The sequence below is a fragment of the Phyllostomus discolor genome, chromosome 9 (genome assembly GCF_004126475.2).
Source record: "Phyllostomus discolor isolate MPI-MPIP mPhyDis1 chromosome 9, mPhyDis1.pri.v3, whole genome shotgun sequence".
NCBI classification, from domain to species: domain Eukaryota; kingdom Metazoa; phylum Chordata; class Mammalia; order Chiroptera; family Phyllostomidae; genus Phyllostomus; species Phyllostomus discolor.
The window spans coordinates 31,462,806-31,523,753 of record NC_040911.2 but is presented as its reverse complement, the minus strand read 5'-3'; the positions used below and the strand labels follow the sequence as shown (position 1 = coordinate 31,523,753).

At 35.4% G+C, this 60,948-nt stretch overlaps 1 protein-coding gene across 2 annotated transcripts; it reads right to left on the bottom strand.

Moving 5' to 3' along the window:
* Positions 1 to 4,846: 4,846 nt before the first annotated feature.
* DSC1 (desmocollin 1) lies at positions 4,847 to 31,469 on the bottom strand. 2 transcript variants are annotated; one of them, XM_036009184.1, is made up of 17 exons: positions 31,120 to 31,469; positions 28,116 to 28,200; positions 26,640 to 26,842; positions 24,881 to 25,000; positions 23,652 to 23,807; positions 21,162 to 21,306; positions 19,848 to 20,014; positions 19,314 to 19,448; positions 17,732 to 17,917; positions 14,304 to 14,563; positions 14,011 to 14,153; positions 9,381 to 9,593; positions 8,652 to 8,894; positions 7,246 to 7,367; positions 6,270 to 6,524; positions 5,477 to 5,522; positions 5,306 to 5,396 (listed from the first exon to the last, which is right to left on the bottom strand). In XM_036009184.1, exons 1-16 carry the CDS (start codon positions 31,180 to 31,182, stop codon positions 5,487 to 5,489), a joined length of 2,532 nt encoding a protein of 843 aa, XP_035865077.1. In that variant the 5' UTR covers positions 31,183 to 31,469; the 3' UTR covers positions 5,306 to 5,396; positions 5,477 to 5,486. The 2 variants fall into 2 exon arrangements, with proteins under 2 accessions (XP_028380442.1, XP_035865077.1); XM_028524641.2 differs by lacking the exon at positions 5,477 to 5,522 and having other exon boundaries at positions 4,847 to 5,396.
* Positions 31,470 to 60,948: the final 29,479 nt, after the last annotated feature.

Genomic DNA, 60,948 nt, shown 5'->3' with positions numbered 1-60,948 from the left:
TAGATTGGTTTTTAAACATAATTTAGCAAATATGTTGGATGGGCCTGACCAAAAGTAATTAATGTCAACATGTGATTTTTTTCTTAATTTTGGCTTAGCAAAACAAATTTACTAAGTGGCAATGAACATGGCATTCACTTAAATTTGATTACCTTGAGTGTCATTGTATACCCTCCAGTGTAGGTACAAAGTTCAGACAGTCAATATCCACATACATAAGAAAACAGAGTGGGGTTCTGCTTTGTGGGTGGTGAGAGGCAAGATGGTCTTGAATTTGGGTCACCAGGTGACCTGAGACAAATTTTCTTACTATACAGTGGTCATAGACCCGCTGCCTGAGGCTACCCGTGTCTTAACTTTAATTGTCTAATTGTGCTTTAGACTGCAGTTTCTTCTCAAGGCATCCTCTCTATACAATGCGCATCAAAGTTTCATGTGCAACCTGGATGAAATGCAAATTCTGATTCAATGGGTCTGAGATGGAGCCTGAATTCACGGTCCTCACAAGCTCTCCAGTGGTGTGAATAACACTGAGTAGCAAAGAGCTCGTAGTACTGAAGTGAACTTGATAGGACCTGGAGAACTTCATCCTCCAAGTTTCATAGTTTGTGGATCTGGGGGGAGGAACCCAAGAACTAGCATTTCTAACAAGTTACCAGGTTCTCCTGCTGCTGCTGCTGCTGCTGCTGGTCCAGGGATCACACTGCAAGAAACACTGAAATTCAGATTAGAACTTCAGTACGGATCTCAAAGAGGTTAGAAATAGTGTGGGTATAGAACAGTACCCTACCCCTCTTGTAAAATACCTACAATGGACAAAATACCTTTGCGAATTTGGACTTCAGGTTTTATATAAATGAATTTCCCCCCTTAATTCCTAAATTTTCTATATACATGTATTTTAGTAGAGGCAAAGCCAAATCAAGGAAATTCTCTCATTTCCACTTTGGAATAGAGGGACCCCTTTAGTTTTCTTGAACTATACCTGGAAGATAATAATTCTGCATGAATTTTTTGCTGTGAAATCCAGATAAAACATTGTGTATCTTGGAGGAAACCTTGGAGTTTCTTTTTTAAATATTAAGGGTCCTACACATGGGCAAATAAAAACACTCTGCAATTACAGATATTAATTGTTGAACACTGACAACTAAATTTTTAAAAGTTTGAAATCTTGTATATTTTCAGGCCAAATACAGAAGGCCACACTTCTTTTCAATTATTTTCTTTTTTCTCTAAGGCTATGAAATAAATATTATCTAACTCTATAGATTGGTTTTATCAAAGGGCATTGTACTCCTATCACTCAAAAAACTTATTTTAACAAGTAGAGATTTTTAAATAATTTCATGTGAAACATGAATTATGAATGTACTTTATTTACACATTTGTTTTCATAATATTTCTTATATATATGAATTAGTCTATATATTTGAAAATACTTATTGTTTTATTGTTAATGAGAATTTGAGGTCATTTGGTTTTTATTTTTTATGCATTGCTATCCTTTCAAAAATTTTTAAAATTATTCTTGCTTAATTTATTGGGCCCTACACAATATACAAGAGTGTATCCATTCTTAGTAATGCTTTCTCCTGCTGTAGTTCAGTTTTCTTTTCGCTACAGAAGTAGGAAGACAAATGCACCATCTGGGCCAAATGCAATGTTTCTTCAGATATATTAGAAATGTGGATGAATGAGACCAAGAGACATAGAGTATTTGACTGGCCAAAAAGTCCATTTAGTTTTTTCTATAAAATAAAAGACATATTTCATTTCCACAAATAATTTTATTGATTTGGATATTTTGAGTATGTTGGCCATCTCCCATGTGGTAATACATTGATTTTTCTCAAATAATGCTTTATTTGATCCCTATCAACTTCTACTGGTCTACCTGACTACGGAGCATCACCCCATGAGAAACTGACAGCAAAATCTTCCCAAACCACTTTTAACACACTCCCTAAGTTGCAGCACTTTCTCCAGACACTGCACAAATTGTTTTTTGCATTTCAGTTATGTTCTTCACCTTTCTTAAAATAATAAAGCATAATATTCTGAAAATGTTGCTTATTTTCTTCCATCAAATTTTGATGTCTTTTTAAAATGTACGCTGATATGACAGCTGTCACAGTGCAATCTAACAAAATTGTTTTGAATGAAGTTAACAGAAAAACAAACTTTTGGGCAAATCCAATAATATACATGTGTCTTTGATTACCTAGCCTAATTGATGATTTTCAACTAGTACAGGACTTTTATAACACACCATAATAGGGGAGTCAGCTTTTTCTTTCTATGATAATAAAAACCCTCAACTCTAAAACAGCTATTGTGAATATTTCCCAAATTACATAGCATATTCAATTCTTAAAAGTAGACATATACGTAGATATTGTTTTATAAAATATTTTAATAAAGTCAAGAGAAGTTAAAAATGCCCTGGCTGGCATAGCTCAGTGGATTGAGCGAGGGCTGCAAACTGAAGTGTCGCAGGTTCGATCCCCAGCCAGGGTACATTCCTGGGTTGCAGGCCATGACCCCCAGCAACTGCACATTGATGTTTCTCTCTTTCTCCCTCCCTTCCCTTTCTAAAAAATAATAATAATAAATAAATAAAATCTTTTAAAAAAGAGTATATTTTAAAAATTTTTAAAAAGAAGTTAAAAACTCAGTAAAATTAAGGAAGTATTTAACAAAGCTCATTTATAATAATTGTATTAATCTTTACCTATTTTGATGTTCCTGTGGCATTTTTATATTACATAATTTTAGATGTAAGTCAAGATAAAAAAATTTAATTGTATATTTTACCTATTGATTTACGTATAGAAAAGAATTTATGATTTATTTATTGACAATTAATTTATATGAAATAATCCATAAAATACATTTTATTAGTAAACTAAATCTGTAAAGAGTACAGTGGAGTTTCAGATATTTCCTCAATTACACACTTAACATTTAATTTTGAGTGTCAACAGAGAATGATTTTGAATTTCCTACATAAAGCAAAAGACAGTCACAGTTGCTCTGTGAAATACATTTCATTGATAACATTTGAAGACATTTTAAATAGCCAAAAGTTCTTAATATAAATCAGTTTCCCACATTTTCTAATAATTCTGGAAATACTTTTAGAGTATCTTCTCCTGCTGACCAGGAAGTCTTTTCTTGGCCTTTAATTGTATTTTATGGTCAGATATAAATGTTCTCTTCTATATTTAAGCAAATGTAAAAAATAGAAAATATAAGTGAAAACATAGAAGTTAATGTTTGGCTTGCAATTTTTAACTGCTCAGAAAACATTCTATACCTATATTTATGAGTATAACTTATCTAGATTTATATTTCCAAATTTTTAACATTACATTTAAAAAATTAACAAACCTGGTATCATTGTCAGAATAACATGTATGTCAGAAAACAGAAATTGCATTATGCCCCAAAATGATTTTCCTCACAATGACTATAAAAATCATAGAATGTGGATGGCTTATAAAATAAAATCTTACTTATTAAACACACTTTTTTATTCTGCTCTAATATCCAATTTCATGTCAAGAAACACCTTTGATTAGAAGCTGTGACTGAGAAAAAGGAGACTAATCACAAAAATTTTCAAAAGTAACCACTCACTTTTTAATAGTTAATTAGTTCATAGTTATATGAATTTTTTTTTCATTTTTTAATTAGTTTTTAAACCTTGCCTGAGGATATGTTTACTGACTTCTAGAGACAGAGTAAGGGAGGGAGAAAGAATGAAAAATTGATGTAAGAAAAGAACATCAATCATTTGCTTCCCAGGCACACCCCAACCAGGGATCGAAACCACAACAAGGTATGTCCCCTGACCTGGGACAGGACCTGCAGCATTTCGGTATGTGTGATGATGCTCCAACCAACTGAGCCACCCACCCATGCAGAACAGTTTTTATTGCATGAGAAATTTGTGTGATGTATTCATTGTTTATAAATTTATAGTCTGGCACAGAAGACTCTTAAAATATTATTTAAATAGTTTTTTCAAATAAATAATATATGGTATCCTATTAAATTACTATGCATTTAAAATAATTTATTAATTCACATGTTTATTCATCTATCACTCAAAAATATTTGGTGTTGCTTTATTTAATAGGTTTCAGTTTTTAACATATATACTCCAGACATGCTTTGTGATTTTCTATTTTCTTACAGTAATTACAAATGTAAACTGAGTATTAGGTTCCACAGTGAATGAAGGGTCATTCAGTTCTTAGCATCGTCAAAGGTCTAAGTACTGTGGATCAGAATTTCAAACCTAATGCCCGCTGGGCTTATTTCACAAATGCTTAAAGATTGTGGACCTGTGGCAAACTAGTGAATGCATGTTCTTGCAAAGTTATTTATATTTTTAAAAAGTAACTATACATCATGATGAGCAAAGAAACCATATTTGTGAACCTAAGTTGACTCATGGGCATCAAGGTTGCAATTCCTTCATGGAAATGCTTTCATGTAAAGTCTCCATGGCTCAAATTGCTGTGGACTTATTCTGGCCTATGTCTTTCCAATGGCCCTAGAAGCTATAGGAACTTGATGAGGCATTCCCATGGGCAGAGATCCAAGTACCAAGCTCTGAAGCATCCTGAAAATAAACAGTGCTAGGAGCATCTCTGCAGGTGAAAAATGTAGTGAGAAATGAGCTGTTATTTACCAAATTGAAGACTGCACCAAAGAAGACTTAAAAAGCCTTCAGTACATAGCCACTTGTGTAGAGGGAGCAATTCTCTGGCACCAAAGACCATTTCTTAATAGATTATTTTCCCCAACATTTAAAAGAAAGCATTTAATTTTCATCTAAAATAGAAATTCACTTTTATTAGCCTCCACAATCCCCAGCTGTTCTACATATACTCCCATAGCACGCAAAGTAACAGAAGGTACAAGGAAGAGCAAAGTACAGTCCTGGAAAGGGCAGTATGTACAGGCATATACAAGAAAATGAGCCGATGGAACAGTTATTTCTAGAAAACACCGAAGTTATTCTAGACAAGGAGGATTTAGGGAGCTTTCTATTTATAGTATCCTTATCTACAGGTCTTAACATTTACCTCCAATAAACAAACACATTAGCAGGCGCTGCTATCATTTTACATTCACTAAACTCCTGCATATGCCCTTGTAGATGTTACTCCATTAAACAGGCACATTTATTTCTTTACACATGTTTTTGCTAGTGTCCTAAATTTGGGTTCCAGATGATCCAGAAACTCAAGCCCTTCTTCTTCCGGCCGATCGCTGCAGCAGCCTACGGAGCCGGCCATGGACCCCTTTCCTTCATAGTTGTATGAATGAACATAGTCTTCAGAATGTTTATGCTCCTCATCTTGTCCACACAGATATACTTTCTGTATTAAAAAAGATCACATTTTATTATTTTTTAAAAACACTTGAATATATTAGCATAAAAATAATGTCTTTGATTTACCTTTTACTGTTTAATTTTTAATCAGAGTGTGTCCTCTAATGGATTCCTACATATAAAAAATGCACATGATTGGTCTATATTATAGTCATTCTTAAAATATAGCAAATATTTAAATGCTCCCCGTGAAAACATTTATGAAAACTAAAGCTACACATATATCATACAACCAACTTACTATTTCCCACTTGAACATAAGAGCTGTATAGTTGAACTGGATCTCCGTGGCTTCACATGTTTTGGGGAAACCAATGTTTGCTAGGATTCTTATCATTTATACACTATTAAATAGCTATAATAATGTAATATATTAAACTGGCTAACATTAATTTATAATGATTAATCTGAGCATAAAACAAGGAACCAAAACCCCAAATAAAAGCTGAAGTTTATCTGGTTGATATTGACAGCCAGGATTTTATGACCACATGAAGGATTTAACACACTAAAAATTGTGTATAATTTATGATCTATGTATTACTCTCTAACAAATATTTCACTCTAGGTGATATTTGGTTTAAATTTTTAGGGAAGAAACTATCAGTTTTTTTATACTTCCTAAACATGACTGCATATGCCACCCCCAGACAAAGTTTTGTAATCCTTATTTTAAACATTGAACTTTACAAAATCATTTTTCTTTTTGGGCTTGTACTTGTCACCCCTAGCTATAATAACTCAATATTTAAAAAGTGATGAATTCCAGGCGTAGGAGAAATAAAACGTTTGGGAAATCCTGATTTATGAACAGTGTTTAACTTTCACAGGATATGAGCTCAGAGACACCGGCACTTACTTCGCCGAGCCGAGGCTGGGTGAAGCTGTGCCAGTCGGTGTATGCGTATCTGCCGGTATCTGTCAGCCCTTGTCCTGCTCCCTTGACAGACTCCAGGATCTGCTGTCCACCTCCTTTGCTGGAATCCAAAGTGTAGCCGCCTTTGACCATCTCAAAGTTTTGCTGTGTTTTGACTCCCTGGCCACCAAGAGTGCCAACAGATATGCTTGTGTCACAGATGTTGGATGTCTGTGTGGGGAGTCTAATATTTGCTTCCTAAAAATAAAGTTAGAATTATAAAACGGATAAATCAAATTGAAACTAACAATTTGCCTTTATGTCTTTCGCACCACAGGCAAATCACTTACTGTGCCTCTCAGCTTCCCATACCTAAAATCAGGATAATAATAGTACCCAAATGTTAGGTATTATGGGTTGCATTGTGTCCCCCCCCCCAAAATTTGTATATTGAAGTCTTAACTCTTCGTGCCTCAGAATGTGATCTTATTTGACAATAGGGTTATTATAGATGTAACTAGTGAAATGAAGATGAAGTTATCAGTTAGGGAGGGCCCCTAATCTAAAAGGTAAAATTTGGACACACATGCACACAAGGAGAATGACATTTGAAGATTTGATTTATACTGCCATCAGCTAGGGAACCACCCACCAGGTGCTAGGAGAGAGGCCTGACAGGCTCTTCTCTAGCACCTTCAGAGGGAACGTGTCCCTGCCAACACCTTGATCTTTTAAACTTCAGCACTGTGAGACTGTACATTCTGTTGTTTAAGTCACTCACTTTGTGGTACCTTATTATGGCAGCCCTAGAAAACTAATACAACAGAATTATGAATTTTAATTTTATTAACACAAGCATGGCACTGAGCTTTGCTTGGCATAGTAAGTGCTCAATAAATATTAGATGTATTATTATATAATAATCAACTGTCATCATTGCATCACCATACAGTCAAAAAAAAAGTGAAATATGGTTTACCATTACTTCTTCTCCAGGTCCTTCAGTATTTGATATAATTAAATTTTGTTGGGCCACATCCTCTGGAAAACATTTCTTTACTGTTTTCCTAGCAGTAACACAGAAACATGTAAAAAGGGCACCTAAAAAATAAAAATATTTAGGTAAGTAGAATTATTTTTTGATGCTGATATATATTAAATCATTTGAATCATATGATTGTTTAAAAGGTTCTTCAGAGAACCTAAAAATTTTTATTCCATAAAGTACCCTTGGGTCATATAATTTAAAACAGAATATTAACAAATGTATTAGTATACAGACCATCTCTTAGTGAGATTATGTTATTAGACTAAATAAGAAATAGATCCATAAAAAAGTAAGGAAGATTAAATGAGCACAATTTATTAACAGTTCTCTTCCCAGGTCCAGAATTAACTTAAATATTTCCCTTATTTTCTCCACACTGAAATACTAACTTTATTTGACATTTAAGCTAGTATTATTAGTATTTGAAACACATACAGAGCACCCTTAATGGGCTTGGAGTCATAAAACAAATGGTTTTAGGCATATAACCATATTATGTATTAGGCATAAATACAATCAGGAAAGGCAATTACATAAAATCAGTGACTGGTTTTGAAAGTGTACATCACTAAAACAGCTCTAAGAGAAACAACCAGTTTAACTTAAAACTCATATCAATGAATTAGGAACAGCAAAAACTGTGACAAAAACTTATAAATGTGAATAGAATGCGTGTAGCCAAATAGATTGTTAATAAAGAAAGAAAAGAAGGAGAGAGGGATGGAGGGAGGAACGATGGGAGAGAGGGAGGAAAGTGTGGGCAATAATTTCCATCACTTTTGCATCTCTGAAAAACAGTTCACAGGATGCAAAATCTAACATTCTTTGCATGAATCGCTTTCCTTCAGTAGCTCACCATATGACTATTTTCCATTCATTCCACTCAATAAAGTTTTGTTAAGATATATGCTATATCATATCATTAATAACAGTGAGCATAAACCTCTAAGTAAATTTTGGAGCTATCCTTTTCACTAATTCTTTTTTGCATTCACTACTAATATTTTGTATGAGAGGGAATCTTGATATTAATTTTATCCAACCTTCTCATCCTACATATGGAAAAAAGAACTTAAGAAGAGGAAATGATTTAACCAGTGTCTCACAGATAATTATGGGAAGAATTAAGGTTACACCTCTGAAAATTACTTAAATCTGTTCTTAATGATATGTTTCTTCTTCTATGACTCAGAACCCTAAGTCTTCTATTACATGCAAGATTGTTAAAAAGAGCACATTTACCAAAAGCTATAAATGTCATTGATATAAAGAATTGTCATGTTTTTAAAAATATTGGAAAAAATTCCAGCTAACGCATTCTAGATAATTATACTTACATAACAACAATGCAGAACCCAACACCATGGAAAGAATTGCCCATTTTCCAAGTATGACTTTTGGTGCGTCGGCATCACGCTCTTTCTTTACAGACATGCTACACTCAGACGGTGTCGTACAGTCACATACTCTGACTGACAATATGTGTTTTGCAGAAAGACCATGTTTATCTTTTATTTCAACAGGCACACTATAAATGTTATAATCAAGTTGTTGCTTTGCACGAAGAAATGCAGTTTTATCTATGGGAAAAACAGAAGAAAATATGTATTGATATCACCTTTCAATAATAATATTATTATTAATAAATAATATATTAATAATATTCTGACTGGTATTCTTGGGGTGAGGAGCAGGGATAGGAGGCACAGAGTTTACCTTAGAAGAAAATTTCCAGTGGTTCATTTTTTTCTTAAAAATGATTTTTAATTCTTGATAAATAAGGAAGACTAATTGATATAGCTCTATGCCTATATTAGACTAGTCTATACTTAACATGTTATTCAAATATTATATTAAGAAAATTTGTTTTCTTAAAATATATTCAAAACAAGAGTCTAAACCTCATAAATACATTATTACTTAAAATAGCTGGGTGTTATTCTTATGGGATCACTAAAATAATTTCTTAAATTAATCTTTAATTATCATCATAAAGTTAGGTGAAAGTAAAAACCATCAGCCATCTCAAGTTTCTATTGATTACAAGATTTAGCATAATTACCCACCATCCTTCTTTTCTAAGGTCCAAAGTCTGTTGACAGAATTATCCAGACGGAATTCAAAAGGTGGACCATTATCAGGTCCATCTGGATCCGTAGGTGAGAGGAGAGCAAAATCCTGATTATGCTGACAAATTGTCACATCTTTGTCAATTTGTGGTGGATGATCATTATGATCTTCCAACAGAACGACTAATGTGCCAGTGCAAGATCTGCCATCTAAGAAAAATTGAAAATAAGACATATCTTCACTTACAAATTTGTTTTCCACCATTTCTATGATACACACTTGACTGCTTTGTACTAACTGTCTGAACTTGAATTTCACATTTCTCAGATCACTTTACAAGTACAAAATCATGACAGGTGCTTTTTAAAACTAAAAGGTATGAGATTGTGAATAATGTCACTAACAGAATAACAGTTGAAAGTAAAACTGATTCTTTACATTTGTCATTCTGAAGAGCTATGTTCATGCTCAAGATAAAAAGACTTTACATTTGGTCATCAATCACTTCTTCAACCTACTCTCCTGACCCTTTTCCTCACATACTCTTTGCTCAAACTTTAAAATTGGTCATCAGACCCACTTGGGGTGCTCCTTCTCATGTCTGTTTTGATACATTTTGTTGCTGCTGCCTGGAATACTCTTCTCTTCCTCTTTGCCTGAAAAAACCTCATTATCCTTCCAGAATCCACTCAACTATCACTTCCTCAGGAAACTTTCTGTGACTTGTGTGGATAATGGCAGCCATATTCTCCTTTCATTTCTCATAACACTTGGCTTATCATTGGCTCACGCATTGAACTGTGAACATTGTTCATCCTCAGAGCTAAGTCAGATTCATCTTGAGAGCCTAGTGAAATGCCCAATATGTCTTGGCTAACTTATAACTTAATACTAACACATAGAACAGAATGTGCATACTCTTTCTATACTCTGTAAAACAAAAACTTAATTAAATAAACCACAAACACAAGTTTGCATCCCCACCCTAAATCAATTAATTTGTTCTTGAGGATAGGGACTCTTACTCATTACTAGAATGGCCACTATTATTGGATTATTGGGTCCCACAAGTTTCAATAAATATTTTTAAGTAAAATAGTGCCTATTAGTTGTGTTTAATAGATAATTAAGTTCAGAAAACATGCTCAAATTTTACTATATGTGATAAGATAACAAAGTACAATAAATGTTAACTTTCAAAACTGAAATAAAATAATAATTGATGAAATTTCTCAGTGTTTTGCTTTAATGCTGGTCTAAATTTTGGAGCATTTATGTTGTTTATCATGAAGACTACTATAAATCATATGCAAATAAAATCTGATTTTTTTCTTTCTAGTTTGAAATATTATTTAAGCTGTGTAATGTAGTACAATTCAGTAATTTTTTCTGTTGAATAACTACAAAATCAGTCAATTAAAAGTGATTTTTAATTAATTACTTACAAAAGATAATTACTATATATACCTATTTTAAAACCACTCTATCTGATAAGTTTTAAAATATCTATAAATAAAAGAGGGATATAGCTCCTGTAAGATTAAATCTGAAATAGCATAGAAACATTCTGACACTGCCAGAAAGTTGTAAATGAATCTGAATACAAATAACTTTAAAATCACTAAACTAAAAAAGAAGTGAGTTATGGAAAAAGAAACTATTTTTAAAGTTTAAAAAAATGTAGTTATAGACACTACAATCTGAGCTAACATGTGTGCTGATTTTTTTTTTTTAAGATTTTATTTATTCATTTTTAGAGAAGGAAGGGAAGGAGAGAGAGAGAGAGAGACATCAATGTGTAGTTGCTGGGGGCCATGGCCTGCAACCTAGGCATGTGCCCTGACTGGGAATTTTCACAGCCCGCGCTCAATCCACTGAGCTACACCAGCCAGGGCCTGATTTTATTTTTAAAATTTTAAACAAAGAGCCATTTCTCTCCATGGAACAATAGAAACCACACTACAAGACTAATAGAGAAGTAGGGCAACCACCAAAAACATATCAAGACTCATTGAATCCTATAGTTAACCAATATTTATCACATAAATTATTATTTTCCATCTCAGTCTCTATTTTAAGTATATTATTAAAAATGAATGCTTGATAAAATAGGAAGACTCATAGATTGGCCTTCCAGCCAAGATGGAGGCATAGGTAGATACACTGTGTCTCCTCACACAACCAAAAGAAGGACAACAAATTTAAAAACAAAAAATAACCAGAACTGCCAGAAAATTGAACTGTATGGAAGTCCTACAACCAAGGAGTTAACAAAGAAACATTCATCTAGACCAGAAGGAGGGGTGGAGATGGGCAGCAGGATGAAGAGGACTCGAGGCAAGGTGGAGGCTGGCAGAGCTGGCAGTCCCACATTCATGTGCAGATAAACCAGGAGGAACAACTGGGGAGAGAGACGGAGCACACAGCCCAGAGACCCAGCACAGGGAAATAAAGCCTCAAAACCTCTGACTGAAAAAACCTGTGAGGGTGGAAGCAGCAGGAGAAACTCCCAGCCTCACAGAAGAGTTTGTTAGAGGGACCCACAGGGTACTAGAACATACACAAACCCACCCACCTGGGAATCAGCACCAGAAGGGTCCAATTTGCTTTGTGGGTAGTGGGAGAAGTGACTGAAAGTCAGCAGAGAGCTGAATAAGAGGCATTGTTTCCTCTCAAATAGAAAGGTCAATGTTATTCCAGGCAGAGGGTGTATTAAAGAGTGCTTTCCAGGGTGACAGCAGGAAAACCAGCCTGACTGAGATGATTGACACACGAAAGACCAGGAAATAAACTGGACTTTTAAAAAAGCTACAAGAACATTTAGGTCGTCATCCTAAAGTGTTTGTGAGTATCAAAACTAAATGTTCATGTGGAAATATAAACAATTATTTATATATTTGGCCTTTGGAAGAATATATTGATGGAATAAAGTTCTAATAAACAAAACCCTTCATGTCACCAATATGGTTTTCCATTTAACATCCCTATCTTTACTTCTTCTTGATCATATCCAGGTTATCCATAAGCCTGGGGCATAGATTCTTACATTTTAGATTTAGCATTTCATTTCTTTGGGTTATGATCACTGTATTTCTTTTAGCACTTAAAGACAAAGTTAATATCTTATAGTTCTGTTCTCCATGTTTTCCATCTCTCCAAATAGTACTTCATTCACCAAGCTTCTGTATTTCTGTGAAAACTCCTACTTTTATCCTTTAATCTGGACAGCTTTTAACTGATTTTCACTTCTTATGATATTTATACTTTCTCTTATGGAGAAAGTTTTCATACCATAGAAATGCTTATGAGACTACAATAATCCTTTAATCAATATCATGTGAGATTTTGACCTTGTCTATGAATTTTAGTTTTCAAAGTAACTTGCCTAGACAATCAACATTTGTGGAATAAATGAGCAAATATAATTATTGCTTGACAGCGTAACTGTGGTTTTGAACTATTCAGATTTTATTTTTACTTATACAGGAGTAGCAAGTCACCCAAGACTATAGAGTAATGATAATATTAATTCTATTTCTCAGTTAATGTTGTCCCCATTCTTTAGCAGATTTTTTTAACCTATACTGAAAGAATTACATTAAAAGATCTCAGCCTGTTGATGACCAATGTTGTGGGTAGACCAGCCACTTATCAAAGGAAACTTTGAAAAAACAAGTTTATTACTTATTTTTCAAAAACAAGAAATTTCATGGCACACCAGGAGCTACCCAGTGTGGTCACAGGGTGGAGTAGGGTAGGGATGCAGATGGAGGAGGAAAATTCTGTCATGGGCCTTGAGTCAGGATGGGGAAGCCTAGGGTTTCACAGGCTCACTGTTTATCAGTGATTTTAAAACACAAGAGCAGGAATTTAAAGAACAAGGATGGGAAAAGCAGTCTGGCTACTTTTTCTAGTCCTGTGGCTGGCAATGTATTTATTCAAAAGAGCCATTTTGAAGTGGATGTCTCAGCAAACACGCCTTAAGACAGGCATTTGCATTACAAAAAGAAAAACCAACAGTCAGTAAATACACTAATTCCGCCACAATGTTACATGTTCACAATGGTTTACTTCCTGGAGTGTCCTTCTCAAGGGTTTTGAGAGACTACTTCATGACATTTGGAAAACATTTCTTCTCAAGATAGATTCTAGAACTAACCTTGGAAAAGGATTGCAGAGTATAGCAAAAGACTTGTTCAAGAGTCATTGTGTGAGCATACCTTTAGGCCATAGGGGAAAATTTTGTTCCCCATTAAGAGGGGCTCAAAACCAACTGGCCTCAAACCCAACTGTTTTAGGCAGTTTGAATTCTTTCAGCCTGTCCAGGTCATAGTGATCTAAATCTAAACTCCTGTCCAAAGATGGAGATCCTTGAGGATGCCACCATGTCCAAGGCAGAGGTCAAGTAACAGGGACCATGAAACTTGAACTCCCACTTCTCAGCTTTGTGTCATTGATGTACTGGGGACCAAATTGGGGTGGTCTCCAAAATATTAAACAATCATAATGCAAACATTTTTTGTATAAAATTTTGATCTGGAAATAAACAAATTTCATCCCAAGATTTTCTATAAAGTATACCCTATATTTATATTTTACATTTCATTTCTAGAAAATTGCACTCACCTCTATCAGTTGCAACCACTGAAACATTGTATTGGTTGTTTTTTACAAATTTTGATTCTCTATCTAATACTTTTACAGTCCTCAAGTCACCAGTTTGTTCATTAATGTCAAACCAGTTATCTTCATCTCCTATCTTCTTATACCTAATTTTAAGAAATCAATATAAATGATCAAACCAAAAACTGGATATAATCTCAAAATTTATCATTTTAAAAAATACATATAACTTTCCTAAACTTAAAATCAATTTACATCACAATTAAAAATGGGGAACTTTTTGAAAAATACATTACCTTAAACCTTCACCACTGCGTGTTTCTGGATCCAGTGCTTTGTATCCAAAGAGTTCTTTGCCAGCTGGGAGGCCATCTGTACTCTGAATAACTTTTACTGGTGGTTGGCATTCAGGGCCCTCATCACTGTCTTTAATTTTAACAGTGACAGTTGTAGTGCACATAGTAGGAGTTTGAGAGTTTGGTGCACTAGAGAACTGTGCTTCATTAAGTACACCAATTTTCAGAATAATTTGGTGGTTGACTTCATAGTTCAATGCCTGTTAAAGGACATACTTTAATTAATCTGTGTGTAACACTACATATAGAAGACTTACAATCATAATCCAAGCTCTAGCACAAAAGGAAATATCATTTTTTGTATACAATGTTACCAAAAGAAATTGCTTATGTATTTCAAGACTCATAATTAGCTCCCTAAAATGACAAAAATGGTCAAATGCAAAATTGTTGTTTTTAAAATTTAATCAATTTTTCACTTAGCATAATTATCTCCAGGTCTATACATGCTGTCAAAAAAGGTAAGAAGATTTCCTTTTTCTGTACAGCCAAGTAGTATTCCATTGTGTAAATGTACCAGTTTTCAATCTACACATCTACAGACCTTAACTGTTGTAAAAAAATGCTGCAGTGAACACAGGGGTGCATATGTTCTTTCAAATTAGTGTTTCAGGATGCTTAGGATGTATTCCTAGAAGTGAGATCACAAGGTGAAAAAGCAGTTCTATTTTTAATTTTTTGAGGAAATTCCATACTGTTTTCCACAGTGGCTGCATTCCCACCAACAGTGCACTAGAGTTCCTTTTTCTCCACATTCTCCCCAGTTGTGTGTTGATTTATTTATGACAGCCATTCTGGCAAGTGTGAGGCAATACCTCCCTATGGTTTTAATTTTTATCTCTCCAATGCTTTGTGACATTGAACTTTTTTTCACAGGTCTATTGGCCATCTGTATGTCCTTTTTGGAGAAGTGTCTATTAAGGTCCTCTACCCATTTTTTAATTGGATTTTTTATGTTCCTGGTGTTAGGTTGTGTGAGTTCTTTGTATATTTTGAACATTAACCCCTTATAAAAGCCAGTCAGAGAAAGACAAATACCATATGATTTCATTTATATGTGGAATCTAATGAAAAAATAAACTGATGAACAAACTAAAACAGAGGCATGAGTATATGGAACAGACTGACAGCTGTCAGAGGGGAGGGAAGTGGGAGGACTGGATGAAAGGAGATGAGAGATTAGCCAAAAATCTTACATACATAACACATAGACACAGACAACAGTGTGGTGATGGCCAGAGGGAAAGGGAGGAAGTGGGTGGGGGCTAGGTGGAGGTAGGCAAAGGGCAGGGAATGGGGACAGAAAGAGACTTTCTAATGCTATGCATGCCATGGGCAAGCATACCATGGTTATGTGAGATGTTAACACTGGGGGAAGCTGAGCAAAGAAAGGGTCTATGGGAATTAACTATGTACTATTTTTGCAACTTTTCCATTAATCTAAAATTCTTGCAAAATAAAAGTTGAGTTTAAAAAGCCAAAAATACTAAACTAAACTAAACTAAAATTTAATCAAATTTTCTTCTCACTTTTCTTCGGAAAGTTCTTGTCTTCATTTTTTGCATTATTAGTTTAAATATGAATAGTAATACAGAATTAAGGTGTGGTTTATTCCAGTTCAAGCAGATTACTATACTTATCAAATGGTATAACAGTGATAAACAAGATAATGGAAGCCCCCTCCAAGCTATCATTAGACTCTCAGCATATGACATTGGGCAATAATGGAGCAGTTATCTGAGTACATGAGTCAAAAGATATAATGATATTATTAAGCAGCACCTTTGAAAGGACATTATACTTGGTTTGCTTTGTTTCTGATCAAAATGCTCAGTCCCGGACTGAATAGTCAGAAAGAATCCTAAACAATAGTTAAATAATTAGAGATTAAAATCTATCAAGAAAACAAAAAAAAGGAAAACAAGAGAAAGAAACATAAGAGAAGAAGGAGCAGGAGAAAGAGGAGAAGAGAAGGAGGAGGAAAAGAAGGAGGAGAAGGAGGAGGAGAAGGAGAAAGAGGAGAAGGGGAGGAGGATGGGGACGGGAGGAGGGGAAGGGGAAGGAAATAGAAAGAGAAAGAACAGGTGATTTAATTTTTTTAAAGATTTATTTATTTATTTTTAGAGAGAGGGGAAGGGAGGGAGAACGAGAGGGAGAGAAACATCAATGTGTGGTTGCCTCTCGCGTGCCCCCTATTGGGGACCTGGCCTACAGCCCAGGCATGTGCCCTGACTGGGAACCAAACTAGCAATCCTTTGGTTTGCAGGTCCGCATTCAGTCCACTGAGCCACACCAACCAGTGTGGCAATATAATAATTAAAAAATATTTTCTATAAACCTTATGAGAGAAGCAGAATTTGTACATAAAGTTTCCAAGACAATGCAGTCTATAAAAAATTAATGATGGAAGTATGTCACAAGTTAGTGTGAACAATGGGAGAAGGACTTAGAATAGAACCAGGTTCAGTTAAAATAATCATTTTAGGTGCCCATAATAGAAATTGAATTTTTAAAATTCTAAAGCCATGGCTACCTCAAAATATAGGGTGATTAACAGGCATACCCACTTTATATTTAGTAAAGTGTCTTATCAAATAGACTGCAAAGAGGCAAAAGTGTAACATGATCGTGAAAGGAATGGAAAGTCAGGAGGTTTGATTTCAAATAGTGATTCTTTCATTTTTCTCTGTCTTGTGTTCTATAAAACAAGGGTTTTGGCCTTGACCAGGTGTGGCTCAGTGGACCTTTAGGTACTGTAGACCTAAAGGTTGTGCGTTCAATTCCTGGTCAGAGCACACATCGGGGTTACAGGTTCTGTCCCCAGGTGGGTCTCGTAAGAGAAGCAATCTATCAATGCTTCTCTATCACATTGATGTTTCTCTCCCTCTCTCTCTCTATCCCTCCCTTCCCCCTCTCTCTGAAATCAATGAGCATGTCCTATGGTGAGGATAAAAAAAATAAGTAAATAAAGAATAAGTAAAATAAAATAAATAAAATAAAATAAAATAAAAAGGATTTTGGATACGTGGGTGTCTAAGAATGCCTCTAAAGCTAATATCTAATTACTAATTCAATATTTCCCTACCTTGGTTTGTCACATCTGTAGTACAAGTACAAGTACAAGTAAATTTTTCTACTTGCTATGCTTTTCCTCTAAGAGAGAAAATGAAGGTAAAATAGTAATAATAATAATAATAATAATAAATTTTTAAACCAATGTAATCATTTCATTATAATTCACTAGTCATGTGCACACAGAAATTTATATACATATATATAAATGTCTATGTATCAGTTAAATTAGAAATTCATGAATCAGTTAAGTTAGAATTTTTTAAAGGATTGCTGGATTGTTTTTGTTTGCTTACCTTGACAACACACAAGACTGCTTCATTTGTATTTGGGTCTGTGCTGATTTTAAAGTTTCCATTTTCATTCCCTTGTAGGATCTGGTACACAGCCTTTGAGGAAGGAGTATTTGGCAAATCCAGGTCATGTACAGTCATTCGTAAAATCTCAACATCGATTCTGTTTTCTTCCACTTCTGCAAAATACTAAAAAAAAAGTCTCTTGTTATAAATTTATAGCTTTAACAATATGACTTTCTCCTCTAAAACTTATATTTAAAGTAAAAGAAAGCAAAGGAATATAGAAATGTGCAATCATATATTGGGAAGAATTTATAAGTGTAATGCAGAGTTTACTTCTTTCCTTACTACTTTTTCAAATCTTATCCACCTTTGAAAAAGCAACTTATGCCTTAACTTTGCAACTTCGCTGGTAATTTTCCTACACATCCAAGCCCTCACATTCACCTCTATTCTGAACCTATAATATTTACAGTCTATTACCTTCTTAGACATAGCAAGTGCTTCTATTACTATATTTAGCCTTTAATATTCATGGCTAATTACAACCTACAATGATTTCTTATTACTGGATGGCCCATTATGCCAATTTTTAAAAATTTACCTTTGATTCTCTAGCAAACATCTTAAAGAGTTTTTCCTTTTTTTGAGAAATTAAATCATAGTTTTCTCCCATAACCAAAAAATAAATAAAGTTATGAAAGCATATGATATTAAAAGACTAAAATAACTAGTAAATCAGAATCGTCTAGAACTGCAGGGTCAATTCATAGAAGGATGACAGCCTGGGAGTCACAGGAGCACAGCAGATCTTGAGTCTTACCCCATTTTTTCCTCTTACGTGATGCATATGTATGAGATCATAAGCTAGGCACTTAACTGATTTTCCATTTTCTCATATAACATATGGAATAATGCCTATCCTTATAAGGTATAGCAATTAATATAAAAATAGTATGGATGGATCTAGCACTGCAGGTTTTCCATTCTTTCATTTGTACTATGGTATAGATTAATGAAAAACTGAAGATTACTTACTAAAAGGTCAAGAAAGAACTATTCCCTGGATTTTCCTGCTATCTATATTTCTTGTACAGTGTAGTTCCCAAGGGAACGTTTGTTCATACTCAGCATGGGAAGAGCCTGCATGTCGATGGCCGTGGGCAGCCTGTACTACTGACTCCCCAGCAGAACAAAGGATATAAAGCTAGTCTTTTTTCTTCTTAAGATGTTGAAGTACAAATGACACGAGAGACAGGGCCTCTTCTCCTCCATTCCATAAAAGGCATTTAAATCCAAGGAATCTGATACCATAACTTGGCATCCAAGAATACATTGAATACATGAACATCTTCAGGGGCTAAGAAGATTTTATATGGCCAAGAGAGTAGTTATTTCCCTAGCATCCAGAACAACTGGCACTTCAGTGATTTCTACAGAAACTATATTTTTTTATCTATGTTATTTGTATGTGGTAGCTACTAAAACTAAAATGTGTAACCTCACAGAGCTACCAAATTCCAGATTTGTTTTCAGAAAAAGTAAGTGAACTTAGATAAAAGAACACAGAAAACATACTCACAGCAGTTTCTGTAAAATATGGTGCATTGTCATTTTCATCTTCAAGTGAAATAGTAATTGTTCCTGTATTAAACAAGCCAAAATGTTGGCCCCCCATGTCTCGTACTTCCATTATTAACTGGTATGTATCACATTTCTGAATAAAAGGAAAAAGGGACATTGATGAACTTTCCCCCATCCCCCCCAAAGAAAAAACATAACTAAATATAGAACAAGAGATTGGTCAGTTAGTCAGGACAATGGAAAGTTGACGTGTCTAAGATAATGTCTCAACATTTAAAAGCTATTTTTTTTACTATTTCAGTATCTACATATCAAATTAAGTCAATGATCTCAAGTGAGACCTCATCTAATACCTTATACCTTCCCAAATTCTCTATACAGACAAAACAGGTGTCCAGAGAAGCCCTAGCCACAGCCTGCACGGAAGCAAGCTTGGAGAAGAGGCCACGAAGGGCTTACTGTCATTTCTCTGGGAGTTTTTATCATCTTAAATATAGTGTAGTGACTGGGGAAAAACGAATTAATTCATTACTTCTCTATCCAATAAAAGTGACGTTGTGGAGATAACGCCTGTGTCTGGGTGTACAGTGAAATGCTTTGGGTGATCTGGAATTTGCTGTAAGATTTTAAATTTCAGACGAGTATGGAGAGTGTCAGGTTCGTCGAGGTCTATGGCGGTCACTTTTGCCACTGAAGTTCCTGTTTAAAGAAATCCAATATTGTCAATAATTTAAAATAACAATATCACAAAAATAATTAAGGCACTGCTGTAGCATATAATTCCCAAAAAACACAAGTATAATAAGTGGAAGAGTATAAATACTCTCCAAACTCTAACCTTCTCTTACTTAGAAACTTCAATTAAGTGAATACTGTGAAGAACATGATTTGTATTCTACATATATGAGGACATTCACCCCACCCTTGGTAAGAGTTGTTCTAAACTTCTTCCCCCAACCCACTACCCCAGTTCATGGGCCATTTTTGGATGGGATCCTCTCTGTAGATCTTGTTTCTTTTATAGCTCAACTTGATAATGTTATTAGAAATAGTACTGCTTTTTATAGGATAACAAAGAGTTTGTACATTTACATTTTAATAAATGTGCTGAATTATTAACATGCACAGTAATTATTAATGAATGTTAGGCAAAAACATTATGTATGAGTCTGAGTATCAAGGATCAGGCTTTATGGCCCAGAAATCAGTGTAGAATGTTGCTTTAACAAACCACTTATTATGAGAGACCAATAAATACACACATGTAATGGCAACAGACTAGAGGATCAAAGAACTGAGAACATTTCTTGCAGATTCTGTGAAAAGCTGGGCAATGTTGTTATGCCCCTGATTATACAAAGATCACATTTTTGGCTGCCCAAAGCATCAAACAAGTTTACATTTTTTTTCAGTTTGTCTGGAAAATATGCCAAGTAAAGCAACGTGTATGTTGTTATAAGTCAGATTAGCATTTTCATACTGTGATATTGTTTCAATCCTTGAAAATGTGTTGAGACTTCATAGGTATTCATATTATTCGTTGCTTTATAAACATATCTGTGATGCATGCACAACTCAGAAAATATATACAGCATTTGTCATATATTCCTGTTCATTGTGGATTGATCTAACAAAGTTAGTAGCTTTATGTATTATCTGCCTTCTATATATGCATAGCAAAATGAGCACATAAAGTTCGCATTTGAAGAGTATAAGACTACAAGTTTTCTGTAGCATATTCTTGAAAGTCAAGCATTTAAATATCTTTAGCATAACTGTGTTTAAAACATTAATGAGTAATTCAACTGAAGCAAAAATCTAGTGTTTTCCTAAAATGTGAACTTACCAATACGGCAATTTTCAGGCACATTAAAGATAGTCACTTTGGTTTCAAAATAGGGGGCATTATCGTTATCATCTTCAACCTTGAATAATAAGGGGAGTGGGTACTCTGGTGCATAACCATCTGCGGTTGTGGCATAGGCATATATCTGAAAGGTAAACAAACACCATCAGCTTACTCTTAAATAGCGAGCTATGCACAAAATTAAACCTAGCGATTGGGCAAAGACATGTTTAAAAGGTACATGTATGTAACAAAGAACTTATGCAACAGACAGACAAAAACCAGCACAGTCGATGCCTGCCATATGACTTCAGTCTTCTTTCAGCATTCTCATTATTCTCCCAAGGACCACTCACTCCAGCTGAATGAGGCTGCCCCATTCCCTGCACTAACTGCATGCTGTTCTACTTGTTAGAATGCAAGTGGACTTCCACCAGTTACGCTAATTAACAAGTATTTTTGTAAGTTTATAAAAATATAAATCTTTTTTCGTTGCCATTGATATGCCATCTACCTCTGGGTGATTCAAGTATGCTTTCTTTTCTCTATGTACCTGCATTTTCTTAGTTTTTACCATAAGTATGAATTTCTTGTGTAAAATAAAATGCTAATAAATACACATACGCATTCCAAATTCCACTTCAAAATGATATACCTTGGCCTCAAATGAAATTAGTTAATGTCCTTTCCCTTTAAACACCATCAAATTGCTTCTGCAATCTTATGTGGTCTATGCATGGGTAAGTGTTTAATGGATGGTTGTTGAGTCAAACAGAGTCTCTTCACTGACAGGCCCAACTAAACCTGCCCAGAGTGAAATCTGTATTAACTCCATTCCTCACCACACAACTAGCTTTCTGATTTCCCCGCTGTAACCATCTTCTAAAATAATCCAGAATTATAATTCCAGGTATCTAAGTCCTCCCTCTCTTTCATTAGTCTTTTCAATCTGTTGCCAATTTCTAGCAATTATGGAAGTTTTGTGCCTCTATCATGTGTATTTTCTATTCCCAGTGCAATCATCCTCATGTGACTCCAGACGTCTCCTACCAACTTTCATGTTGTATTCCGCCAGCTTTGCTGCAATTGTTCTAGGTGACCTCCTCCCATCTATGCGCAGCTCAGGAGTCAGATGCGCTTCCCTGAAGCACCGCTCCAGTCATGACGTTCCCTAATCACACTCTTCAGCGACCTGCCTAGCTTCAACCAGAGTAACAACAAAACCCTCACTGTTGGGTTAAAGGGCAACACGTATCTTCACTGGTCTTGTTGACATGGAGAAGCATTTCCAGGACAAGCTCTAAGACAGCAAGTTTTGAAATAACCATCCATGTTCTATCTGTCCCCTTCTTCACTTCTCCCCAACAACCCGCAGGCGGGCTTTTTGAGTAATAAAACTTACACTTTGATATCCATCAGTCTGATCCCTATATCTTACTTCTCAATAAATTCTGAACTCAGGCATTTAATACAGGAGTATATTATTACCATCTCCCACCACTACCATCACCACCATCATCATCACCATCATTATCATCATCGTCACCATCACATCCAAATGTCACATTGTTTAGCCTCCCTCCCTCTCCCCCTAGATTTGATATGAGGTTTTTTTCTTTAAACTGCTGCCATTTTGAGAGTTTGGGCTAGAGAAAATTATGGAATTATTTTATGTCTCTATTAGATTATAATTGTTTTCAGGGACAGAGCCTGAGTCTTACGGATATTTGTGTGTCTAAACACCTAACATGGAGCCTTACATTGGATAATTCTTTAATAGTCAGCTTTTGCATTCAATTCTATTCATTTTTTTCCTTTGAGGGGGGCAAACTGCCCCTTAAGTGTTCTTTGGGCATGATTAGATAGAATAAAGTGAATTGGTAAACTTATTCTGGATTACTAAGGAAATAAAATGATACTCAAGATTCTTGTTGCTAAAGACACTCCAAGGGAGAGAAAGAAAAGCACAACGCTACTGAGGCTGGAGCAGCGGGTCTCAGCCTGACTTCGGCTGCATTTAGACTCACCTTGGATGACTTCAGATTTTCAGCTGACTGGGCATCATCTCATTCTAGTTAACTCTCAGAACAATTAAATCAGAATTTCTGGGCATAGACCAGAACATTGGTATTTTTTAAGGTTCTGATGTCATTTCTAATGTACAGGCAGGGTTGAGAATAACTGAACTATATTATTATAGGAAACTTTGAGGTCAGTAAAATTTACTACTGCTGTCCTAGGATTCCACAAAGCAAAATTTATCCTTTAGAATTCTGTCATTATATTTTCTATAGGTATCCCCCACTTTTCTTCCCTTATGTCTATTGTCTTTCTTCATCAATAGCATCAATAGAAATTGAAGTCTATATTACATATTGATAATATTTAAAATATGAAATAAAATGTATGTTTCTTCTAATACATAAACAACACTGAAAATATTAAACCAGTAATAAACAAAATTCTGTGTAAGTAATCTAATAATCTCACCGGAAACTCTTGATATTGCTCACGATCTATGCTTCGTGTACAAAAAATATCCCCAGTATCTTTGTCGATGAAGAACAAATTCAAGGGCTCTTTGTCCACTCCTGGTCCACTTATGGAGTAAAAGATAGTGTAGTTCTGTGCAGTATCAGATTGGACCTGTAATAACAAGTGACAATTTAGAATAAAAAGTATCTTCAACCTAACATCTTGTGATAGTTCATTTTTTGTCACATTTTTTGTCACTTGCTCTTTTCCCTGCTAACATATTCTTTCTTTCCTATGTTTATCTAATCAGTATGCCCTATATTTTTAAAATTCTTGTTCATAGTCTGAATGTGCAAATCCTCAAACTCTATCACTTATTTGAGTTCACATTCTTTTATGTTATCTGCATATTTATGGAATACTCATGGAGTTAAATATACTCTTACAATTCTTTTTCTAAAATTTATTTATTTATTTTTAGAGAGAGGGGAAGGGAGGGAGAAAGAGAGGGAGAGAAACACCAATATGTGGTTACTTAATGGGTACCCGGCCTGCAACCCAGGCATGGGCCCTAGATAGGGAACCAAACCAGCAACCCTTCAGTTAGAAGGCTGGCACTCAGCCCCTGAGCCACACCAATCATGGTTACTTTTATAATTCTTATTCATTTGTTTTTATTCCCTTATGAATTATAACAACAGTTTCAGTAATTTTGAGTTATTTAGAATTGAAAGTTTTTATAATTTAAAAAGGTAGAAATAATGCAACTTTCCTCCCATAATTAATTCTTCAATAATTGCACAATTTTAAAGCTGGTTTGTGTTTATAATACAGCTGTGTGGCAGTGATACCACCTTTTTGGTAAACAGAAATATTGGACATTTTTTTGGTAAGGATATATGATAGAGTCGAATTATGTAAACTCTGTAAGCATGTTCTCTGTACTTGAATGCTAAAGTCTAGTAAGATATTTAGGAAAATCAGGGTATAGACTCAAGATCATCAGAAACTCAAAATAAGAAACTTTTTCTAAGTGCTAAATCTGGTTTCTAAAGGAAAGTAGCAAATTACACTGACTCACTTCTACAGAACCCTATTTCTGGTGAATACATGACCCTTAAAATTAACAACGGGTTAAAGCCCTCATTCAAAATGCTATGCAATTCAAATTGAGATTTTAAAACAACAATAACAACAACAACAAAAACCTTCCAACATGTAAAATTGAACAATACGAAACGTACCTGCTGAACGTGCTGTGGAAACGGACCTAACGAGTTCTCCATCAGTGAACATGGAATAGGAGCCCACCGTCTCTTGCTGCGCTGGAGGACCGTGTCTTTGCTATGTCTCTTTTTAGAAACCTGCATTTGTTGAGAGAGGAAGAAATACAGCATTACTTATCATTCTAGGAACTGTGATTTTTATATATACAGGGTCCAGCCAAAGTAATACCTGCTGGAATGTGGTTGGTAGGGTAATAATATGGGTATAATAATTTACAGTTTTAATATGAACATTTCACCTGAAATGTCATAGGGTGTGCTTGAGTGTGATAATGTTATGTTACAGAATTACATGCTCATGATTTTGTAATGAAAGACTTAGTAATAAAAAAGGGGTGTTATTTGTTCTGGATCATGTATACCACATGAAAATAAGTAAGGGATGCATATAACAATATTGTGAATAACCAACTCCTAAATTATTTCTGTTTAGTTATTTTATTGATAAGATAAACACACATATACATGCAAGACTAAGAACCAGTTCCTCACTTAATTCTTGATTTAAGCAGTTAAGCAACCAGAGCTTTATAAGGCATTGGCAAAATAAGCCATCTTGAGAATAGACCCCCTAAAATGGATAATTCATTTACAAATATTTAAGAATTGATTTTATTCCACTAGAAGTGGTACAGCCAAAAATTTTAAAAACACTATCTGCATTTCAAAGCATCTGTATACCTCTATAAAGATACAGGTAAGCGTTTGTTCAAGTATGTTTTATTTTACGTAGTATGGAGGCTTTAAAATTTGGACATAAGAATAATGTTTTTTTATTAATCTTTATTGCATTTTTTCCCATTACCATTTAGTCCCTTTATATCCCTCTTCCCCCAGCGATTGCCACACTGGTGTCCATGTCTGGGAGCCCTTTTTCTTTTTTTGCTCAGTCCCTCCACTTCCTCCCTCCCCCCACCCCCACTAGCTGTCACCTATTCTCCATCTGTGAGTCTGTCTCTGTTTTGCTTGTTAGTTCCGCTTGTTTTGTAAGCTTTAGGCATATTCTAAATTAAATGAAGAAGTGTTCTCATAATCAAAAGGAATTTAGCTGGGAAAGTATCATAAGTCAAATCACTTAATAAATGATTTTGTAATATCAAATTCATGTGCAGAGTTGGCTTAAAGTGAGGTTTGTGTGAATTCCAGTAACCTGCTCCCTTCCCGTTCTTCCATCACCACCACCCACTACAAGAAAGTGAGACTAGGGTCAGAACATTCAAAGCAATCTTGTGGATTGGTCATTACTCCATTTTCTGAACAGAAGGATCCCATGGGATTTTCAGTTAAGGTAGGAATAAGCTTTGGATAATCTCTTTCCCTCTTTAAAGAGAGACTCACACCCCTATAGTCACTTGAGAGAGAGTGAGCCACCCAGGGTGGAGTTCCACGCCTCCATCCTGAATCAGCTTGCACTATTTTAGACCCACCCTCACCTTGTTCTTCAGGCTGGTTGTTCTTAGTGCCACCTACAAAGCGCTGTCTGAAAGCTCTGACATTCTGACTTTGCCCCCTGGCTGTAGAGTTGTTCATGTTTATGCCATTTTGTATACAGCTCTACCACTCCTTAAAACAGTCTAGTATTTACATGTGTTAATTATCAGTTGCATAGACAAATAAGTGAGTATTAAAGAACAGTGATTTTTAACATGGAAGGAAGTCTATGAAATGAAGGACTCACATAAGCCCATTAATATAGTCAAATTTTTGCCTAAAATACCTTCTTTGCTCTTGCTTCCAGTTCAATTTCTATCTCTTTCTGTTCCTGTTTCTCACTGTCTGAAAGAAAAATGGAAAAACTCTTCCTTTGGGGAGACAAAATGAGGTCACGTGTTGTGTAAATTGAGCCATCTTCAAGAATTCTGAAGTCAGGGTCATTTGACAGGATTAGGCTGGCTGACTGGAGACACTCCTTTAGATTCACTGTAGGGAAGAAATATCACAGCAATTTGTAAGATGAAACAGGAATAGAACAAGTTTTACAGGAATAACAACTACAAGTTAGTGCATGAGAAACAGAAAGTCACACTTGGAATTCAGTGAGTACCTGCTGCTCTAAAACTGAGGGGTCATGAAAATTAAATAATTAAATTAATGAAGTCACAGTTTCTGCTACTTTCATCATAAATTAATTTATGAATAAACATCTAATATTTTCTTTGTGTCACTCGATTTATTATTTCCACTTTAGCTTTTACTTATGGATTTGTACATATATAAATTTGTCATTTTATATTATATATAGTATAACTATGACATCAGTAGATTTTGAAATTGTTTACAATAATCTTTGATAACCAAATCTTGTAAAAAATATGAAAATTGGTCTGTACTTATATAATATTGCTCAATAATATTACACATAATCATTTTATAATGTATCTTGGAGGTTTAATAAACTCGGTGGTTAGTATATGTTGTGTTTGTTATCAAAATATTTTCTTCACAAATCCATATTTAATACATTTAGCATATTTACTGTTTATCTTTAGAGTACAGACTGTATACCTTTGAAATGTGTTAAGAATATATAAGGGATTAATTTAAAGCACTGGTCCAAGCAATCTATCTTGGAAAGGTACCACTTCTGAATTCAAAATGTATTTTTCTAAACGTAAACTTAAGCTAATGAAAATCTTTGATGGAAGGCATGTTATATTTGGACTCAGAACCCTATGCTTCCGGTAGGACTGTGATAGCAAGACTAGTTGAAATTTTATTTGCCATCACAAGCTATTTTGTGAAATAGATCACATAAATTCTTGCTGTGTACTGGTGCATTGCAGTCAATCTCAAGCACCAATTTTCTTCAGAGGCATTTAAGTTTTGACATATCTGTTTTATATGTAATCAATTACAGAATCTTGACTTTGGAATTTTGGCAGCAGATTAGTCGATATGCATTAAAACATGCTTTTGGTTTTGTTGTCTTGCTTAGTTTGAACTACACTAAGAGAACTCAGCCCTCTAATGTTTACTAATTTTTCTGGCATGAAAAGTATACAATGAACTTGGCATTTTAGTTGTTTCTAACCACTATCAAAAAACAAGCAGTTCATCTTTCATTTACGTTGAATTTTAATGCCAAGTATCTACTATATGGCTTTTAACCCAAAAGCCCTACTGGCTTTTACAACAGTAGCCTGAAACTAAATGTAGCAGTTAAAACTATGAAGTTTTTAATACCGTTTCTCACCTTTGCCTACCAGTCTGTCAGCCTGAAGATGAGAAGGAACTCGAAGAGAAATTTTCTGACAAGCATCGCAAAACAATATTAAAACCTCAAAAGGAAAAAAAGTACAAATTACATTTGATTACAAACTTTCACATTACAGTTTTGTCTTACTGATAAAAATATTGTCGATTTTATCAACAAAGAAGTCTTCCAGTCCTTTGATTTTTTTTTCATATTCACTTTTAAAGGACACAGCAAAGAAAGTGGCTTTAGAGGTACCACTATCATTTAGTATCAATGAAAAAATTAAAGTGAACAGCACTTCTCAGAACCTAAATCATATCATATAATTTTAAGAAAATGTATTACAAACCACTGATTTTATATAGATGTTATCATCTCTAAGGGCATTCTTAAGTGTCATTCAGATTTTTTTTAAGATTTTATTTATTTATTTTTAGAGAGGGAAAAAGAGAGAGAGAGGGAAACATCAATGTGGGGTTGCTGGGGGCCATGGCCTGCAACGCAGGCATGTGCTCTGACTGGGAATCGAACCTGTGATGCTTTGGTTCACAGCCTGCGCTCAATCCACTGAACTATGCCAGCCACGGCTTCATTCTGATTTTTTCAGCATAAAGAAAGTACTTAACTCTGGAATATAATAATCACATATTTGTACACAAATCATCATTTTCACAGACTCCCAAAATTTGAGGGTATAAGTCAAATCTAAAACTATTTGAAAAAATTTTCACCTTTTAAAGAACAACACCCACTCTTTAGATTGTCTTGACATAAATGTCAGTCTAAATAATCTCATTCACAAACTAATCTAAAAATATACATATTTCAAAATATAGAGGGTGGCTTTCAATGGAGTAGAGATATTTAAATAAATTCAAGACACAACTATTGTCTTTATTAAAAAACTAGGTAGTTTGTCCTGGCCAGGTAGCTCAGTTGGTTAGAGCATTGTTCTGATACCTCAAAGTTGTGGGTTCTATCCCCAGTCAAGGCACATACAAGAAAAAAAAGTGAATGCATAAATAAGTGGAACAACTACTCAATGTTTCTCTTTGTTCCCCTTTCTCTCTCTGTTCAAAGTCAATAAAAAACATACTTTAAAGCCAGGTAGTTCCAGGAAAGAAGATTTATTTTGCATCAGCGTCACTGCAAACAGGCGAGTAATGTATGCACTGTGATGTTAGGACAGCTACAATGTCACTAGGTGATAAAAATTTTTCAGTTCCACTAGAATCTTTTTTTTTAAGTTTTTATTTATTTATTTTTAGAGAGAGAAGGGAGGGGGGAGAGAGAGAGAGAGAGAGAGAGAGAGAAAGAGAGAGAGAGACAAAGAGAGAGAGAGAGAGAGAAACATCAATGTGTGGTTGCTGGGGGTTATGGCCTGCAACCCAGGAATGTACCCTGGCTGGGAATCTAACCTGTCAGTTCCACTAGAATCTTAAGGGCCACTGTTGTATATGTGGTCCCATTGTTATGTGGTGATGATTGCAGTTTGTAATTTTACAAAAACTCTATTAGGCAGATATTACCAAAGACTGAAATTAAAAAGATGATATTTATTTGTCTTTAGTTTTAATTTAAATAACCACTTTTTCAAACATGAGACATTTTAATTTCTTTGATTTTTTAATATTTGTATTTCTAATGCCAAGGAGTGAACTAAACTCTATCTAAAAACATTTCTAAGCATAAAATATTCTATTACTTGATTATCTAAATAATGTGGAAAGAGTATTTTGTAATTAGAAATATACATACATATACAAATATACACATCTGCATACATATATATGCATAAGCACACATATACATATAGACACATTATGCTGATAGGATATATCCACATTCCCATTCCTACACCCATCTTCTTCCCTTCTTGCTCAGGACCCCCACTTCATTGGTTCTGCCTTTGCCAGCAGAGCCAATGAAATGCTCCCCAAATACTATTACAAGTCTTCAGGTTAAATTAGCAGCTTAGCAAATTGGAGGAAGGAGGAGTCAGACACTCTTTTGGTCTTTATGAGGATCAGGGATGGATGAGCAAGAGATGAATCAAAAGGTGCTGAACAGAACACATACCACCAGCAAAAGAATCCCTGGAAAGCTTTCATCACATTTTAACTAACCCACACTAACTCAAGCAGGTTTTCGAGTTTTGTTCTGCACTTCCCCCCACCTAGGCAGTTACAGGGTGAAAACAAGACCGTCGATCCCACATCATGTATTAATTATATGGAAAAACTACTTATCCCCATACAGTAAAATCATTCAATTCTGAAAATATAATTTGAGTTAAAATATTTTGCCAAAATGTAAAGAGAAGAAAATTCATTGTTTAGAAATGCCAGATACATGAGATAGTTCCCCTCTACCCCCTTTCCATCAAAATAAAAATTAGCAGCTGAGTACACAGTTACAAAGCTATGAAAAAACAAAGTAGAAGCCAGTTTAATGTTGCTTGTTTTAAAAACTGTTATATTTTTCTCAAGTAAAACCCCTTGCCTGAACTAAGAGCTCCACCCTTCTCTTAGCTCCTCCTGTGTAAAATTAAGAAAGTCTTGGATAATTCCCATCTTAAGTACCCAGAATCCTTTTCAGCTTCTCACAGCTTAATGGAACTAAGCCTGTTAAATAGCTACAGCTTATTTAATGACTGGCAGCAAAAGCAAACCTCAGAACCTTCTGGGCCAAATGCCTGAGGAATAAATTCATTCCACTACTCCTTTAAAAAAATAAAACATCACAGCAAGACTGAACAGGGAATTCCCTTAAAACAATTGACAATCTGGCCATGGGCCCTTGAAGAGTCAATGAAATATCTGCCTTCCTGGGTCCTAAGTCTTTCAACTCTTCCTCAGATTTTTCTGAGATCTGTTTTTGTTTTTCCCAGTTTATCTTCTCTGCCTTCCACTGCCACCCCTACTCTCTTTCAAGCCCAAACTGGAGGGAGGAAGCACCCAGCAACCTGCTTGAATTCCTTAACCTTTTGGTGGTTACTCACCAGGAGAGAGAAAAGGAGCTGCTTGCAGAAGAGGCTCCCTGGGGCAGCAGAGGCCACAGCCATCAGAAGCGGTCCCAATGGTCAGGGATGGTGACTGGATAAGACGACAGCTGGGGATGCACAATGCAGGTCCGCAGTGGCTGGCACTGTGCAGGGTATTCTGCTGCCACACTGGTGCAATTAGCTTGATCTGGAGAAGAGTCAGGAGTCAAGTGGTGACAAGAGGAGGAGCAGCAGGAGACGCGCTTCCCTCCTATTCCTGGGTCAGTCTTTCTCCATCTAATTCAATTACCTCTGAACGCAAAGAGGCTTCCTACAACTGGGGAGGGTGGGGTACAAAAGAGCCCCAGACCCAGTCACTAGCTCCTCCTCACAGCAGCTTTCAAAACTTCTCCTACCACTTGACACATAAGCAGAAGCAGGAGGGAACACCCTCAATCCTTGGCCCTCCGCCCTTTTCCCCCAGGTTGATGCTCTGATGTCCTCCCCAGTTATTACCCACTCCTACGTCCTTCCCTCCTTCTTGGCCTTATTAACCTATCTTGCCCCTGGGTACAATTGTGCACAAACTCCATGCAAGGAAGTGATACCAGCTGCCATTGGCAAATCAGGGGACATATGAACAAGTAATCGCATCATCAGAAGTTATCTCCCCATCTAAGCACTGAGGTGGAGGCTGGCTCCTACAGCATTGTAGTCCTCAGAGAGCTGGCACTCGTCTACAGCAGTAACTTCAGAGATGCATTGTGCCCACTCCCTTTGTTGTCTGTCCACTGTGCTTTGGTCTTCCATATATTCCAAGGAATTTACCAGAATGTGTATAGACCTCATAAAAGTAAAGGAATAAAGAAATAGCCGATATAGGAATTTGTTACTGTATTCTTTTTGTTACTTATGAAGCAATATTATTTTTGAGTATCTTTAATCAAAAACACCTGCAATCTGAGACCAACTGTTTTTAAAATCACTCTATTCATCTTAGTTACTTGTATATTACCTGCAGGATACCCTAACCTAAAAGTACAGTATTTCATCCACTTTAGTTGTTTAAACAATGACTGCTGCAATGAAGACTTTAGCATTGCTTCTCCTCTCACAACTTAGTGAGTTCAATATCAATTGCATACGACATCAATGATGAAATTTAGGAAATGAGAGAAAATATTTTCAGATGCAATTGTTCAGTTTGGGATATAGAAACGGAACTGTAAGTCTTACTTTTTGAGCCACTGCTAAGAAATCAGAAACCATGACAGGCATTTCAGTGAATCCTCCCAAATAGTCCAATGAGGACTCCTTTTAAATGATGAAACCGTGAGAAATTAAGTAATTATCCTTTGCCCATTAAACCACAAATAATGGAGAAGTGAACATTTGAACCTAAGTCTGACTGCCATTAAGTGCAGTCGCTTTGAAAAGGAACAGAAAATGATGGTCAGGTATGCGAAAATTCTGCCCTGCTGGACAATAAGCAAGTTAGAGACTAGTAAAATGTGTTCAGAAGTGCTTATAATCTACACCTCTTAGAAAAAACAGACAGTTATTCTAGAATACTGGCATGTGAGCTCTTATGTGAGAGTTACTCTACAGTTAAGTAAAATGGCTGTTAAACTACTTACTTTATAAATTTTTATACCAGAAATTACTCTTCCCTGCTCTTACTACTTACATTTACACCTAATGTTTAACTAAAAAATGAAGGTCCAGTCCAATACCCAGGCTGTTGAGTAAAGAAGGATGAAAATTTTTCTTTTGTTTATTTGACACCAAGAGCAATTCTTTCTTGTATATAGAGGTGAAAATAATAATATAACTGCTTCTTTGTAATTATGGACCTGGAAGATTTGGGAAATAAAAACTCTAGAACAAGAACTAAAAGATATCTTGTAGTGTTTTATTGCCAAAAGTGTAGCTGCCAATAAATATATTTTGTGTCTGCATTGAAATGTGATTTCTCAATAAGAAAATAAAATCACTTTAATTAAATATTTTATATATGCTATTTTGGAGAAAAAGAAAAGAATGGGAATATAGAAACCTAAGTTTATAAGTGTGTATCCAAGAGTAATTCTGTCTGTATAGGTTTAAGCATATTTATGTACGTGTATGTCTAAATGTATATGCCTGTAGCTTAAAGAATTCAAAGATTCAAGTTCTTCAGCTTTCCAGTCCTGGAAAATGAGGATGCATTTTCCATCTAATGAAGTCATCATTACATCTTCCTACATTATGAAAATGAGAAAGAATGTGTTATAAAAATTAAATTGGTGATACTGAAAAAAATTAGCATATATTGACCTTTTGAATAGATGAAAAGTATTGCTAAGTTCAAGTGAATCCACAATACTCTCCATGGTTCTGCAAAATTGGCTCTGTTGATCCTACTTCTTTTAGGCTGCCATTGCATGTTCTGTTCTCCCATTATGTCTCTTGAAAGTAACAAAAAATACTTGTACAAAAGTTAATTCCAAGCCATTGGCTTGCAAACTGGTCACATCAGAAATATTTCTCCCATATTTTCTACTTATACACAAAGTTTTCCTTATCTAAGTACTTTATAATAAAATAATTTATTATAATAAAGTTGATTATTTTAAAATCAAACTAAATAAAAACAAAATTAATCTCTTCCAATTTCCTGCCATCATATTCTTCAGAAACAACTCTATCTTTGCCCTGAATTGTGTAGCTCAATTGGTTGGGTATCATTCCACAAAATGAAAGGTCACCAGTTCAGTTCCTGGTTGGAGCAGATGTCTGGGTTGCCAGTTCAGGCCCCGGTCCGGGTGCATACAAGAGGCAACCAATCAATGTTTCTCTCTCACATTGATATTTCTCTTTTTCTCTTTCTCCCTCCCTCCTTCTCTCTAAATATAAATAAATAAAACATTTAAAAATATTTTTAAAAAACAGAAAGAGCTCTATTTTTAAAAAAGATGTTTTAATATCTTTTTTTTAAAAAGAAAGAGCTCTATTTTATTTTTATGTGACTTGTATGTTTGTTTTCATCTATGTTGAACAACCTAATTAAATAATTGATAATATAGTAGAGTGGTTAAAAGCTAGGTTCTGTAGCTAGACTTCCTGGGCTCAACAGCTGGCTTTATTACTTATTAGCAATATACTACTGGGCCAGTTACTTAAACCCTTATGCCTCAGTCTTGTCATAAAATAGTAGTAATAATAGCTGAAACTAAGAATAAGTAATAATTACATTCTTACTGCAAAGACTGCTATAGAAGAGAAGAATTTATTTTAAATATGTAAAAATGTTGCATGATCTGTTTTCCACCACATATTTATGGTCATACAGAGAATGATTTAAATCTAAAAATCCATATGTCCCTTGTAGTTCTTTAGTTTTTAGCTTAATGTATGTCAAGAAAATGTGCTTTCTTATGAAGTTCAAAGTATGTGTCTTACAGAAATACAGTTACAAATTTCATGTTTATATGCAACTAACTTGCAGAAAGTGCTGGGTATAAATAAATTCCAGACCTAACATAGCCACTTATCAATAGAATTCTTATCTCTGTCAGGGGACACAGTTTATTCTAAAAGGCTCCGGACTGGAAGGAATGCTGTACATATTAAGGAAGCTATAAGAAGGCTCTTCTGTTAAACATGCATGACCAAAGAGAAGAGACACTACAGGCATATACAGGGGTAAAAAGGGATGTGTGATCTTAACATGGGAGAGTAAAAATCTTGGATCCCATGAGTTCAAGGTTCTTCAGTGGAAAGTCCCTTCAATTCCACTAAACTCATAACTTTTATCTGGTAAAAAGTTATTAAAAATTTAAAATAATACATAGGTACTAATAATTTCTGGCAATGATTTTAAGGCTGTTTTCTAATAGAATAGAATATTCTATTTTTAATAGAATACTGATTAATTGTACATAAAATGATCACTTTCCATTAGTATCATAACTGTTAGCAGACCTATGAAAAAGAAATGTCAGCCTATGTCTCTATATAATTTAGAGCTCTCTCTATTCGGTTCACATATCAAACTCAAACTGGCTTAAGAGAAACAGACAAAAAAAATTGTTGAGGATAAAGGAATTTGTTAGATCATGTAAGGAAAAGTCCGGGGATATCCAAATTCAAGCATAGCTCAAGCCAAGTGATCAAATGATGTTACCATGATGCTGTTTCTCTCCATTTCTTAGTTTTGCCTTTGTGTTGGCTTCATTGTTATTGAGTTTTCTTGGCAAAGATGGTCACTAGAAGCTCCAAGATGACATCCTATTGCCTTAATATTCCAAAGTTGAAAATCCAGGGTTTGTTTCTAATAATTTGAGCAAAAATAATCCCACTGGCCAGATCTTGTCCACTAGACTAAAGTGAAGGGATGAGTCAGACACGGGGCAAAAAGTGTTGAGAGGTCATTTCCCAAAGACAGCTCTGGTCTATTAACCAAAAAAGGAGGAATATCAGCTAGATAGGCAAATCAAAATATGTCTACTGTACTCCCCTTTATTTTTATTTCAATAAAAGTTAGTGACTGTATTAAATTTCTTCAAATAAATATATTACAATTGATTTAGCCACTCCTTAATATTGGGTATTCAAGTTGTTCCCAATTTTTTATTATTGTAAAGACCACCTTGATAGATAAAACTTTTTCTGAATATAGGACCACTTCTACAGAGCATCTCACAAGTAGAAGTTCTAGGTCAAAAGAAATGATATTTAATGGCTCTTGGCATATAAAACCAACTTGTATCAAAAAAGCAGAGTACCAATGTACATTCTTACTGACAACGGATGTGATAATAAATATATAAGCCAAGATTGAATATTATTATTTCATTAATAATCCTGCTATTCTGATAATTAAGACATTATAATTATAATTATAATCTGAATTGCTTGGTTATAATGTTGAGCATTTTCCACAACTGTCAAGCTACTGAATTTTTTTAATGATGTATATGCTCTTTCAACATATTGGCATACATTTAAAACTATGCGGAAATTGGCACATTTGAAATAAACCAAGCAAGTTAATAATTAAAACTCTCCAATGGACTTTGAGACGAGAAAGTTGTTACACTTTTAGTTTCTAGCCTTTTATATCCTTGCAATTCAATTTGATAACTTGCAAAAGTGTTTTTGCCTTATAAGTCCTTTGAAATGTTCATCTTCCCTGAAAAACTATTGGTATTTTCTGAAGTAGCAGTCACAAAATTCACCCAGAGTTTTACTAATTGATTTGTTGTCTAGATAGAAAAAAAAATATCGTCATTTCTATATAGCAAATGTGATACATGCGCAGAGGATACATTTCTAATTTCTTTGCTATTGAACTAAAAATCAAACCCATTCCCTAAGGTTTCTGTAGCTTGTTTTGGATATAAGAAAATAAATGTCTGTTACTCAGATCCTGCATAGTGTTTCATGAAATGTCCCTCAGAATTTGTTCTTACCTAAGGTTAATTTAAAACAGACTGTCATTGCAATGGCCCTGCTGCTGCTTTTCAGAACTAAGAGTGAAGTCAAGGATTAGATTGCTGGTCTTGACAATGGTTGCCATGAACCATGACTAATTCTGGAAGGTTATAAGAAAGATGATAATGGGAAGCAGAAACTGCTCTGCAGGATCAAGCAAAATATTTTGTCCTGTGTGGGCAGAGTAACGCTTTGTACATTGGGTTGACTTTTGATAAAAGTTCCATCGTGTGAATTGGAAGCAAAATGTTTCTGATGACTTTTGTCTGTACTTTGAAGATGTGCATGGTGCCTGCACATTGTGTTTCTCCTAAGACAGATCAGAGGCCTCAGGTCCAGAGAAAAAGTTCAGCTTTACCTTAACTTAGCCTCTAGTGTTATGTTGACTCTTTTGATATTTTATCACTGTTCTGAAAGAGAAGCACATTATCGTATATTTTGCTGAAGTCCTGATAGCATAACCAAATGATTTGAATTCCAGGGAATGCATTGTTTTAACCATTATGTCCTGTGGACTGTTCTGATGGTGGGGAGAAGGATGGATATTGATCTTAATGAATAGGAAGGATATACAGATTCACACCATGAACAGCTGATGACAGGATATTGTGCCAGGCTAGGACATAGAATCAATGATTGACTTCTGGTGACTTTTTTCTTTTCTTTTTTTTTCTTCTGCTTGAACTTGAGAGGAATATTCATGATTTGAATTGTGTTAATTTTTCCTGATATTATAAAATTTCATATATATTGTACATTTATAATTTTAAATATATAAATTTTAATTTATATAATATATTACATATGGGGAAAGAGAGAAAAGAAAACCAAGGCTAGGAAGAGAATCATAGGAGAGAGGAGGAACCAGATAATAGACAAAAAGCAGGCTGCAACTCTCATTGGTTTATGGGTAGCCTGACACATTCCTTGTTTATTTTATATGCTAGAAAATGGATAATAGAACATGAATATAAGCTTGAAAAAAGAGTTTAGTTGTACTATTTTAAAAGTGGAATATGAAGCATTCTACAATTCTAGTGTTTGTTAAATAAAATATCTGCATACATTTTGATGTATCAGAACAAAACCACAAAATTTATGATTTTTAAGTTCTACAGCACAAAATTAGACAGGGAAGATAGCCAAAAGTTAACAGAAAATACCCATATAAATTGTAAAATAATATGCTTCATTAAAATATATTTAAAATAAATGTGAGTTAAATAAATTAGAGGAGTGAAAAAGAGAGAAGATATGAGAAAACATAGAAGAGGGATGACTGATTCCACCAATTTGTTGAATGCTTGTGATGTCCCCTGCACAAGATCAGGGTCTGCTCAAACAACAGTGAAAGGAGATCTGACTACGACAAGCTCTCTCTCTGGTGGGAGGACAAAGGAGTGACAATTAACCAACTCGGAGCAGAAGTGCCAGGGAGATCTTTCCAGAAACTGACATTTGAAATGAGTCTTGAGGAAGGAGTTAATAGAGGAAGAGAGAAAGTCTTCCCATGTTGGTAGCACAGTAAAGAGTGGCCCAAAGAAGGGAGAGTGCACGATTGACAACATGAGGAGGCAGCTCTGCATGGCTAGAACACAGGGAAACAGGGTAAAACAGATGTTTGTTTCAGAGCCGATTAAGAAAAGTACCATAAATCAACTTTATGCTATGTACCTTACCTGTGTCCTGACCTAACTGGGAAAGCCTGAATAAATGTAAAATTGCTTTCACCAAAGAAGATGAAAAATTTTGTTAAATTGATTTTTTAAGTCTCTGATGCTAAAGACTTTGAACCATGGAGATCCTAAGACTTGTAGTTATTCAGATTTTCCTTATTTTCTTCAAATTTTAATATTTGTAATATCTTCTTAAAAGTATTACAACACTAAATTACAGTTTGCAGGACCTTTTCAAGTACATTTCCTTTAATCCTCATTTCCAAATCATAAAACTCAAGGAAAAATGATATGCCCGAGATTACATGATTGATTTTGGCTAGAGGCAAATTTAGGTCTTTCTGTTAAGTTCTTAGATCTGGATTACTGGTTTGAATAGTAAATTGGTGAAAACTAAAACAAAATCAAGCTGTAAAATAGTGTTTTTTCATAATTATAATTCCTAGAATTAGATGATAGGGGCTCATGATTATAATATATTCAGACTTCTAAATTCTGCATACCTCATAGTAGTGAATTTCAGTTAAAAGAAAAGTTAAATATTGGGAAAATCTTTTATATTATCCACTGTAGCATACAAAAAATAGACAAAATCTAGAATGGAGAGAAATCTTTTCTTAGACATCTATATTTCTATTTTTATTAATACAATGTATAAGAAGTTTTAACTTTCATATGTAGTATATAATATATAAAATAGTTATGCGATGGAGTAAGGGGAGATAATAACCCATAAATATTTTTCAACTAAACTACCTTAAAAATACACTTTACATATGTTAACTGTGGTTCCCTTTATGTAATTGGAATAAGAGTGATGACCATTATACAAAAGAAACTACGCCCTGACAGCAGACTCACTTTATGAAATAGCCTCAATTAGCCACCAGGCTCAAATTACCATTGCATTATAGGGCTTCTGCAATCAATTGTTTAGAGACAACTCCCCTGCAATGGGATAATTAAGAGAAAGTGAGTCTAGAAAATGCTGAGTTTAGGAACTTCCTTGGAGTTTGGACTCAGATTGCAACAGAACCAGTATTTTGCCAGGTCCTCCACAGTGACCACCACATATGTTCAAAATCAGAGGTTATGTTTACATTTTTATTTTATTCTGGAGAGCTGATTGTTAACCAGCAAGTGTAATGTTAAGTGCCTATTCTATATGATTTGTTTTGTTTTTAGACTTAGGTGGCCTGACTCTATTTCCAATTGTGAGGAAAGAAAAAAGAAAAGAAGGAAGGAAGGAAGGAAGGAAGGAAGGAAGGAAAGAAGGAAATATTAATACATTTTACTTTCTGGGAGAAGAATTAAAACAAGATGAACATATTGAGACTAAGTAAAAAAAAATAATAATTACAGAGGGTTGGAAGATCTAAGTGAAAAATTCCACAGGTAAAAAAGGAAGAATACAGTGAAGTGAAAAAATAAAGGAAACCTAATTTGTTACTGTCTCAAAATGTGTTCTTTGTTATTGTTGATGATGATACTGTTTTGTTTACTTGTATTGTTTTGTTTGTTGGTTACATGTTGAAATTCTATGGTGCCTGCAGCCACAACTTCGTATTTCCTGAATATCAGTTACAAAAATACTTTCTAGATGAAAATTTACCTTTCTAGATGAAATATGTATTTCTAGAACCCCATGTCAATTTGAAAGGTACAAATGTGTGTAACAGATACTGTAATTAGAATGGATGACAGGGTGGGGACTGACTGGGGGGATGGGTGGGGGAGAGCAAGGGATGGGGGAAACTGGGGCACTGTAGTTGAACAACAATAAAAAAAGAATACTGCATATAATATTTAAAGTATGAAATTATAGGAGTTTTTTCATCCCTACCCCACCCACCTGGATGTGGTAGTTACAATCTGATCCCTGGTTGAAAGATACCTGTCGAACAAGAAGCAGTTTTGTAGAGAGTATCATTGGGCAGAGCCACTTCAGCAGGCTGGTCAGCAGAATGGAATTCCCTCCCCACCCCCTATTAGTGCTGTTATCTCCCAAATGAAGATGAGGATGAGGTGTTCAAGCAGGGAAGGCCTGGAGGAAATTGAAGGAAATGTGCTTGAATATATGCATTTTAGATCCAATGCTGCCGGACATTAAGAATGTCAATTAAGCATACCAGATTTGGCTAGAACATGGTGATTCAGATTGATGAGGAAAGTAGAATCTGATTGTAAAGAAATAAATTCTCCAAACAAAAATATCATTTTAAAAGGTATTTGTGTGTGTGTGTGCGTGTGTGTTTAAAGCAATTACATACACGCAAATATTTTACCACTATTTAATATATTGTGTGCATTTTACATAAAGTAAATACCACAAATTGGTTTTTGAATGCTCTTGACAGCTGAGTCAAATCCACATATACAAACACACACAGCAGTAAAATGAGTCTGAGGAAATTTTGTCATAAAGCAAAAAGCAGACCAGTCTAGCTTGTTTTGCATTTTTATTGGATGTCTTTGGGTTTCTCAAACTTGGCTAATTATCAGAAGTCCCAAGGGTGCTTGTAACAATACAAGATACCCTTAGCTCACCTCAGAATTATAGCATTAGATTCTTGAGGGAGTGGCCTAGGAATCTATAGTTTTAACAAAAGCCCAGGGTGATTTTGATGAGTAGCCAAGGATGAGAAACACCACCTCAGATAGGGGTTCTAAACTTTGGCAACACTTCCATCAGTTGTAGAGTTAAAAAGAAAAGTGATATTTAAGCCTCACCCAGATAATTACATCAGAATCTCTGGGATTGGAGCACACACACATTCATTTAAAAAAGAAAAGAAAAGAAAACACCCTTCCAGGTGATGTTATGTGCTGCCAAGAGTGAGAACCACTGGCCTACTTAAACAGTCAGCTGACACAGTCCTGCTCTGGGACAGGAACCAATGCAGCCCTGGGAAGACACCTATTGTCCAATCAGTTGACATCTACAGAAGTTTAGAATAAAAAATAGCAATTTGGGGGCACTTCTGGATGTTTTGATGACAACGAAGAGGTGAATCTATCCCCTCCCTTTGTATTTCACATGTACATTTTTGACTAGATAGAGTAGTGAAAGGGAGGAAATACAGTGAAGGAACTCCCTCGCATATTCAGAGTATTTATGATTTCTAACGACATCTCATTCATGCTCCTAAATATTTAAACTTGAGCCTATCCTATGTATACAAATATCTACTTGTTATTTAAGAATTACCTTGTTATTTTTATCATCCAATCATGTGGAGAAAATACACTTCTTTGATAATAATAAAGTCCAACAAATGTCTAAATAAAAGAATACAATCAAGTGTCCAGTGAGGTTGCACCCACCTTCAGAATGTGCAAGTCCAGCAGAGTGCAGTGCCCGGTACAATGAAAACATGACTAGGATTAATATTGTTGGAGAAAACCTTATCTTTAAAAAAAGTATGTTTTAGATTGATTGCTGGTGAATACCTTAGTTACTTATGCAATAAGATAGAGAAGTAATATAGTTATCAAGTATAATTTACAAATCTGGCATATTTACCTTTGAATAATTTTCTTTGAACAACGAGTATATTTCTTTGTATTTACTGAATTAAGAAAATTCATTTTGCTTTCACATACCTTGTGGTATATTTTAACTTGTGGGCTCTATGAAACAAGGTGTAACATTATTTAATAAATTAACTTTTAGAGCAGTTTTAGGTTTACAGCAATGTTGAGGGGGAGCGAGAGCTTTTTCATACACCTCCTCCCCCCACATATTAGCATTTGCCATTATCAACATCCCACGCAAGAGTGCTCTTTGTTACAACTGATGACATGTTGCCACATCATCATCATCCAAAGCCCAGAGTTCGCATTGGAATTCGTTCTTGGTGGCATACATTGTGTGTCTGGACAAGTGTATGGACATGAGTCCATTGTTATGGTACCATATATAGTTCCACTGCCCTAAAAAATCTTCTGTGCTCTGCCTAACCATCCTTTTTCTTTCTCCTTATCTCTGACAACCACTGATCTCTTTACTATTTCTAGTTTTGCCTTTTCCAGAATGTGCTATAGTTGGAATCGGTTTTCTAGGACTACTGTAACAAAATACCCCAAACCAGGTGAGCTAAACCACAGAAATGTATTATCTCGCAGTTTACAAGCTGCCAGCAGAGCTGATTCCTTCTGAGGGAAGGATCTGCTGCAGTCCTCTCTCCTCCACTCGTCTCTCCCTGTGCTACTTCACGTTGTCTTTCCTCTGGATGTGGCTCTGTGCCTAAATTTTCCCTTTTTATTTGAATAACAGTCATATTGGATTAGGTCCCACCTTAGTGACCTCATCTTAACTAATGACATCTGTGATGTCCTTGTTTCTAAATAAGGTCGTATTCAGAAGCACTGGGGGGTTAGGACTTCATCATATGAATTTGGGGGGAACACAATTCAACCCATAACACTGTTGAAGTCACTTACTTAACTCTTTCTATCCAATGAGAAAAGACAATTACACCACTGTGTTTCCATGCACTGTTGCATGCAAAGCCTATTGATGTGCAGGTTTCTGCTTAGACATCACCTGTGTGGGCAGCCTTTCCAGGTTCTGTTACCCACACCCAAATTGGCATTGGGTGCCCTTCTCAGATAAAGCGTCTTCACTCTGGTGAGTCATCTTCAGTTGACGTGCAGGTTTTCCTTCCTGGAAGATAAACTCTTTGTGTTTAGGGACTGTGTATAACCAGTGGCTGGGATTCTCTCTCTCCCACAAAGGGGAACCAAAAATATATTTGTTAAATGCAAAAAAAAACTTTATTAAGTATTGAGAAATTAACTTGCCCACATGAGACCACACACTTCAGTAGTCATTTTTTCTCTTGAGTTCATCACTGCCTGTCCCTCCGTGTAGAATGCCTACTCATCAGATAAAGGGCTAGCTCACTCTCGTCTACCATGAACAAGCCTAAATCATCTTCTCAGAGTTTCTCCTGGCCACCCAATTTCAAGTAGATCCTATGGCCCCCATTATTTTCTCTGCAGCCCTTTCTTTGTTTCCTTCTTAGCAGTTATTACAACCTAATACTGTATTTTACTTATTTTTTATTTTTGTCTCTTTATCCACCTTTCCCATTAGACTATGCCCTTCATAATGGCAGTCTTGTCCATCATTGTGGAATCCAGCACAATGCCCAAGAAACAGAGTTTGTCCCTTTTGCTGCTGCTGCAGTTTCACTGGGAAATATACACATAATGAATTATTTCTCTCTTCCTTTTTGCTGAAAAGTCTGTTAAATTGTTTGTTTCTTTATTTCTTTTTTCACGTATAGAAAGCAAGAGATGAATATAAAGAGAAAAAAAAAGGAGGAAGAAGAGGGCAACATTTCCAAGCTCCTGGATTATAGCTCTCAGCCAGCATAATAGGTAAGATCAAACAGAACCAGATTTAAATATTTAAATGTTAGTCTTGCCTCTTATACTCACAAACTTTGAGTAAGTTCAAAAACTTCTTTGCAAATCACTTACTTAATTTGTGAAATGTGCTTTCAACCTGGTTAAATATGAAAATACTATTTTTCAGGGTAGGTCCATATTTGTGAACTTGAAAATATTTGAAATTGGGTTTCTACTGACTTCACATGAAGTAGACAATTTGTTAGAGTATAATATTCTTGGGTCACAGTTTTTATTTATTTTTATCAAACGTGTTTGTTTTACTTTCCTTTAGTTTTTACATATCTGCCTGGACACTTTTAGAATTCTTTTGACATGGAGAAAAAAGATGCCAGTATAACTCTTAGTATGGGTTTCTCTTTGAATTTATTTCTCCTGAAATAAAGGCAGACACATAAATATTTATCTATTGTAACTGTTGTGGTTGTGTTATTTTTCCCTTTTAAATTTATTTTTTATTTATAACAAAGAGGCATGTAAATATCAAATACACTAATTTTAAAAATAGAGAAATTTATTGCTTCACTCCTCCTAAATCTTAAAACATACTCCTTAAAAGCAATGGCATTCAACTTTTAAAACTATTTTTCTGCTGTTTTCTACCACATTGCTAAATGATGGGTTTTTACAGAAATTGTAATTTTTTAAATTTAGACTATTACTTATAGAGTTGCTACTGTAGAAAGTGCCATATTTTTTGGACCATAAGATGCACCTAGGTTTTAGAGGAGGAAAATAGGGAAAAAATTTTGAAGCAAAAAATGGAGTAAAATATTTAGTAATATAACATAATATTTCACCAATGTAAATGTAAACAGAACTCAACAGCAACATTAACAACCAGTATTCCTCTCAAATTTGGGGTGGAGAGGTGCATGCTAGAGTCCAAAAAATACAATATGTGATTACCTCTCTCATAGCACTCCTATCTGTAATTCTCTACCTTACATGCAATGTCTCTCTCAAACCTTGATTAAGTCAATGTTTAATTTCTATATTATTATGACAACTGATGAGATCAGACATATCGAGCAGCTGTTCAGTTCCATTTACACCTTGCAGGCATGCCCCTGAATATCTCCATCCTCCTGCTCCTGCTGGGCCTTGTGGAGCTGTAGGCCTTGAGCATAGCTGATGGTCTGAGGCTTCTCCTCAGTATCATCATGGGAATTCCCTTCATCAATTTTGTCTCTCATTTTTTCTTTGTTTTGTAACTTCTGATATCTTAGTGGCACTGAGGACCACAGTGCCCAGATCTTGGTTTCTAAATCTCCAAAAAACAATCCAGAAATCCTTGAAAACTGATTGATTGCAAGTCTGTTGCAATGGGGCAGGAAAAATACAAGATGATCCTAGAGCCATTTAAGATGTCAGAAAGTAGGGAAATTTTCAAAAAGAAAAAAGGATGGCAGCATGCCAAAAAGCACAGAAGCCAACCTGAAAGAGCTCCCAATGGCCAAGTTAAAACAACAAGAAGAATGAAATAATTACATATAACTGGACTATAACCTCAAAATTAAAATTAACATTGCAAGCCCATACTGATATAAATAGACTTATAAATAAATGGGAGTAAATAGACAATTTTTCTTTACAGATGACCTTTAATTACTAATAACTGTCCGAGAAAAGAAGGAAATAGAAATTCACTGTTAGAAACCACAATAGTAATTGTTATAGGCAAAATCAACTTTGCAAAAATATGTAGATAAAACTTTAAGCATGAATAGCATTTTTGCATAGCCTTGAAGTATCTCCCCCAAGTATTATATTATAAAAGAAAAAATAATGACTTTATAATAGAGAATCCTGTCAGACACCATATTAATTACACAGTAACAGCCAACACCATCAATAATATATACCAGGTTCATGTACTTTTTGATACAATGTACTGAGAAGGTAATATCACCTCTGTGGCGTCCTTCAAAAAATGCAGAACTTCAATCTAATCATGATAAAACATCATAGATACCTAAACTGAGAGACATCCTAGAACTATTGATCAGTATTCCTCAAGATGTTGAGGCAAGGGAAGACAAAGAAAGACTTGAACTCTTACAGATTGGAGAAATCAGGTGACAGGACAATTAAATGTAAATAGCATCTTGGATTAGATTCTGGAACAAAAAAAAGGATACTCATAAATAAATTGGAGGACCCTGCTTCCTCAATTCTATAGTTTAGTTAATATTATTTTACCAAGATAAACTTCTTAGTTTTTATAATGGTCCTGTAGGAATGTAAGATGTTAATGTAAGAGAGAGCTGGGTACACAATATATCTGTACTATTTGTACAATTCTCATGTAAGTCTGAATTAGTCTCATAATACAAGATTGCAAAATTAAAAACAAAGCTCATGAATATAGATGCATTTTATGAATTGTTAGTACACAAGTCAAATAGTCAAGACATTTTGACGTCTTCAGTAAAGATTCATAAATGATCCTAAAATGTAAGTACATTTCATAGCAAGCATCATCCTGATGTAAGGCTGCAGGACTTTTTGTTTTATTTTGTTTTGGTTAAGTCTTTATTTGTAAGAGAGAGAATATTTTAATAAAAATCATTTGACTGCTTTCTATTTTACTTAGGGTATTAAATGTTAAATTCTAGTGTTAGGTTAATGACTTAGGAGAATATCAATAAATACCATTAAGCAATATTCTTAGTATGTTTATTTGTTTACTGCAATCATTCCAATAAATAGCTATTAGATTTATCAGAAGAATTTTGTTTATGCAGATGCCTCCTACTGTTATAAGCTGAAAGCCACTAAAGACAATACAACAGACATATAAGGAATAAATCCCCAATTATTCCCCATGCCAAAGTGGAGCCATTCTTATTTAGGTTCTGCTTATAATCAATGTTGCTATGTTTTAAACTTTATTAAATTAAACTATTTTTTAAGCAATAATTTATTCAAGACTTTATGTCACTCCAAATTTATGTGGTGTCTGTAATATGGAAAGGAAGTGACAAGAGGCTGTCTGTGTGAGCAGGAGGCAAGAAGCTCTCTCTGTGTCTATGTTCAGTCAGCCAGGAACCATGCACATCTGGGAGAGAGACGAGAGGAGGGCAAGGCTGAGAGATCTAAAGTGAAGCAGAAGATGTATTTGAAGCACTGTATTTTCTTCCCAAAAGACGCACTAAGAGTGTTTGTATGTGTCTTTGCATTTCTAGTACTCCATACCTCACAGTAAGGCTTGTGCAATGGTCTTTGAGTTAGTTGGCTTGAATTGAAATAATTTGAATAGAATTACTTTGTGTGACATGAGGAAAACAGGGAACTACCTAAAATTGTTGAGCCAGGGACCATTATTAGATTTGCATTTTTAAATGTACAAGTAGAGAATGTCTTACAATTGTTCAGCCTAAAGAACAGAGATCATAAATAAAGCATAGCAGCAGGAGAAGAGAATGGGGGGAAGGGAATAGTCAGAATGATTTTTGCAAAATTTTGGCTTATGTATTACTTACCGAGGGAGAGTACAGGGATATGAGCCGATTCAGGTGTAGAAGATGGTAGAGTCAGTTTATCTAACTCATATAATATGTAGGAAGTCAAACATTGCATGTAGGAACAGTTACATTAAATTTGAAGTAGTTGAAGACATTGACATGGATGAGCTCAATCAGAGAGAGTGAAAATAATGAGAGAAAAATAAAATTCAAGATTACAGAACTAAAGATGATAGATTTTGGTAGTGAAATCCGAGAAATATGAATCTGAGGAGTATGCAGGCAGTAATAAAGGAATGATATTCCCCAGTGAAACACAGCACCTCCAGAAGCAGTAGTGGTCACTACAGTCATTAGGGTTCCTAGCACCCAACAGGTGTATGTGGCTGGAAAGTGGCAAAGGTCAAAAGCCTAGCAGTCAGGTTCCAGGCTCTTTTGAGGAAGAGTCTCACACACTGACTAGCACATCTAGGTAACACAAGGTTCATTGATTCATTGAAGCAAGAACCAATGTTAAATTCTTAGATTTAGACAATGGTGCAACATATCTTCTGAGACAGGAGGAAAGGAAAGAAGAAGGATAAGACACCCAAGTATGTGTAAACAAGCAAGGAGAGGAGGGTGGTTCTGAAGTAGTCCATGTCAGGATTTCAGTTCCCTCTCAGAAGTAAGGACATCATTGCAGAGCAAAAGTAAGATTGGGACAGAAGTCAACTTCAAATGATAGACCTTTGAGATACCCACTGTGTGAAAAACAGCAGAGTTATTCTAGTTAAAGCTAGGAACCCTGAAGAGGGATAAACCCTAATGTGCTCTTTTTGGGTAATTATGTCTAACTCTGCTCCAATAGTCCAATTGAGATGAAGAGACTATAGATGCAGGTTTAAAGTTTATTGGTCAGGACCAGAAGAAACCCAAGGGTCAAAAGGTAACAGAGTAGATGAAGTAATGAACTGTAGTTGGACAAATGTCGTTATTATAATCACCATCATAATCATAATAACTATCATCTAGTGACTGATATCTATGTGTCAGACACTGTTAAATGTTTTTCATGCACCATCTCCAGTCATGGACATAACAACTCTAAAAAGTTGATACTGTTATTATGCCATTTTGTAGGCAAGAATACTGAGGCCTAGAGTGTTTGTGTAATTTCCCCAAGGTCAGAGAGCTAGCAAGTGATGGAGACAGGATTTGAACTTACATGAAACCAGAAGGGCACTGAGAATGAAACAAAATGCAGAAATCAAAGATTAGGGGTTAGAAAGCAGGTAAAATTAAAATAAGAAAGTGAGAGGATTGAGTTAGAGGAGATCTATTATGGTCAGACAACAGAATGTTTAAGTTTATTATTTTACCTCTCAAGTATTTCGTTCTCTATGATAAGTTTCAAGGTATGTTGTGGAAGTAGTGAGTCCATATGGTGCTCATCTGGGTGCAATATGGAGCACAATCTTGAACAATCGAGGGTGCAAGCTGATGGGCAAATAATCTCCCTTTCATTCTCTGGCCAGACAGTTCTAGGAGGCGTTTCATAAGTCTCTCTGTGCATCAGTCATCTGTGCTGGTGACAAACTCAGTAATGTGCCTAAGTATGGCCTTTTCCTTCTTCCATGTATCTCTCCCCTGCCCTTCACTCCTGCTCCCTGGGATCAATTCCTAAATAAACAGCCTGAACTCAAGGCTCTACTTTGCCTAGGCTCTGCTTCTGGAAGAATCCATACCAAGACTATAGGAAGTAGCCCTACCAGACAAACCCTCAAGTTGAATGCTCCTAGATGGAACCAAGCAGTCTCTTTTAAGGTCAGTCCTCTCTTCTCATTGCTTCAGGCCCACGGGGTCTATTTAGAAGCTATCCAGCCATGTAATATGAAAAATAGAGACATTTATTGAAGAAGACACAGGAAACATTGTACATAGGACAATGATGCCTCAGTCCCCTTCACAGAGGCACCTTGGGACCTCAAACAGTTCTCCTAATCACCATCATTTGCCCCATTGTATTTTCCTGAATCATTGATGGTCTGAAATCTCTTCCCTTTCAAAGGTGATTTTAATTTTGGTAAAAGCCAGAAGTTACTGGAGGGGAACTGAGTAACCTTGGTAATTTGATGTTTCACTAAAAAACTGCACAAGATGTAATGCATGAGTGGGCACATTGTTGACAATCACCAATTGCCTACAGCTTCAGCCTTGAATAGTTTCTACAGAGGAATGTTCAAGCTTAACACAAAATTTAATGCAGATTCATTGTTCTACTCATTTGGCCATTTTGAATGTGATGACCTCACAGTACACATGCTCACTCAAGGGTGTCTACCGTCCCCACTGACTAGTACAGTGAAGATGTCATTGTTCACATGTGCACATTCCAATCCACTCAGCTTGGCTGCCAGGTTGCATTGATGTCACACAAACTGTTCTCATTATATTAACAATGACTGGACTTTTTCTGGATACTGTAAAATCAAATTTAGGTGTTGTATTTACTTATGCAGAGAATGAGAACTAAGAGAACCAAAGTACACGGGTGGGAAAATGGATTTACATTTGTGAGTACGTGAAACACAGAGTGTATTCTTATATTCTTATTTATTAATTATTGTATATTTCCATACAAACAACGGTAAACCTACTTTTGTCCACCCCTGTATATCCAATAGTGTATGTACGTGTGTGTGTGTGTGTGTGTGTGTGTGTGTGTGAAGAGAGAGTGAGAGAGAGATTTATTTTAATGAATTGGCTCATGTGAAATTTAAGTAACAGTTAATGTCTTTAGTCCAAATTCCACACAGCAGCAGTCTAGAAACTCCAGCAGGTTTTGCAGTCTCCAGAATTTCTCTACTTCTGGGAAACTGTCTTTGCTCTTAAGGCCTTTAATTAATTGGATGATGACCACCCTTATATGGAGGGTAATCTGTTTTAGTCAGTCTATTGACTAGTCACATCTAAAAAATACCTGAGTAACATCTAGGCTGCTGTTTGACCAAACTGATACCATAGCCTAGCCAAGGTACACACAGATTAAATATCACAGATCTCAACATAGCCTTATGGGTAAATACAATCTCTTTTCTGGAGAGAAATAGCTTATATACCAAAGGAACTGGTACGTTTGTATTGGCAGGACTATGAGATCACAGATGGGAGTTAGTGTTGGTCTACAGAAGGTAGAATATGATACTGGATAAGAGAGAATTTTTTATGGGAGAGCAGTCTTCTCTGACTAAGGATTTAATGTTTTTCAAGAATACTTGGAACCAGTCCTAATCTGCTACTGAGAATGGGAATGGTCTACAGTACATGAATTGGAGGTATAGTAGGTCGGTCAGAAGTTTGTGGATGTGGGAGTATTTTAATGGATTTATTATGTGAGATAGTAGAGTCCACCATCTGATTATTCCCTTGAGGAGGACTAGTGAGCACTACTGAAACTTGGGAAGTGAGAAGTGCAATGGTGCAGGGACACTGGCTCTTTGAAGAAATTGATAGTGATTGTCCTCAATAGGCTGGAGTTTACTGTGCAAGATGCTCCCACAACTTCCTACTAGCAATGGGGATAATTAATTAAATTTCATGCTGGCAGAAATCAGATATAACATGGACATAGTTATTATGCATAGCAAGGCTGGAGTGATAATTAAGGTGCCTGGACACTGATATCTATAGTGATGGATAATAGAGGATGGTCTTCTGAGAGTTGAGGTAGATGATGAGCCATCAGGACACTGCTTCATCAAGACATGATGACCAAAAGGCTGATGGTCATGATAATAGAAAATTTATTGTTCCTCATCCAGTTTTGAGATGTAAGTGAGCTTACAGATCCAGAGTCCACTGATTGAAGGGTAAATTTTGTCTCTTTGAGGAAGGACTCTGTAATGCAACTGGGCCTTTCTGGATGTTTTAAAATCCACCAGGACATATGACCTTGGTCTCACTTGTGAAAGCATGAAAAATGATTAGATGATGGATATTATATATTTGGAATTGGGCACCAGGAGGCCCAGAAGACACAAGTAAATTATATGAACAGATGGCACAGATTCTCATGGCATTCATTACTTTTGCATTCATGCCTCTTCCCCAACTAATACACATAACCTCATGGAGGTTAATTATGGTCAACTGATAACATAGGGGAAAAACAGAAGCAAAAACAAAATCAGCTCCTGACACACTGGTTGGAACAATATGTTAGAGCTAATTATAAGGATGCTGCTGCCATATCACAGCCCCACTCAGAGGTGGCCCAGGTGGTGAAGGCAAATTCTCCCAGTGGGTAAAGCCAAGAGCAGTATACTTGTTTTGTTTGTGTTTTTTTTTACATTGTATAGAGGAAGAAGTGGTCTGAGCTATGAATATTCATGAACTCCTGGGCAGTAATAATAAATGGTCAGGCTATTTGGTCAAAGTCCTCAAAAGAAATAAGATTAGAAGACTAGGGAAATTTGGGATGAAGAGTGGTGGTGGTAGTGATAGTGGTGGTAAAAATAAACAGTAATATATAGGTCCATTTGCTAATAGTAGTTCCATCTTACGAACAGTATCAGTCTATTTGTAATAAATGACTCTGCCTTTCAGCTTTCTTACCTTTTTTCTTAGGGCCTAAATGTTGTCCCCAGTTGAGAGTGAATATTGTTTATATAAACTTGGAAAGTCTAGAGGTCATATATTTCTGTGGGGTTGTGTTTTCTGATCTATGAAACACTCCCTGGCCTCTGCTATAGAGCACTGTATTTTCCAAATGGTGGAATTTCCAAAGTCTGTAAATGGATAGTTGATGTCTACAAAGTATTTAATTTTTCAACTTAGGTATAAGCTATAACTTTCAATTTTTAATTTTGTATTTATCAGTAAATTTTTGTAATTTTCTTCATATAGATTGTGCACATATCTTATTCAGGTCAATCTTAACTGTATCATATTTTATTGTGGTTGTGGTTGTTGTTGCTAATAAGTTCTTTTTCCAAAAATCTACTGCATACATTTATTTGGATTGTGCCCTGAATAAGCATACCTAGGGAAGGGTGAGTGGGTGATGAAATTCAACCATAGACCTCTTGCATCGGCTGTGTGCCCTAGCATTGAGCTGTGTCTGCCACAACAAAGAACTTCTTTTTCTATTCACACAGAGATTCCTAGTGGACCCCACGTGGTATTTGTGTGGTATTTGTAGGTGCTCTAAAGTATCTTTCTCCTTTTATGCAAGAAATGTTTATATAAATATCTCACTGTGTATTTCCTCACAATCAAGTATATTGTTTTGGAAGTAGGCTTTGTGATTTAAAATACATTTGCAAATGCCAAGCTATAAAAAAATATTCATGATCATAAGTATCTGTTACTAAGTTCAGTAACATAGAGGGGTGGGCAAAAGTAGGTTTATAGTTGTGAGTATGCAAAACAGGGTTTACTCTTTCATTATTTATTAATTATTGTATTATTTATTTGTATTTATACAAATTATTTATAGTATTTTTATAATATACAGTATAAAATACTATATACTAATACTAAATACTAAATACTAGTATAGTATATAGTATTTTATACTGTACTAAATAAATATAGTATAGTTAGTATATACTATATTAGTATATTTATATAATATATAATTATATAAATACTTATAGTATTTATATAATACTATATTGTTAATATTTAAATATGTATATAGTAATTTTATAAATACTTATATCTTTATATATAAATAATATATAATTATATAAATACTATATATAGTATATAATATATTTATATATATTTAGTATATATACTATATACTAAATACTATATACTATAGTATTTTTTATACTATACTAAATAACTATAGTAATTTATAATATTATAACTATAAACCTAATTCTGCCCACCCATGCATAGTGATTGTACCACTTCTCATAGTATCAGGGCACATCAGATCTTCTAAAATATAATTGAGCCAAAAGAATAATGTCTCAAATTTGTAAATTGATGGGAATTAAGTAAAAGAGATAAATTGAAATCATTTTTTCACATTGAATTTCATAATTGCATGTATTTTAATCACATAATAATAAATTTATTTAATAGAATATAGTTAGCATCAACTTCCTTGTTCTTTAGTTTAACATAAAATGGCAGCATTGTTCCTAAAACTTCTGAGTTTTAAGAGAGTAAAGTAAAACTGGACAAGATTCTGATAATTTGGCTTTCTCCAAACTTGAATCACTTTGGATAATGCTGACAAATTCAGTGTTCTTTTGTTTGGTAGTCAGCTCTGTCAAGGCAATTTGAACAAGTTTCCACCTGTATTATTGGTGCTTATCCCAACTCAAAATATGAGTCAGTCTATTTGCACATGTAGAACAAGTTTTAGTTTCTTGTTAAGTAACAATCACAGAGAGCATTTCTCACTATGGATTGACTAAACATATGCTGATCCAAATTCATGAAATTCATTAGAAGACACTACCAAGTGAATTTTTGAAGTTCATCTCTTCAGTGGTATTCACATTCGGAGAGGGTCCCAGGGTATGTTTATTTTAATATCTTACAATGTCAAACCATCTTTCATTAGGGATCTTAAAAGGACTCTACAAATACTAATTTCACCTTTTCCTGAGATAAGTAGAGATAGCAATTGCACAGGACTGAACAAAGCGTTGGAGAACAGCTCCAACCTGTTCAGCCCTGGAGAAACTGAGTGGATGCGAGACCAACAGTGAGCTGTCTAATCATGGGTGGGCGCAATGCCATGCAGGACTGAGCTTCACTTCAACTGTTATCCTGAAGGAGTTAAAGACATCCTCTTTTGTTCAGAATTTTTTCAGGAACTCAGGTGAATTTAGGTAAAAACACATCTTTTGAGAAAACAATGAAAAAACTTCTTGAATAAATCTTGATATAAGTTGATATATTCTTTCTACTGCTATTCATAGAGACAGGAGCCATGAAAGCTAGAAACAAAAGATGTAATTACTGTGATCAAGTCCTTAAGCTACAGTGTTCCTAGCTGGGACCTCCTGATGGCTTAGGAGTGACCTTAACTTGTGGTAACCACAGGTCCAAATTTGCTCAGACAATCCCACTTGTTACATTTTGTTGGAACATAATTACAACTTCAATCCCCAAAGTCCTCTGGATTGGGTGAGATACATGCAATCACTAAGATCACCTTAACACAAGTGCATAATTTTATATTTAAAGACTTTTCCTTAAAAGAAAGGAGCTAGAAAGCCAGAGTGGGTGAAGAGAAAATGCTTAACTCTTAATGATAATCCTCCCTAACATTCAGTTTCTCATAAAGAATACAGATAATTACACCTTCTTCACAATGTTGTTATGAGGATTAAGTGCAGGAACATAAGTAAAGTACTCCCAACTATACAACCCATTGAAGGAAACAGTAAGTGCTCAAGAAGTTCAGGTCTCAGTCCATTCAGTTCCTTTTTCCCTTTATTACACCAAAATAAAAGTCTAAGATGGATTCCATTGTTCCAAAGAAATGGCAAAGAGTAAAAGCATCTTCTTCACCATGTAGAGCTCTGGGGACACAGAAATTTTCATACAATTCCAGGAAGCTTCAAGGTCCCTAACATTCCTTGTTTGAAGAAATGTAAATGAGAAGACAGGAGCTCAGTTCCTCCTGAGGGGATGTCTGATTCTATGACCAGCCTGCAGACGGTAGAGGCCCAGCTATAAGATGGTGCCAAAACTTTTAGTCCAGACTAATCTCAAACATGGGGAAAAATTTTTCTGATTATGAGTTTCCCTACAAGGCAAGTTCCTTGTCACTAATGAAGACATATATGGGTATGGACTAATCATTTGATTAAGGTATTATACAGGAGGGTTCCTCTTTAGAAGGGGGTTAGCCCAAGTACTGGAAATATCTTCTTCCCTTTTTCTGTCTATACATGCCACTTATTTTGGTACTGTGTAGTTCTTATATTTTCAAAGGAAACAGGTTTGGCGTATAGTTTTCCTTTTCTGAACTTCTAATGAAAAGCATAACATAGTCCTTGTTGTCGTTTCATGTTTTTTATGCACATTAATTCCAAGGGACCATGTCCTACACGCGTCCTGACTCTTTCACAATTCCTATCTCGAACACTGAGCCTACAGTGGTTGCTCAGCAAGTATCTGCTGCTGAGAAATGCAGACACATTCCTGCAGAGATTTTTCCCATGACTGTCACAAAGACAAATTATAGTCAGCCTCACCTGTGGGCTTACAACATATTTTTCATGACTTCACATGAAGCAAGAAACATGGCACTTAGCAAACTCAAAAAATGCACTGGCCTTTTGATAAGGACTCAAATTTTTAGACCGAAATGACAAAAGTCTGTGTTAATTAGGCAGATGATAGATAAAAATACAATATGCTTTATATTATAGTAAACATTAAAAGTCAAGCCTGATAATTAATAAAAATGCAAGTAAAATACTTAAAATTGCTCAGAATATAAGACATCTGAGGATATTTTGTTCTTTGAAAGTTTTAAAATGTTTCATATATTAGGTCAAATAATATCCAAACTGAGATTGTAGATAAAATGAGATGAATGTGACAGATTTTGACAAAGTCATTCATCATTTCAAATTACTTAGAAGATTTTTTAACACAATATAATTAATTTAAAATAAAGTCCATTTGAAGAATGAGATATCTAACATCTTATCAGAACTTATAGATGTTTGAGTAGTAAATTTAGCTTATTTGGGAAGCTTTTCCTAAAATTGCTGGTATTTTGAACTCAAAATACAGTATCAAATATACTCTACAAGAGATTGAGGTCTGCAAATATTAACATTTATGTGAATGATAAATACAAAGTATATTTAGCAATAACTATTGAAGTTAACTCTCATAGTTTAATTTAACTCTCTTTTGGCCTAACCCTAAATTTTCTAAGAGGCTTTTTTGTTGCTGCTGTTTTTAACTTCCTATTTTTCCCAGAGAATAGCCAGCAATGAAAATTTATGTGAGACTAGCCAGTAATAAAATTACTCTGCCATCCCCTCTCCTTAAAGTGCATTATATGAGAAAGTTAAATAATGTGATTTTCCCTAAACACTCTATGAAATCTAAAGGAGTGTTGAATTTTTATTGAATTAAAACTCTTTTGGTGGCAAGTTATAGAGACCCACTAAAAACTGGGTTTTGAGGCCAAAAAGAAAAGCTTATTGAGTCCCCAAAACAAAGAACTGGGGATGGAGAGGAGGGGTAGATGGCTCACAGGATGATAGGGTAGGACTCCAACGCCTTCAGGACTCTCTCTACCTTGCCCTATTTTTCATGCCTCTATTCACCTTCACTTTCTACAAAAGATTGTCTTGTTTCTTCACCAGCAGACATGAGAGGGTTTTCTTTTCCCTTTTAACTTTAATCCCAAGATATTGTACGGACATTTCTCAGTCATATGTCTACCCCTGTGCCCAGATGAGAAGAATATTATGATTAAAATCTCCCTCTAAAGATACAAGCTTAAAAGGAAAGGAACCTTAACTCCCAGAGGAACGGGAGCATTGCTCCCAGGAGAATGAAGGAGTGTTGAGGAGAGAATGCTAGGCTTGTCCCCTAGAATTCATGACTGTTCTTCGGGGCCGAGGTATCTTGGCTCCAGCCTATTTGGGAACTTAAAATGTAACAGACACCATCAGAACCATCTTTCTTGGTCGTTTCTATGTAGCTTGTTGAAGCAATGAGCAGGGGCACAATTAGAAAGAGAATGGAAAAGATCTTGGAATGTTGGGGTTTATAAAATCCCATGTGAATTATGTTTTCTACAAGTTTGGCTTGTGAGTTAGTCTGTACCCATGATGCCATTTCATCAATAACATGGTCTAAGGTGCTGTGGTATCTGGGTTTACTTTATATTATTCTTGGACACCAGTCAGCTACAGACACCTTTATACTAGTAATAAAAAAATGTAACTGGGGGGACTTCTGGTCAAGATGGTGGCACAAGTCACCACCTCACACAGCCACATCAAAATTACAACTAAAACATAGAACAACCATCACTCAAAACCTTCAGAAATCAAGTTGAATAGAAGCCCAACAATTATGGAATTAAAGAAACCACATACATTCAGACTGGTAGGAGGAACAGATGCAGAATGGGCTGGTCTTACATCCATGTGCTGAGAATAAAAATTTTAGAGGGATATTTTGGGAATGAGGAGTCCCAGCCCAAAACCAGACTTTCTACCCCAGGTGTCCAGTGGCAGGAAGATAAGTCCCCATAACTTTTGGTTGTAAAATCCAGCAGGGATTATGTTGGTAGAAGAAACTTCTGGAGTTCCAAGGACTTCTTAAAGAACCCACACGTGGACTTACTCAGACTCACTCCCTCTGAGCTCCAGCACTGAGGTAGCAGCTTGAAAGGCACCATGGCATATGGAGAGGAACTGAAGTATCTGGCATCAAGGTGAGAGGTGGGGGACAGCTTTCTCACAGATAGAAAAGATGGAAGAGGTTATTGTCTCTTTTCTGAGCCCTCCCCACAGAAAGCCACAGAGCCAGCAGGTGGGTGCCATATCTGAGACTCCATCAACCTGGCTAACACTGTGTCACTCTGGAGATCTTCAGAGACTCTGTCCCACCCAAATTAGGGCCTCACCCAAACTGTTAACCATGACTTTTCCAAATGAATGGCAGGTCTTGGCTTATGCTTCACAACTTCCTAAATCTTACCAAACAATCAACAGCCAGCCTCAGTGAGCCCCGAGTCACCCATACCTTTTGCTAAGTGACCCCAGGCCCAGCACTAACAGAAGCCAGCCTAGATTAACAGCTTGGCTTTGCCTAAGAATCTCCAACCCTAGCACAAGTAAGAGCCATCTCAGATTGCTTTTTAGCCAAGGCAGGGTAGCCCCAGGAAAAACACAGGTAGGGCCTGACTTTGGCCTACACAACCCAGAAAACCTCAGAGTCTGTGCACCCAGTGGACAGTTACAGACCACAGTGGAGCCACCACCACCTGCCCTGAATATCTGATCCTTCATGGAGGGTGGAGGTTGGTGGTCACTAGTCATAGCCAGTCCTTGCAACTGACCAGCCTGTGTAAATCCCTCCCATTGACCTGCCAGCAGCAACCAAGGCTCAATTATGAGAGGAGGGTATACTCAGCCCACATGAAGGGTGTACCTCAACTACCCAGCTTGGGTGATAGGGGATGCTGTGCCACTGGGCCCTATTGGACACCTACTACATTAGGCCATGCTACCAAGATGAGGAGTCATAGCAGCTCTACCTAATAAACAGAAACACACATATGGAGGCTGCCAAAATGAGAGACAAAGAAACATGGCCCAAATAGAACAACAGATCAAAACTCCAGAAAAAGAACTAAACAAAATGGAGATAAGCAATCTATCAGATGCAGAGTTCAAAACACTGGTTATAATGATGCTTAAGGAAATTAATGAGGATCTTAGAAGCATTAAAAAGATCCAGTCAGAAACAAACTATATACTAATTGAAATAAAGAACAATTTATAGGGAAACAACAGTAGAATGGGTGAAGCCAAAAATCAAAACAATGATTTGGAAGATAAGGAAGCAAAAAAAAAAACCAGTCATAACAATAAGAAAAAAAAAAAAACAAAATGAGGATAGAATAAGAAGACTCTGGGACAACTTCAGGATGTCCAACATTTGCACCATAAGGGTGCCAGAAGGAGAAGAGAAAGAGCAAGAAATTGGAAATCTAGTTGAAAAAATAATGAAAGAAAACTTCCCTGATTTGGTGAAGGAAATAGACATGCAAGTCCAGGAAGCACGGAGTCCCAAACAAGATGGATGCAAAGAGGCCAACTGCAAGACACAGAATAGTTAAAATGCCAAACATTAAAGATAAAGAGAGAAGCTTAAAAACAGCAAGAAGCAGTTAGTTACCTACAGGGGAGTTCCCATAAGACTGTCAGTTGATTTCTCAAAAGAAATGTTGCAGGCTTGAAGGGACTGGCAAAAATATTTAAAGTCATGAAAAGCAGGAACCTACAGCCAAAGTTGCTCTACCCAGCAAAACCATCATTTAGAGTTGAACAGCAGATAAAGGCCTTAGAATATAAGAAAAGACTAAAGGACTTCATCATCACCAAACCATTATTATATGAAATGTTAAAGGGGCTTATTTAAGAAAAAGATCAAAACTATGAACAATAAAATGGCAATAAATGCCTATCTATCAACAACTGAATCTAAAAAAAAACTAAGCAAATAAGAAGAACAGAGACAGAATCATGTATATGGAGAGCATTTTTATGGTTGTCAAATGGGTGGGGGTGTGGAGGAATGGATGAAGGGGTAAGAGGATTAAGAAGTACAAATAGGTAGTTACAGAATAGCCATGGGGATATAAAGTACAGTATAGCAAATGGAGAAACCAAAGGACTTGTACGCATGACCCATGGATGTGAACAATGGTGTGGGGATGTCCTGAGGGACTAGGGTGTGCTGGGTGGAGAGCAGCAAAAGAGAAAAAATTGGGACAACTGTAAGAGCATAATAAGTAAAATACAATTTAAAAAAATCTAGCCTTCATTAATTACTATTGCATATTTACTCAGAATTTTGTTAAAACCATTCTCAATTTAAAGTCTTCCAACATTTATTTTGATCATGAAGTCAGTGTAAATTCCTACATAATAACTCAGTAGACTTGACTTTTAGTAAAGCCCAAAGATTATTTTACATGCACCACAAATGAAATAATGACAGCAAAAAGCCTTGAAAGAAATAGCCTGAATATAAAAATTATTGGGTTTTTGCCAAGCTAAAATTTTACAATTATATTCCTTAAGTAGCTGGATACTTTAGCTCTTTACTTCCGCCCACTTTCTGTTGAACCAACTGGGAAAGCAAACACAGGTCCATTTAGCACTTACTGTCTCCCAGATGTGAATTCACACTTAAGACTTCAGAAACCTCTAGCGAGTTTTTTAATATAAAAATGTCAACCGTACCAGATTCTGAGTCAGTAAGTCTGTTTGGGGTCTTTTAACTGTTTTATTTTGTTGGGTGTTTTTTTTTTTTTAATTTTTCAGGTGATTCAGATTACTGCCATTTGGGAAACCATGAATTTAAACTCAAATGCCTAGAATAGTCATGGGGATGTAAAGTACAGCACAGGGAATACAGTCAATAATATTCTAATAACTATATATGGTGTCAGATGGGTATGAGATTTATCCGATGATTACTTAGTAAGCTGTACAGTGCCTAATCACTTGGGTGTACACCTGAAACTAATATAATGTATGTCAACCTTAACTGAAAAATTAAAAAATTATTAAAAATTTAAAAAAATTAAAATAAATAAAATACTTATCTGGTGGTAAAAAATAAAAATAAAATAAACTCAAATGCCTAATCTTTCTGTAGATTTTATTAGTGATAATTTGAAAATTCTATTCATTTTATGTAACTCATGAAATAATTCTGTTCTTAAAAATTGGAGTATTAGTAGTGGAGACTAGATTTTTGTCCTAGCAAAAATCTAATACTATGTGGTAGTAGAATAGGCCTCTATTTTCTCACCTGTGACTAATGAGATGAGTCATAAAGTTTCTAGAAACCATAAATATATTTAACCTAAGTAATTCTACAAAATTAGTTGTAGCCCTGGCTAGTGTGGCTCAGTAGATTGAGCACCGGCCTGCTAACCAAAGGGTCATCGGTTGCAGGCCAGGTCCCCAGTAGTGGGTACATGAGAGGCAACCACATAGTGATGTTTCTCTCCCTTTCTTTCTCCCTCATTTCCCTTCTGTCTAAAAATAAATAAATAAAACCTTTTAAAAGTCTATTAAAAGTTAGTT

What these genes read in the sequence shown, in the direction of transcription:
- DSC1 (XM_028524641.2), bottom strand. Translation starts at nt 31,182, where the DNA reads ATGGCTGTGGCCTCTGCTGCCCCAGGGAGCCTCTTCTGCAAGCAGCTC. An exon ending in TGACAGACTGGTAGGCAAAG is followed by an intron (nt 26,843 to 28,115) that starts GTGAGAAACGGT and finishes TCTTCCCTACAG; the next exon opens with TGAATCTAAAGGAGTGTCTC. An exon ending in GACCTTAGAAAAGAAGGATG is followed by an intron (nt 8,895 to 9,380) that starts GTGGGTAATTAT and finishes TTTTTCCCATAG; the next exon opens with ATAAAACTGCATTTCTTCGT.